We start from the raw sequence: 72,089 nt of genomic DNA on the forward strand, positions 1-72,089 counted from the left end.
CCCAGGGCCAAAAGAAACTTGATTCTGGAATCAAATGGCAGCATGGTGAGTTTCTCCTTCTTGCCAACTCTATGGTCAGAAAGGAGAGGCGGTCATTTTTTTTCCTGAGCCACAGGGGTCATGTGGACCTGGACCTGGAGAGGACTAGTCAACAAAATCAGTAGGTAACATGACTGTTAGAAGTGGCCGTTCTCCCAAAGCCTGACAATTCATTCATTCAATAGTATTTATTGAGCACTTACTATGTGCAGAGCACTGTACTAAATGCATGGAATGTACAATTCAGCAACAGATAGAGACAATCCTTGCCCCAAAATGGACAACTGAACTACCCCGGCACCCTTGCCAGACCAAGGCAGGTTTCTCATCCTTCCTTGGTCCCTCTACCCTCTAGCAGTTGGGCTGGCAGTACTGAGAGAGCCACCTGTTTCTGACTCTGTCCTCAGTCACTTTCTCCATCATTTTCTTGCCTCCCAGCTGCATATCCGGCACAGGCATCTCCCTCCCAGATTGGGGGACCTCTCAGCAGAGAGCCAGCCCTCATCCCAGGACACCCAGGCCACCCCAGATTTTCAGCATGTCTCTCCAATTTGTGGTTGAGGCAAACCCTTTCTCACTTCTCCCCATCCCTCTGCTCTACACCCAAAGCTGAAGGGCCACCTCCGCTGAGGCTGGCCACAGGCTGGGCATGGGAACAGGATGGGTTTTAGGACCACTAGGCTGGATCTTTTCTTGAAATGAACAAGTTACTGCTGCCTTTTTCTCTTCTCTCTCAACCCCTGATTCAAAGGCAAACCCTGCCCCCAAACACTCTAACACAGACATGGATTCACCAACACACACACTCACCAAACACCAACATACACATGCACACACACAAATATATCTTTAGAACTCTAGCAAGCCAATTACAGTCTCATTTCACCTCCCACCAGAAACAATCTAGTCCCTCAACAGTTCACTGAACTGAACTATTCCCAAATCTCTATAAAAATGAATTTATTCTTTATGTTCTTAACACTTACATTTAGGCTTTGAAAAGATTCAAACAATCATTCAGGCTGCTGCTCTATCTTAATCCACTTCTCCCTCTTTCCTTCTCCCCTCTTTACCCTGGGCTCCAGCAGGCATGGGTTATCTTCACTAATTTTCCTTGAATCCAGTTCCTTCCAAAACCTTGTTGCCTACATCTTCTGTTGACTCCTCAGTGAGTATCAGTTTTAAGTGATTCTGATTCCTCCTGTAGATCTGCTCCTGCATATTATAAGATCCTAGAGCCATGAGGCCAACTCCCTAAAAAAGACTTCCTCTATACTTTGCACTGAACTCAAAATTCGTTAATTTAACTTTAACAAATTCTTTGGCAATCTGGTCTTATCACAGCCTGGTCATCCCACCTCTGTTCATCATCTTCTAGCCCACTGGTTTCATTGCCAGATTTGACAAAAGGCTCATCCTGACTACTGGTAACACTTCAATTGCTTAAAGAGTGATTTCACGAATTAATATTGCCATGTGGTAGGCAGACCAAGTCTTGGATATGAGTATTCTATTTATCCTTTTACTAATTTGTGTAAAGTGTACTTAAATTCACTCCTGAACATTCCTAAGAACTACAAGACTAATTCAAAGACAAGATTTACTTTGTGACTGGACTCTCTTTTTGTTCCTTAATCTTGTACTGGTACAGTCTTGCTTTGTTATATAACTTTCTTCGGTCTAGATTGGTATGTATGGTAATGATAATAATAGTGATAATAATTATGGTATTTGTTAAGCGCTTACTATGTGCAGAGCACTGTTCTAAGTCCTGGGTAGATACAGGGTAATCAGATTGTCCTATGTGGGGCTCATTTTTTAATCCCCATTTTTATAGATGCGGTAACTGAGGCCCAGAGAAGTTAAGTGACTTGCCCAAGGCCACACAGCAGACAAGTGGCAGGATCGGGATTAGAACCCACGACCTCTGACTACCAGGTCTGTGCTCTTTCCGCTAGACCACGCTGCTTCTATTTTACTTACTACTTGGACCATCTTTAAGCTTTCACAAAATGTTCTTTAAATCATGTTTTTCTATAAACTGGAAATCTGTATGGCTTGTTTTCCTAGCTTGCCCTGGGGGTTTGTGACTGAGCACATGGTGGAACAAAAAACTTTCTGAGATCAGTTCTCTCTCTATTCATAAATCAGTACAGTGTGGTTTACTGGTAAGAGTCCCGGCTTGGGAGTCAGAGAACATGGGTTCAAATCCTGGCTCCGCTACCTTGTTCTCTCTGTGACCTTGGGCAAGCTACTTATCTTCTCTGGGCCTTGATTAAGTCATCTGTAAAATGGGGATTATGTCTGTGAGCCCCATGTGGGACAACCTAATTAGCTTGTCTCTACTCCAGTGCATAGAATAGTGCTTGGCACATAGGAAGTGCTTAACAAATACCATAATTATTGTTATTACTAGATAGAAAATGTCATCCAATGGTTCATGCCAGTATGGGGTGAAATAATAACAATTAAAAATTATGGTACTTGCCTTAGCATGGTGGTGGAGAATGAGCACCGAGTGTTCAGTGGATGATGATGGCTCTGTGGCGTTCCAGAGCCATGTTATACTTCTGCAAAGGATTTGGAAGGTGAAGAGCTCCAAATAATGAGTCAAGGTCCTGGGGCTACTTCTCTTCTACTTCTCTCTTTTCTCCCTTCTGGTCTCTCTTGTCTCTAGCCTGGAAGGACATGATAAAAGTTGGTTCTTCTCCACAATGTCACCGTCTGCATCTTGGCAGAAGAGGTTTGCTATAACAAGTGCACTAACCCTTTCATGCCCAGCAATTCAACTGCCAACACAATTCCACTTTATTCTCTCTTTTTATTTAGAGAGAGAAATATTTTGCCAGTAGCATCTAAGTACCTGACCCTGCTGGGGATGTGTCTGCCTAACAATTCTTTGGTTAGGAGTGAAGCTTCCTAGGATTTTACAGAATGTCAGGGATGGCAATGGGGCAATCTGACTTGAGACAGTCCCAGCTAAGTGATCACTTGAGCTGCCTACAGCTTGAGCTGGGATGAAGAGAAAGAGAAAGCTCAGAATCCCACAGGCACTTTCAATGCATTTGACAACTAGCATTACTCTCCACCAGTGAACCTTCATTTTTTTTGCCTCAGTGGTCAGAGACCTGCATGGGACAGTGCCTGGATCTGGGATCAAGACTTTCAGTGAATGTACGTGACTTTTCCCTAGCATCCATCCCGAGAGTCCAGTCTCATTTCCAATCTTGAGGTAAACAATCAATCCATCATTCACATTCACTGAGCCCTTATTTTGGGCAGAGCACTCTATAAGTGCTTGTCTTGTCTTACGTTGGCTAGTCATCTCTGACCCATAGCTACTCCATGGACACATCTTTCCCAGAATGCCCCACCTCCATCTGCAATCATTCTAGTAGTGTTTACATAGAGATTTCTTGGTAGAAATATGCAAGTGGTTTACCACTGCCTTCCTCTGTGCAGTAAACCTGAGTGTCTGCCCTTGACTCTCGCCCAGGTACTGCTGCCCAGAATAGGGGAGTTTGGATTTGTGGCATATTGTCTTCCCTTAGCTAGCCACTGCCTAAGCTAGGAATGGAATGAGATGTTTCTGCTTGCCTCTCCCTCCTATAGAAGAGACAGGTAGAGTACTGGAAACTCTCCAGGTGCAATCCTGAGAGGGGGCTAAGTGTTTAGGAGAGTGTAACATAAAAGTTGGTAGACACGTTCCCTGCCCTCCTTGAGTTTATGGTCTGGAGGGGGAGACAGACATTAATATAAATAAATAAATAAATTATGGTTTTGTACAACTAGGCTTTGGGGCTGAGGAGTGAATAGAGGGTGAACATCCAAATGCAAGAATATTGCGGAAAAGAGTGAGTCCAGTACTCCAGCTTCTATAATTAATGCCAGAGCCCTGCATCAGAAATAAATTACTGGGAGTATCTCACCCCACCCTCATGCACCCAACCTCCAAATCCCCAACTGCCCACTTGGACCTAAGCCTTCAGTAGTCACATTCACGAAATCAGTGGGATATGGATCAAGCCCTATTGATATATAGGGCTTTATTGCCTACTGACAAGAAATGTTCTATCAGTAGACCTTGCAGACTGCTATCCCAACAAGCAGCCTGGACTTTTATCCAATCCCCTCACCATGCCTCCAAGTTACTCAACCGAGATAGTGGCACTACCTGGATTTGGCTAGCTTTATCTCCACAATCTGTCCAACTGGGCAACTTCTCTCTTGCCTCTTCTCTGGGCTCTCTTTATTTACCTGGTACTTGTAGCTTACAGTAGGTTCCGCTCCACAATGATTTGGTCCACACATTGGTAGAAGCAGTTTGCTATAATGTTTGCATTAAACCTTTCACTCTCAACATTTCCCTATCCACAGCTCTCTCCTTTATCACTTTCCTCTTTCCTAGAGCTATATATCATAGATTGAGAGAGAAAGAATTCAGTAGCCCACAGGCTCTAGCAGCTAGGGTCTCCATCTCAGTATTTTCTGTCTCACGTGTCAGAGGTTTTTATTGTTTGGGGTCTGGCTTTGGGATTAAGTCTTTGAGTGAAATGTACATGATTTTTACCCAGCTGCAATGCTTATAATACACTCTGAATTCCAATCTTGGTCTAATACTCCTGCTTCTGTATTGAACACAAGATCAAAGAATCAGGGATACAAAATGGAGGAGTGTCTCACCCTACACTCTCACACCCATCCACCCAATCCCAAACTGGCTGCTTGGGGATGAGCATGTGAGTCAACAGTAGTAAGTGGAATAGGGGTGAGAGTGGTAGATAATAATAATAATGATGGCATTTGTTAAGCACTTAATATGTGCCAAGCACTGTTCTAAGCACCAGGGTAGATACAAAGGTTGGCAGGTTGTCCCACGTGGGACTCACAGTCTTCATCCCGATTTTACAGATGGGGTAACTGAGGCCCAGAGAAGTTAAGTGACTGGCCCAAAGTCACACAACTAACAAGTGGCTGAGTCGGGTTTGAACCCATGACCTCTGACTCCCAAACCCGGGCTCTTTCCACTGAGCCATAAGGGTGTATGGCCTCTGGTAGTGAAATTGTGCCCCAGTGAATTGGTCTCAGGTGGTTACAGGTGGATTAATCCCTAACTGTGCTCAAGCTGTTATTCATTCATTCATTCATTCATTCATTCAATCGTATTTAGTGAGCACTCACTGTGTTCAGAGCACTTTACTAAGCACTTGGGAGAGTACAACACGACAATAAATTGTTACATTCCCTGCCTACAACAAGCTTACAGTCTAGAGGGGAATAGACAGACATCAATACAAATAAATAAAATTATAGAGATGTACATAAGTGCTGTGGGCCTGGGATGGGGGAAGAGCAAAGGGAACAAGTCAGGACGATACAGAAAGGAGTGGGAGATGAGGCAAAGTGGAGCTTTGTCTGGGAAAACCTCTTGGGGGAGATGTGCCTTCAATAGACCTAAAAGGGGGTGGGGAGAGTAACTGTCTGTCGGTTTTGAAGAGGAAGGGCATTCCAGGCCAGAGGCAGGACATGTGCTAGGTGTTGGTAGTGAGACAGGTTGAAATCGAGGCACAGTGAGGAGATTAGCAGTAGAAGAGCAAAGTGCGTGGGCTGGGTTGTAGAAGGATAGAAATGAGGTGAAGTAGGAGGGGGCAAGGTGATGGAATGCTTTAAAGCCAATGGTGAGGAGTTTTTGTTTGATAAGCAGATGGATTGGGGGTTTTGTTTGATAAAGAGATGGATTGACAACCACTGGATTTTTTTTTCAGGAGGGCAGTGAAGTGTCCTGAACGTTTTGGTAAAACTATGATCTGAACGGCTGAGTGAAGATTGGACTGTAGTCAGGAGAGATAGGAGGCTGGGAGTTAAGCAAGGAGGTTGATGCAATAACACAAGCAGCGTAGGATGAGTGATTGCATTTACATGGTAGCAGTTCTGATGGGGAGGAAAGTACAGATTTTAGCGATTTTGTGAAGGTGGGACTGATAGGATTTGGTGACAGGTTGAATAGGTGGGTCGAATGAGAGAATGGAATCAAGGATAGCACCAAGGTAATGGCGTTTTGAGACAGGAAGGATGGTGTCTACAATGATGGGAAAGTCAGGGGGAGGAGAAGGTTTGGGTGGGAAAATATAGACCTCTGTTTTCGACAAGTTAAGTTTGGGGTGACCGGAGGACATTCGGGTAGAGATGTCTCGAAGGCAGGAGGAGTTGTGACAGTGGAGAGAGAGAGAGAGATCAGGGCTAGAGATGTAGATTTGGGGATCATCTGAATAGTCACTGAAGTCATGGGAGTAAATGAGTTCTCGAAGGAAGTGGGTTTCGATGGAGAATAGAAGGGGATCCAAACTGAACCTTGAGGGACCCTTACATTTAGGATGTGGGAGGCCAAAGAGGAGCCCACGAAGGAGCTCCATCATCAAATTACCCACAGATGTTACGACAGTATCTTTCCTCTAGTCATGCTCAAATTGTTTAAGCCATATACTAATCTCTGGGCTGGATACAAGCCAATCAGGTTGTTTTCATTTATTCATTCAATAGCATTTCTTGAGTGCTTACTATGTGCAAAGCACTGTACTAAGGGCTTGGAATGTACAGTTTGGCATCAGATAGAGGTAATCCCTGCCCATTGACGGGCTTACAGTGGAGATCACAGTCTCAACTCCCATTTTACAGATAAGGTAAATGAGGTACAGAGAAGTAAAGTCACTTGTCCAAGGTGACAGAGCAGATTTATGGCGGAGCTGGGATTAGAATCCATGACCTTCTGACTCCACTACACCAAGCGGCTGCTCACTCTGCCATGCTGCAAATCAATTTCCTCTCCTCCCCATGATCTAGTCCCATGGCCCATTGCACCCCATTAAAAGATTCTGAGCAGATCCCATGTAGGTTCTCTGACCCTTAAAACTCACATTTTAGGTCAATAAAGACCCACCCAACAATTATATACAATAAGCCAAGAAAGAAAGAAAAATATCTCTTTTTTAAATGGTATTGGTAAAGCATTCAACAGATGTCAAGCACCATTCTAAGCTTTGCTGTAGGTATGGGTTAGATAGGCCCTATCCCAAATGGAGCTCCCAATCAAGTGGGACCAAGATCAGTAGTGGATCCCCATTTTTTGCTGTTGAGAAAACTGAGGCACAGAAAATGTAAGCGACTGACCAAGGTCACACAGCAGGCAAGTGGCAGAGCCAGGAGTAGAACCCAGGTCCTCTGGCTCCCAGGCCCATGCTTTATCATTGTGGCAACATGGCTTCCTTATGGTTTTGAAATCCCCATCTTTCTCCAGGTGATGCCAATGCCCATTTTTCCTGGACCAGATGATCTGCCGGGAGTACTTGGCTTTGCCTGAAGTTTTCACATCCCAGCTCAGGTCAAAGATGGCTCTAATGATCATTTAGATGAAGCCATCTGTTAAGGCAGAGTATTCCATTGCCCTCCCTGATGTTCTTCGAAATCCCAGGAAGGCACAGTCCTAAACCATTGACTTCTAGGAATAAAAATAACGAGGGGCTTCAGATACTGAGACTAAGGAGTAAAATCTGAAATAATTTTATTCTGATCATACTTAGTATCAGAACATTACCCTTCTTTTGCTACTCCTAGAATTTCATAAGCCTGAGGCCTAAAGATGAACTGAGTGCAGGGGATAAAATACATAGATGGGAGGGAGCCCTGGGGTTATGAGGGTGGGCAGCCATCAGTGATGTTGGAGGGTTCCCACTTCTGCTGCTGCAGTTTGGCTCTTTCTGGAGCTTGAGCAGGGCCCGACAGGAGCCACAGTTGAGACTTGGGAAGCTTCTCTCCTAGGCGGAGGGCCCCAGAGGTCAGGTTGATCACTGAGGGGTTGGGGCTCAGAATGCTCCTAATGCAAGGTTGCAGTTGCCATACAGTATAGGTCTTCAAATGACTCTTTTGACTTCCAAATGGTCTCTCAAGCAATTATTTTGGCCCCCTTTGAAACTAATTCATTTGAATAAGGGAATCAAAGCCTTAATGTAGCAGGAGCGTTTGTGTGCACTGATGAAGTGGAGAGCTATACCATAATGGAAAGGTCAAAGCCAAAGCACTGAAGGCGATTCACCTGTGCTGGGCAGCAGGGACATGGGAGTCAAAGGCAGTTGATCAAATCATCAAAACATTGATGAAAGACAACGGCAGACATTTAGTTTTTACTGCGTGGAAGAAGGCAACTGTAGAAGTAGAGTGGTGTAGAGCACCGGCCTGGAGGTCAGAAGGTAGTGGGTTCTAATCCCAGTTCTGCCACTTGTCTGCTGGGTGACCTGGGGCAAGTCACTTTATTTCTCTGGGACTCAGTTACATCATCTCTAACATGGGGAATTGAGACTGTGAGCCCACATGCACAGGGGCTGTGTCCAATTCAATTTGCTCATATCCACCACAGCACTTAGAAGAGTGCCTGGCACATACTAAACACTTGATAATAATGTTGGTATTTGTTAAGCACTTACGACGTGCAGAGCACTGTTCTAAGCACTGGGGTAGATACAGGGTCATCAGGTTGTCCCACATGAGGCTCACAATCTTAATCCCCATTTTACAGATGAGGTAACTGAGTTTAAGAAATACCATCATTAATTAAACCACTTCCAAATCTTTACCAAGAAAACTCTATGGATACACACATGAGGATGACTTGATGACAGATGTTGGGACATTCTGAGGAGGGTGGGTCTCCTGGGAGTCGCTAAGGGTCAGAAACAACTCGACAGTGTTTCAAGAAGAAGAAGAAAGGAGAAGGAAGCCAAATTCCACTGCCAAATTTCTTAAATGTGGTAAAGGAAAGAGGCTCGATGTCCGTCTTAATTTTACTTAGTATATTCTGTCTTAACAGCTAAATGAGTGAGGTACACTTTGTGTGAGTAATTGGGATCACCTCAGCTCTTTCCCCAATGAAAATGGCCTCCAGAGCCATTTTTGGAGAGATTGCACGCCCAAAAATGTCGACTGCATCCTAAAACCCTCCGGTTTTTCCCTTCGGGAAGGGCCCAGAATCCAGGGTCCTATCAAGTGAATCTCAATTCCTCCATCCCTTAGACCAACACTACCATCCACTGGCTAGCAAAATAACCACCCCCAATCCTTAAGTGGATCATCTGAAGCTCTGTTAGTCATCTTCCCTCCTTGGGGGTTGGGGGGGGGGGGTTGGGGGGGACGCTCTTCCCGCTACCCTTTAGTTGTTGGGACAGATTTGTTTCTTCTACTTCTGAAGAGCTAAATGAAATACTACTCCAGCGGTACAAAACCATTCTTTTCTAATACTTAAATTGAAAGGATCTTCAACAAAAGAATTGGCCAATACAAAATAATTCCTATAGAAAATGTCTTGGCCTTTCCTCACCATCATTAGTAGTTTTTCTTAAGTGCTTACTATGTGCAGAGCACTGTACTAAACACTTGTCAGTGTACAATACAAGAGAGTTGGCAATACATTCCCTGCTCACAATGAGCTTATATCTCATTTCCCTTCCCCTACGTTTCATGTATGCATCCTGCTCTCTGATCCTTGCCACTCAGACTCCTCAAGGAATTCCAGGTCTGAGGTCCACCCTCTCATGATTCTTCTGTCAGGATATTCTGAGAACATGGCAAAAGGCCTTCCAATTCACATGATCTCTTTCTTGCCCCTCTGATAGTTGTCTGACTCCTCGAGGCTCTTAATCTCTTAACCATTTCTCCTATTCCCTGTCTCCCCAGGATTGCTCAGTCCCATCTCTAACTCAAAATGCTTGAGGGGCATACCAATTTATCAGCCCTTCCTCTTGTCTCAGTTGTCTCCTGAGATGGCTCTCACCATTTTACTAAGTTATGTCTCACCTCTTACCTTTCATTAAAATCCATTCATTCAATCATTCATTCAATAGTATTTATTGAGCGCTTACTATGTGCAGAGCACTGTACTAAGCGCTTGGAATGAACAAGTCGGCAACAGATAGAGACAGTCCCTGCCGTTTAATGGGCTTACAGTCTAATCGGGGGAGACAGACAGATGAGAACAATGGCAATAAATAGAGTCAAGGGGAAGAACATCTTGTAAAAACAATGGCAACTAAATAGAATCGATGTACATTTCATTAACAAAATAAATAGGGTAATGAAAATATATGCAGTTGAGCAGACGAGTACAGTGCTGAGGGGATGGGAAGGTAGAGGGGGAGGAACAGAGGGAAATGGGGGGAAAAGAGGGTTAAGCTGCGGAGAGATGAATGGGGGGCGGTAGAGGGAGTAGAGGGAGAAGGGGAGCTCAGTCTGGGAAGGCCTCTTGGAGGAGGTGAGTTTTAAGTAGGGTTTTGAAGAGGGGAAGAGAATTAGTTTGGCGGAGGTGAGGAGGGAGGGCATTCCAGGACCGCGGGAGGACGTGGCCCAGGGGTCGATGGCGGATTAGGAGAGACCGAGACCATTACCTGCCTCATCAGGAGTGAGTTTCTATCAGTTCTAGCAACTTCTGAGAGTCTGCCCCTCTGACCACTTTGTGTGAGATTAGTCTGAATGACTGTCTCAGCCTGGCCACACCAGTGCAGTCTGTAAGAAGATTTAGGCCCAGGAGGCCCATGGAAAATCACTCTCTCCTGGGGGTAAGACAACATGCCACCTGTTAAGGGGAAATTAAGCCCTACACATTGGCTAGAGGTAGATGAAACATGTAGATTTAGATTTTCATAGGGCCTCTTATAACAACGGTTTACATGCAAATGGACTGTGGCATAACTGTGGAAACGTTACCATTCCCTGAAAATTGGATGAAATACTCATTTCTTTCTGGATCCTTTGCTAATTTTCTTTCAGTTCCAGGATGAAATTCTCACAATCTCTGGCCTATCCTTCTTCCTCTAGTGTTGCTGCAGATATTTGGATGAGGAAGTGATGAACACTGATGTAGCTCAGGAAGTCTTTTTCCTCTTCCAGACTGGAGTAGGTATCATGGAGAACTCCCTTCTCAACATGCTTTATTTCTCCTCGTTCCTCCTGGGTTCCAAACCCAAGCCCACAGACCTGGTCATCATTCACCTAGCTCTGGTCCACACCACGATGCTCTTTGCAAGGTGCATAACCAGAACAGCAGGAATATTGGGGCTGCGGCTTTTACAGACCAATGCTGAATGTAAGTCGTTTGCCTATGTCTACCGCAGCACCCGGGGTCTCTCCATCTGCACAACCTCCTTCCTGAGCCTGCTCCAGGCCATCAGCATTGGTCCTATTACCTCTTATCTTTTCCAGCTTAAGGCTCAGATCAAAAACTTCATCCTCCCGGTCTTAGCCATCTTGTGGATTCCCAACCTGCTGATAAGCACCAACCTTTTGTACCAAGTGGTTGCTTCACGTAATGCAACCTCCACTGAGAGCAACTGTTACGCCGTGCCCATAAGGACTCTCCTCCAGGGGCTGATTCTCATCCTGATGGCTCTCCGTGACATCCTCTCCCTGGGGTTAATGAGCTGCTCCAGTGGCTACATGGTCCTCCTCCTGCATCGACACAGACATCAGGTCCAGCATCTCCATAGTACCTGCCAAGCCCCTAAAACATCACCAGAGAGATGAGCCACCGAGACCGTTGTGCTGCTTGTGAGCTGCTTTGTAGTCTTCTACTGTGGAGACTTTTTCCTTTCCCTGTTTCTAGAGACATCCATGAAGAATAATGTAACCCTCTTGAATATTAGCATATCTGTGGTCAGTGGGTATGCCACTGTCAGCCCTTTTGTCTTGCTCACTTGTAACACGAGTCATCAAATTCTTAAGTGACTTTCTGGGTAATAATACCCCAAGATCTTCTCAGACCACGTGTCTACCTGTAAACCCCATTTGATATGGGAACCCAATGACGATCTTATGTCTCGAACAAGGGAGACCATGGTAGAGCAATATCACCTTTAAACCAAGGATGTTCCTAGCCATAGTCCCTGGAGATAATCAGGGTTTCAGTAGTGGGTGAGGGTTTGCAGCACTGATAATTCCTACTGGAGACATCCCTTCTCGGGAAGCTTTCCCCGACTCCTAACTACGGTCCTTCCATCTCCTATTTTGCTTTGCTACAGGTTTATGTCTTGTTCGATGGCTGGATCTGTGCACAGCACGTTCTGCCTCCTCAGATGATCTTTAGCTGGGGAGCAGCTTGGCCTAATGGAAGGAACACGGGGCCGGGATTCAGAGGTCCTGGACTCTAATCACAGCTCCGACACTCACACGATGTGTGACCTTAGATAAGTTACTTAGCACTTCTGAGCCTCTGTTTCCTCCACTGTAAAATGAAGATTCAATATCACTTTTCCCTCCTCCATAGATTGTGAGTTCCCTGTAAGCCAGTGACTGTGCCCAACTTGATTAACGTGTACCTACCAGCACTTAGCACGGTGTCTGACCCAGAGAAACACTTAACAAAGACCATATCATTATTATCTCCATAACTATAGTATTATCATTATTATTATTACAGAAACCACTTGAGACCCATGGTGTGACCAGATTTTCTTACTCCCTCATTTCTCCTCATTCTTTGTCATCATCCCCATTTTTCTCACTTAAAGGAGGTTACAGGGACAAAGAGTTTAGCAAAGATAGGGATAATAATAACAATAATAATAATAATGTTGGTATTTGTTAAGCGCTTACTATGTGCCGAGCACTGTTTTAAGCACTGGGGTAGACACAGGGAAATCAGGTTGTCCCACGTGGTGCTCACAGTCTTAATCCTCATTTTACAGATAAGGTAACTGAGGCACCGAGAAGTTAAGTGACTTACCCAAAGTCACACAGCTGACAGGTGGCCGAGCCGGAAATCAAACCCATGACCTCTGACTCCAAAGCCAGTGCTCTTTCTTTATTATAATAATGATTATAATGATAATAACAGTAATTGTGACATTTGTTAAGTACTTTACTATGTGTCAGGCACTATATTAAGCACTGGGCTGGATACAAGCAAATTTCTAGATTGCGAGCCCATTGTTGGGTAGGGATTTTCTCTCTCTATTGCCGAATTGTACTTTCCAAGCACTCAGTACAGTCCTCTCCACACATTAAATGCTCAAAAAATACCACTTAATGAATAAATGAACGAATCTGCTTAGAGACAGTCCGTGTCCTGCATGGGGCTCTCTGTGTCTTAATCCCCATTTTACTGAGACACAGAGAAGTTAAGTAACTTGCCCAAGGCCACACAGCAGATCATGTGGCAGAGTCAGGATAAGAACCCCTGACCTTCTGACTCTCCGGCCTGTGCCCTACCTGTTATCCCATGTTCCTTCCCCTAGGACACCCACACCTAAGAATACCCATAGGTATCAATCCAGTGAGTGTCCAGATGTTGAGGTAAATGCATTCTTTTCACCACTGCTCTTTGGGCAATATTAAGACAATCTCATGGACAAAACCTGAGAGGTTCATCTCAGAACCAAAAGCAGCTAAGAATTTCCAAGGGAGATGAGAAAACCCCAGATCTGACATTTTGTATCTGCCGTTTCCTCTCCAACTTCATGGCAATATCCCCGCAACAAACTTTCTTCACCTGTTGACTATTCTACTCATGGACTTCTGCACTGGTCTCCGTGCTTCCAAACTTTTCATTCTAAATTAGTCAGGTTATTATTTAGAGCCTACTACATGCCAAGCACTGTGGTAAGCACTCAGGGCTTCACAAATTCTTCAATACACTCTGCTACCTGGATCATCGTTCTGAACACCTACTCTGTTGCCTGGAGCAGGGAGGAGTCTGAGGCTTCCTTTCCCAGTACTGTTTTTAGCTATGTATTGTGAACATTGATACCACAAATTGCTGAATTGGTAATTTAATATTACTTTATAATCCACCATCATTGTTTAATATATAAATTATGCACCTTGTATGAATGATTCTGCCTGCATTTAGTATCTAATGATAATAATAACAATGATAATAATGATGATAATAATAATTGTGGTATTGGCAAAGCGTTTACTATGTTTACTATGGCTAGATCCAAGATCATCAGGTTCCACGTGGGGCTCCCGGTCTAAATAAGAGTGAGAACAGATATTGAATCCCCATTTTGCAGATGAGGAAACGAGACAGAGAAAAATTGAGTGACTTTCCCAAGGTCAAAGACCAGGTAATACGTAGAGCCTGGATTAAACCCAGGTTCTCTGGCTCCCAGACTTATGCTTGTTCCACTTGGCCACACTACAGCTAGTGGAGCTCTATACAATTAACTAGTTATATATATGTATACAACTGTATCTATATGTTGAACACTGGTCATTATTTACCTTATAGATGACATTACAAATGAATATCACTCCATTCCTCAATTTATGTCTTTTGGTCTCCCCACATCAGACTTGTACACTCTTTGAAGGCACAGACTGACTTTTACTTTTTTCATTTTCCTAAGCATTGTTCTGTACAGTAAATACTTTTGAATGAATGCAACCTGAGAATGAATCAGTCATTCCTACCCCTCCCCATTCAGCAGTGCTCTCACAATAGAAAATCGGCATTTGTTTGGGAGCTCAATGAATCAGAGTGGCAGTACCAAATAGATCACTGCCCCGAGCCAGTTGTTCCAGCTATTGAACTCCCTCTTCATATCCCCTGTCCCTGCCTCCTTCATGTCCTGCCCCTAATGACTGGGCTACCTACTTTCTTGAGAAAATTGAAACTATCAGACATGACCTCCCTACGTCTCCCTTTGTTCCCCTCCGGTCCCTCCCTCCTTCTGCTCCTTCTTCAACTCTCTCATCTTTCCCAGGTGTATCTCAGAGGAGATCTGTCTTTTCTCAAAATCCACCACCTCCACCTGCTCGAACGATCCCATCCCTTTACATCTTATCAAAACCACTTGCCCCCTCCCTCCTTCTCGCCTTGACTGTCATCTTCATCTGATTACTCTCCAATGGTTTCCTCCCCCACTGCTTGCAAACATGCCCATGTTTCCCTTATCCTAAAAAAACCCTCCCTTGATCCCATGGCTCCAACCAGCTATCCCCCCAGCCCTCTGTTACCATTTCTTTTCAAACTCCATAAGCAAGTTTTCTATGCCAGATGTCTCAGGTTCCTCTCCTCCAGTTCTCACCTTAAACCCCTCCAATCTAGCTTCTCTCCCCTTCACTCTACAGGCACCGCTGTCTCATAGGTCAGAGAAGTTCACCTTCCTGCCAAATCCAAAGGCTGCGACTCCATCCTAATCCTCCTCTACCTTTCAACTGCCATTGACAGTTTGACCACCCCCTTCACCTGAAAATATTTTCCAACCTCAGCTTCCCTAATACTTTCCTGTCCCGCTTCTGCCTCCATCTCCTTGGTCACTTTTCCCCAGTCTCGTTCGCAATCTCCTCTTCTGTTTCCCAACCCCTAATTATGAGGGTCCCTCAAGTTTAATTTCTGGATTCCTTTCTATTCTCCATCTACACCCACTCCCTTGAACTCATTCACTGTCACGGCTTCAACTACCAACTGCCTGCGGATGATTCCCCAATCTATACCTCCATTCCTCATCTCCTCATCTCCCTGCAGTTTCTCATTTCCTCCTGACTTCAGGACATATCTCCTTAGATGTCCTGCCATCACCAATCAACTTAACACGTCCAAACTGAACTCAGGATCTTCCCTCACAAACCCAGTCCTATCCCTGACTTTCCTATCACTGTGGACAGCACCACCATTCTTCATGCCTCCTAAGCCAGTAACTAGAGCTTTATCCATGAATTATTTCTCTCATGCAATACACATACCAAATCTATCACTAATGTATCCTGTTGGTTTGACCTTCATGACACCACTAAAATTCGCCCTTTCTTCTCCATCCAAACCGTGCCCATGTTCATACAGGCACTTATTCTATCCCACCTTGATTACTGTATCAGCCTCCTTGCAGACCTCCCTGGCTCCTATCTCTCTCCTGTATCACTTTTCTACAACATCGTTTCTACAAAATCCAGTGGTTGCCCATCCACCTCCACGTCAAACAGAATCTCCTTACTGATGGCTTGAAAGTAGTCAATCATCTTGCCCCCTCCTTACTCATCTCACTGCTCTCCTACTACAATCCAGCCCGCACACAATGCTCCTCTAAGGCCAATTTACTCGCTGTACTCCGATCTTAACCATCTCAAAACCGTCTTCTCACCCACATCCTGCCTCTGACCTGGAATGCTCTCACTTTTCATTTCCAACACACACATCAAAGCCATATTGAAGGCATTTACCCTCCAGGAGGCCTTCTCTGACTAAAACCACATTTCCTTTTCTTCCCCTTACATCTGTGTCACCTTAATTTGCTCCCTTTATTTACCAGACACCTTCAGCCCCATAGCACTTATACATATATCTGTAATTCATTCATTTATATCAATGTCCCCTTATTAAAACCATCGCCCCTGCCCTCCTACCTTCCTTAACTTCTATTTTTAACCACTCAATCTCCAAGGGCTCCTTCCCCTCTGCCTTCAAACATGCCCACGTCTCCCCCATCCTAAAAAAACCCGCTCTTGACCCCACTTCCCCCTCCAGTTATCGCCCTATCTCCCTACTACCCTTCCTTTCCAAAATCCTAGAACGAGTCATCTACAATCGATGCTTAGAATTCCTTAACTCCCATTCTCTCCTAGACCCCCTCCGATCTGGCTTCCGTCCCCTCCACTCTACCGAGACTGCTCTCTCTAAGGTCACCCATGACCTCCTTCTTGCCAAATCCAATGGCTCCTACTCCATTCTAATCCTCCTTGACCTCTCTGCTGCCTTTGACACTGTCGACCATCCCCTCCTCCTCCATACCTTATCTCACCTTGGCTTCACGGACTCTGTCCTCTCCTGGTTCTCCTCTTATCTCTCTGGCCGGTCATTCTCAGTCTCCTTCGCTGGAGCCTCCTCCCCCTCCCATCCTTTAACTGTTGGAGTTCCTCAAGGGTCAGTTCTTGGCCCTTTTCTGTTCTCCATTTACACTCACTCCCTCGGTGAACTCATTCGCTCTCACGGCTTTGACTACCATCTCTACGCAGATGACACGCAGATCTACATCTCCGCCCCTGTCCTCTCCCCGTCCCTTCAGGCTCGCATCTCCTCCTGCCTCCCGGACGTCTCCACCTGGATGTCGGCCCGCCACCTAAAACTCAACATGAGCAAGACTGAGCTCCTCATCTTCCCTCCCAAACCCGGTCCTCTCCCAGACTTCTCTATCACCGTCGATGGCACGACCATCCTTCCCGTCTCTCAGGCCCGCAATCTCGGTGTCATCCTTGACTCGTCTCTCTCGTTCACCCCACACATCCTATCCGTTACCAGGACCTGCCGGTTTCACCTCTACAATATCGCCAAGATCCGCCCTTTCCTCTCCACCCAAACGGCTACCTTACTGCTACAGGCTCTCGTTATATCCCGGCTAGACTACTGTGTCAGCCTTCTCTCTGACCTCCCTTCCTCCTCTCTCGCCCCGCTCCAGTCTATTCTTCACTCCGCTGCCCGGCTCATCTTCCTGCAGAAACGACCTGGGCATGTCACTCCCCTTCTTAAACAACTCCAGTGGTTGCCTATCAACCTCCGCTCCAAACAAAAACTCCTCACTCGAGGCTTCAAGGCTCTCCATCACCTTGCCCCTTCCTACCTCTCCTCCCTTCTCTCTTTCTACCACCCACCCCGCACGCTCCGCTCCTCTGCCGCCCACCTCCTCACCGTCCCTCGGTCTCGCCTATCCCGCCGTCGACCCCCGGGTCACGTCCTCCCGCGGTCCTGGAACGCCCTCCCTCCTCACCTCCGCCAAACTGATTCTCTTTCCCTCTTCAAAACCCTACTTAAAACTCACCTCCTCCAAGAGGCCTTCCCAGACTGAGCTCCCCTTCTCCCTCTACTCCCTCTGCCATCCCCCCTTTACCTCTCCGCAGCTTAACCCTCTTTTTCCCCTTTTCCCTCTGCTCCTCCACCTCTCCCTTCCCATCCCCACAGCACTGTACTCGTCCGCTCAACTGTATATATTTTCGTTACCCTATTTATTTTGTTAATGAATTGTACATCGCCTCGATTCTATTTAGTTGCCATTGTTTTTACGAGATGTTCTTCCCCTTGACTCTATTTATTGCCATTGTTCTTGTCTGTCCGTCTCCCCCGATTAGACTGTAAGCCCGTCAAACGGCAGGGACTGTCTCTATCTGTTGCTGATTTGTTCATCCCAAGCGCTTAGTACAGTGCTCTGCATATAGTAAGTGCTCAATAAATGCTATTGAATGAATGAATGAATGAATGAATGTCTGCCTGTCTCAGCTGCTAAACTGTAAAATCACTGTGGCTAGGAAATGTTTCTGTTACATTGTACTCTCCCAAACTCTTAATCTAGGGATCTGCCCAGAATAAGTGCTTAATAAATAAAATTGATGGATTGATTGATTGACCATCTCTCAGGCAGAAGTCGTGAGTTCTAATCCCACCTCTGCCGCTGATCAGCTGACTGATTTTGGGCAAGTCACTTCACTTCTCTGGGCCTCAGTCACCTCAGCTGTAAAATGGGGATGAAGACTGTGAACCCCAAGTGGGACAACTTAATTACCTTGTATCTCCCCCAGTGCTTAGAACAGTGCTTGGCACATAATAAGAAAAATACTTTTCATCTCTGATCTCCCATCCTCCTGTCTCTCCCTACTCCAGTCTATACTTCACTCCCCCGCCTGGATTATCTTTCCACAGAAATGCTCTGGGCATGTCACTCCCCACCTCAAAAACCTCCAGTGGTTGCCTATCAACCTTAGCATGAAGCAAAAACTCCTCACTCTTGGCTTCAAAGCTCTCCATCCCCTTGTCCCCTTTTATCTCACCTCCCTTATCTCCTCCTACTGCCCACCCCGTGCACGCTGCTCCACTGGAGCCACTAACCTCCTCACTGGGGCTCGTTCTCGCCCATCCCGCCATCGACCCCCATATCTTACCACTGACCTGGAATGCCCTCCCTTATCACATATGCCAAATTAACTCTGTTCCCCTCTTCAAAGCCCTACAGAGAGCTCACATCCTCCAGGAGGCCTCCCCAGACTAAACCAACTATTTACATCTACCCCTTCTCCCCTCCCCATTCCCCCTACTCCTTCCCTCTACTCTACTCCCTTCTCCTCCACACAGCACTCGTGTATATTTGTATATATTATTTATCACTCTATTTTATTAATGATATTTATATATCTATGATTTTCTCTCTTTTGAGGGTATTGATCCCTGATTACTGGTTTTGTTTTGCTGTCTGTCTCCCCTTTTTGACTGTGAGCCCCTTGGTGGCCAGGGAATTTCCCTATCTGTTGCCGAGTTGTACACTCCAAGAGCTTAGTACAGTGCTCTGCACACAGTAAGTGCTCAATAAATACGAATGAATGAATGAATGAATGAATGAATGAATAAAAATATTATAGTTTGATGGCTTTGGTGTTTGTGATCACTTATTGACACACAAAAAAATAACATTTGTTAAGTGTTTTCCATGTGCCGGGCACTGTACCAAGCAGTGAGGTAGATGTAAAAAGCATCCAGCTGGACAGAGTCCATGTTACCCAGGAGGCTTACAGCTCTAACCCCTATTTTACAGCTGAGGAAACTGAGGTACACAGAAGTTAAGTGCCTTGCCCAGGGTCACTCAGCGGACAAGTTGTAGGGCCATGATTAGAACCCAGGACCGCTATTCCCAAGCTCGGGATCTTTCCAATGGGCCATATGGCTTCCCGATGTTGATGTTGAGTATGGTTCAGACATTATATGGAACTGCTCAAGAAGTTGGACAAGTCACTTATGGAAGGACCATGCGCCACGGGCATAGGGAAGTTTGGACTCGGCTACCCCTGTGTGGATCTTCAGTTTGGCTGGAAGTGTATTACTTCATGCTGTTCTACCTCATTATCTCTCAGAGAAATAGGAATATATTCTCTCCCTTTTTAAATCCCCATACACACCCCCACACCTCCTGGTTCACAGCCTTCATCCCCATTTTACAGATGAAGGAACTGAGGCCCAGAGAAGTCAAGTGACCTGTCCAAAGTCACACAGCTATTAAGTGACAGAGTCGGGATTAGAATCCATGACCTTTGACTACTAAGCCCAGGCTCTTTCCACAGAGCCACGGTGCTTTTCTAATATACTGTTACATGTAGGTTTCTATGCACATTCACATATCTCTATCTCTTTGAGATATTTATAGGTAAGTGTAAATTGATGAGTGCATTAATAATGTCAGTATAATACGCATGTATATCTGCGTGGTGAGAAAATAGGGAATCAGTGTCTCAGATCTGTTGTGCTGACTGATTGTAAGTTCCACACTCAGTTAATCAACCCATCAGTGGTACTTACTGAATGCTTAATCTATGTAAAGGGGAGTCCCCTAGTGGAAAGAGGCCAGACCTGGGAGTTAGGGGACCCGGATTCTAATCCTGACCCTGTCGTCTTCCTGCTGTGTGACCTTGGACAAGTCACTTAACTTCTATAAGCCTCAATTTCCACATGTGTAAAATGAGGATTCAATAGCTGTATTTCCTCTTACTTAGAATGCAAGCCCCACGAGGGTTATGGGTAGAGTCTGTTCTTGTATCTACCCCAACACTTAATGCAGTGCCTGGGACTTAGAAAGAGCAAAACAGATGTCATGGTAATTATCAGTAGCATTATGATTGCTATAATTACGATGCTTGTTATTATGATGATCTGGTTCAGGAAGCCAGAAGATCTGTGGCCCTGCTGTGTCGTGCCGGTTGCTCTAATGCACCGACACAGGTGGTTTCTGGACACTGGAGACTCCCCATCTTCTGCTCATTCCTCACAGTGTCAGGATCCTGCTAGTGAAAAGAAAATGATTGGTCTGGAGGGAGACGAGCATATGAAACCCTTCCCTATAGAAATGCACCTGGCCACAACCCAACGCCAAGACACGCTCGGTTCTGGTTGCACGGTGAGTTTCTCCTTCTTGCTGACTCTATGGTCGGTAAGGAGAGGAGATCATCTTTTTCGTGAGCCAAAGGGGTCATGAAGAACTGATCCAGGAAAGGGGTGGTCAACAAAATCAGTAGGAAACATGACTGTTAGAAGTTGTCATTTCCCCTAAAACCTGAGAATGACGCTACCCCGGCACCCTCGCCAGACTAAGGCAGATTTCCCATCCTTCCTTGGTCCCTCTACCCTCTAGCAGATGGGCTGGCTGTCCTGAAAGAGCCAACTGCTCTTGAATGTATCCTCAATCACTTTATCCAACTACGGGTTTAGCCGCCACCTACACCCGCAACCCACATCGGACATCCTCAGGGCTCCATCCGCCGCCTCAGAGATATTTGGACCATGAGTCCCAGGACTCTCCTTGCTGCTAGGCTTCTGACTTTGATTTCGATCAGATCGACCCTTAGTCAACACCCGACCCTGGTTATCACCTGCTTATTAATAGTATTTTATTGTATCATGTTACTATATTACTGCTTTCACATGTTATTGTTAATTGTTCTCAGTGTTATCATCGACCTCTCTGGCCTCACCATGTCCTTCTACTCCCCTTCCTCCCCCCTGCCCCTCCCAATCCTCTCCTTCCCCTTCCGCTCTCTCGCGCAGCTCTTTCCCGCTCTCTCCTCTACCTCCTCCCCCGCTCCTCTCCCCCACCCTCCCCCCTTCCCTCTTTGCCACCCACGCCCCATCCTAGTCCTCCTGTCACACCGCTACCTCTCTTGCCCCTGTCCCCGTCCAGGGCCCCACCACCTCATTCCCATCCAAACCCACCCCTCCTCCCATTCTCCCCCCCGCGCACCCACAGTTACTTTCAAGTGTGGCCTCTGGGATCCCCGCTCCATTACAGGTAAATTACCTATCTTCCTGGACCTTTTCCTTTCCCGCTCTCTCCCCCTCCTCGCCCTTACGGAGACCTGGCTCACTCCTAAAGACACGGTCACCTCCGGTGCTCTCTCCATCAGAGGCCTCTCCTTCTCCCACTCCCCCAGACTAACCGGAAAAGGAGGAGGCGTCGGCTTTCTTCTCTCACCCTGATGCTGCTTCCACACTATCCTTCCCCCGCTTCCTTCTCCTTTCCCTCCTTTGAAGCCCATATTATTCGCCTCTACCACCCCCTCCAGATACTTGTAGTCATCGTCTACCGCCCTCCTGGTCCCACCAGCGGCTTCTTCAACCACCTTGACCCCTTTCTCACCTTCCTTCTCTCCTTTTCTCTGCCCACTCTGTTCCTCGGAGATTTCAACATCCACATGGATGTACCCGGTGACTCCTCTGCCCCCCGCCTGCTATCGCTCCTCGACTCTGCCAACCTCCTGCTCCACCATACCTCGCCCACTCACCTACTTGGTCACATCCTCGATCTTGTCATCTCCTATCGCTGCACTATCTCCTCCCTCACCAACTCTGAAATCCCTCTCTCAGACCATAACCTTCTCACCTGCCTCCTCTCTCACACTCTCTCCCCCTGCAAATCTGTCCTACCCCCCAACAGAGACCTCCGCTCTCTTGATCCCATCCATCTCTCCAAAAGCATCTCTTTCATTCATTCATTCAATAGTATTTATTGAGCGCTTACTATGTGCAGAGCACTGTACTAAGCGCTGGGGATGAACAAGTCGGCAACAGATAGAGTCCCTGCCGTTTGACGGGCTTACAGTCTAATCGGGGGAGACGGACAGACAAGAACAATGGCAATAAACAGCGTCAAGGGGAAGAACATCTCGTAAAAACAATGGCAACTAAATAGAATCAAGGCGATGTACAATTCATTAACAAAATAAATAGGGTAACGAAAATATATACAGTTGAGCGGACAAGTACAGTGCTGTGGGGATGGGAAGGGAGAGGTGGAGGAGCAGAGGGAAAAGGGGAAAATGAGGCTTTAGCTGCGGAGAGGTAAAGGGGGGATGGCAGAGGGAGTAGAGGGGGACGAGGAGCTCAGTCTGGGAACGCCTCTTGGAGGAGGTGATTTTTAAGTAGGGTTTTGAAGAGGGAAAGAGAATCAGTTTGGCGGAGGTGAGGAGGGAGGGCGTTCCGGGACCGCGGGAGGACGTGACCCAGGGGTCGACGGCGGGATAGGCGAGACCGAGGGACGGTGAGGAGGTGGGCGGCAGAGGAGCGGAGCGTGCGGGGTGGGCGGTAGAAAGAGAGAAGGGAGGAGAGGTAGGAAGGGGCAAGGTGATGGAGAGCCTTGAAGCCTCGAGTGAGGAGTTTTTGTTTGGAGCGGAGGTCGATAGGCAACCACTGGAGTTGTTTAAGAACGGGAGTGACATGCCCAGATCGTTTCTGCAGAAAGATGAGCCGGGCAGTGGAGTGAAGAATAGACCGGAGCGGGGCGAGAGAGGAGGAAGGGAGGTCAGAGAGAAGGCTGACACAGTAGTCTAGCCGGGATATAACGAGATCCCGTAATAGTAAGGTAGCCATTTGGGTGGAGAGGAAAGGGCGGATCTTGGCGATATTGTAGAGGTGAAACCGGCAGGTCTTGGTAACGGATAGGATGTGTGGGGTGAACGAGAGGGACGAGTCAAGGATGACACCGAGATTGCGGGCCTGAGGGACGGATCTCTCCCCACCTTGCCTCCCTATCCTCTCTTCCCACTGTCGATGATCAGGTTCCCGCTCTCAACTCCACTCTCTCTATTCATCTCAACTCACTCGCCCCCCTTTCCCTCCGCTGCTCTCTCTCCACTAACCCACAGCCCTGGGTCACTGCCTCTGTCCACCTCCTATGCTCTTATGTTGGAGCTGCTGAGCGCTGCTGGCGAAGGTCCAAGCACCAAGACAACCTTATCCATTTCAACTTTATCCTTTCCTGTCTTAACTCTGCCCTCTCCTCCGCCAGGCAAAACTACTTTTCTTCCCTCATTGACACCCATGCCCGTCACCCCCGCCAATTGCTCCGGTCCTTTAATTCTCGCCTCAGGCCCCCTGTTCCTCCCCCTCCCCCATCCTCACCCGCAACGATCTGGCCACCTACTTCATCACGAAAATTAACACAATCAGGTCTGAGCTCCCCAAAGTCACCCCTCCCCTTTCTGCCTCCCCCCGAAGCCCAACCCTCTCCCCTACTTACCCATCATTCCCTGCAGTATCCTCAGAGGGGATCTCCTCCCTCCTCGCAAGTGCCACCCCGTCCACCTGTGCCTCGGACCCCATTCCCGCTCACCTCATAAAAACCATCCCCCCTTCCCTGCTCCCCTCCTTAACGTCTATCTTTAACCGCTCGCTCTCCAATGGCTTCTTCCGCTCTGCCTTCAAACATGCCCATGTCTCCCCCATCCTAAAAAAGCCCTCTTTCGACCCCACTTCCCCTTCCAGATATCGCCCCATCTCCCTACTACCCTTCCTTTCCAAGCTCCTAGAATGAGTCATCTACACTCGCTGCCTAAAATTCCTTAACTCCCATTCTCTCCTGGACCCCCTCCAATCTGGCTTCTGTCCCCTCCACTCTACAGAGACTGCTCCCTCTAAGGTCACTCATAACCACCTTTTTGCCAAATCCAATGGCTCCTACTCCATCCTAATCCTCCTTGACCTCTCAGATGCCTTTGACACTGTCGACCATCCCCTTCTCCTCCACACTTTATCTCACGTTGGCTTCTCGGACTCCGTCCTCTCCTGGTTCTCCTCTTATCTCTCTGGCCGTTCATTCTCGGTCTCCTTCACAGGCTCTTCCTCCCCCTCCCGTCCTCTAACTGCAGGAGTTCCTCAAGGGTCAGTTCTAGGCCCCATTCTGTTCTCCATCTACACTCACTCCCCTGGTGAACTCATTCGCCCCACAGCTTCAACTATTATCTCTATGCAGATGACACACAAATCTACATCTCTGCCCCCTCCTCTCCCCTTCCCTTCAGGCTCGTATCTCCTCCTGCCTCCAGGAGGTCTCTACCTGGATGTCTGCCCGCCACCTAAAACTCAACATGTCCAAAACTGAGCTCCTTATCTTCCCTCCCAAGCCCTGTCTTCTTCCTGACTTCCCTATCACTGTGGATGGCACCACCATCCTTCCCGTCTCTCAAGCCCGCAACCTCGGTATCATCATTGACTTGACTCTCTCATTCACCCCACCCATCCAATCCATCACGAAAACCTGCCGGTCTCACCTTTATAATATCGCCAAGATCCGCCCTTACCTCCCCACCCAAACGGATATTTTACCGGTACAGGCTCTCATAATATCCTGGCTGGATTATTATGTCAGCCTTCTCTCTGATCTCCCTTCCTCCTGTCTCTCCCCCCTCCAGTCTATTCTTCATTCCGCTGCATGGCTCATCTTCCTGCAGAAACGCTCTGGGCATGTCACTCCCCTTCTTAAAATCCTCCAGTGGTGGCCTATCAACCTCCGCATGAAACAAAAACTTCTCACTCTAGGCTTCACGGTTCTCCATCACCTTGGCCCCTCCTACCTCTCCTCCCTTCTCTCTTTCTACTCCCCACCCCACACCCTCCGCTCCTCTGCCGCCACCTCCTCACTATCTCACTTTTTCGCCTCTCCCGCCATCGATCCCTGGGCCACGTCCTCCCGCGGTCCTGGAATGCCCTCCCTCCTCACTTCCGCCAAACTAATTCTCTTACCCTCTTCGAAGCCCTACTTAGAGCTCACCTCCTCCAAGAGGCCTTCCCAGACTGAGCTTCCCCTTTTCCCTCTGCTCCCTCTGCTGCCTCTTTGCCTCCCCTTCACCGCCTCTCAGCTAAGCTCTCTTTCCACCCCCTTTCCCTCTGCTCCTCCCCCTCTCCCTCCTCCTCCCCTCAGCACTGTGCTCGTCTACTCATTTGTATATATTTTTATTACCCTATTTATTTTGTTCATGAGATGTACATCCCCTTGATTCTATTTATTGCTATTGTTTTTGTCTGTCTGTCTCCCCCGATTAGACTGTAAGCCCCTCAGTGGGCAGGGATTGTCTCTTTCTGTTGCCCAATTGTACATTCCAAGTGCTTAGTACAGTGCTCTGCACATAGTAAGCGCTCAATAAATACTATTGAATGAATGAAGAAATGAATGCATTTTCCTGCCTCCCAGCTGTATGTCCGGCACAGGCTCCTCCCTCCCAGATTTGGGCACCTGTCAACAGAGAGACAGCCCTGTTCCCAGGACACCCATGCCCCCTATATTTTCAGCATATCTCTCCAATTTGAGGTTGAGACAAACACTTTCTCACTTCTCATCCCTCTGCTCATCTCAGAGCTGCAGGGCCACCTCCGCTGGGGCTGGTCAAAGGCTGGGCAGGGGAACAGGATGGGTTTTAGGGCCATTAGACTTGGTCATCTTCCTGAAGTGAGGTTACTGCTGCCTTTCTCTCTTCTCCCTCGACACCTGATTGAAAGGCAAACTCTATCCCCCAAACACTCTAACACAGACATGGATTCACCAACACCCACCCACACAAACACACACACACAACACTAACATACACACGCCCACACAGAAATATATCCCTAGGACCCTGGCAAGCCAATTACAGTCTCATTTCACCTCATTTCACCTGTATCACCTTCACTAGAAACAATCTAGCTCCTCAACAGTTCACTGGACTCAACTATTCCCACATCTCCAAAAGAATGATTTAATTCTTTATGTTCTTAACACTTGCATTTAGCTTTGAATAGATTCAAACAAACATTTAGGCTGCTGTTTTATCTTAATCCACTTCTCCCTCTTTTCTTCCCCCCTCTTTACCCTGGGCTCCAGCAGGTGTGGGATATCTTCACTAATTTTCCTTGAATCCAGTTCCTTCCAACTCCTCCTTGCCTACATCTTCTGTTGGATCCTCAGTGAGTATCAGTTTTAAATGATTCTGATTCCTTCCATAGATCTGCTCCTGCATATCATATCCCAGCTCAGGCTTAAGGCATCTCCAGTGATCAGAGGCAGAGTGTCCCATTGCATCAGTGACATCCTGTAAAATCCTAGGAAGGTTCAATCCTAACTAAATGATTGCCAAACATCCAATAGAGTGAGGTACTCAGACACAGTTGGTAAAATCTGAAACAATTCTCTCCTGATCATACTCCCTATCACAAAATGGCCCTCTTGTAAATGCCTAAATCCTAAGAATCAAATACTAAAACTTGCCTGAGTGCTTTCAGAAGAAAATACAATTTGCATTAAAACAGAAATTCAGAATTTTTCTTCGTCATTCATTTTTCTTTGTAGTGCTTGGCAACTGAGCTCCCCATCATGTTATGCTGCACCCTTCTCCCAAATAAATTATTCCAAAATTAACTCTTACTAGACCTGTTAATGTTTAGGCTTTTATTGTAAGCTCACAGTACTCTTCCAAGCAGTTGCAAGCACAGTGATCTGCATATAATGTCTTGTCATATGCTGTCGAGTTGGCTGGACCCATAGCGACTCCACAGACACACCTCTCCCAGAACGCCCCACTCTCCAGCTGCAATTCTGGTAGGTGTATTCACAGAAGTTTCTTGGTAAAAATATGGAGGTGGTTTACCATAGCCTCCTTAGCCACAGTACACTAGAGTCTCTGCTTTCGAATCCCTCTCATACAGCTGCCGCCCAGCACAGGTGAGTTTTGACTTGTAGCAGACTGCCTTCTACTTGCTAGCCACTACCCAAGCTAGGAATAGAAAGGGTATGCCTCTGCTTGACTCTCCCTCTAATAGCAGAAATTGCTAGAGTACTGGAAATTCTCCAGGTGTGATCAAAATATTGATGGCATTTGTTAAGCTCTTATTATGTGTCAAACATTGTTCTAACCATGGGGTAGATCCAAGATAATCAGGTTGTCCCACTTGGGGCTCACACTCTTAATCCCCATTTTATGGATAACTGAGGCAGAGAGAAGTCAAGTGACTTGCCCAAGGTCACAAAGCAGACAAGCAGCGGAGTCGGGATCTGAACCCACGTCCTCTGACTCCCAAGCCCGCACTTTTTCCACTAAATCATGCTGCTTCTCCAATCCTAAGAGGGGCTGCAAATAATATATACTCATAACTACCATTGATAGATTGATTTGAATGATGATGTGGTCTAAAAGAGAAGGTGCATGCTTCATGCAAATAATGTCTGTACTCTTGTTCAACTTCATCTTTCTCCACTGCACTCTATCACACCTTTCATCATCCCATTTCTTTGCCTGTCAGTACTCCCCAGTGCAAATGTCCTGTTTAATTCCTTAATTAGTTGGATTTCTAAATCAATCCATCTCCCCAAATTTCCTCCCATTATTCCACTCCCTCTCAAGATGTCTCCTTACTTTTAGCAGATGAACCGAGTAATATGTCTTTTGAATGTAACTTTATCTTACAGAGTAGGCTGCCCTGCAGCTCACACAAATTCCTTGGGGGTCTCTTATATTTCCCACTTGTGCCACCCCTCAGATTGCCTCCTCGAATGAATGGTAAAACCAATCGATCCATCCATCAATGGTATTTATTAAGTGTTTATTTAGTGCAGGGAATTGTACTAAGCACTTGGGAGAGGAGAATGCAAAAGTCTAGTGTGAGAGCATGAATATTGCCCCACGGTCCAGAGGTCTGTAGACTGCTGATAAATCAAGGGTCCGTGTCCACGTGTCCACGCAGACACTCCCTGGCAGTTTAGTTTGGGCCGAGGTTAATTTGATGATGTTATTGAAGTGCTTACTGTGTGTCAGACATTCTACTACATTCTGGAATAGATACAAGTTAGTCAGGTGGGACACAGTCCATATCCCATGTGGGCCTCACGGTCTCAAACCCTATTTTAAACATGATGGAACTGAGGCTTACAAAATTGAAGTGACTTTCCAATTAGAACCCAGATTCTCCGACTCCCTAGCCTGTGCTTCTTCCCCTTGGCCACACTGCTTCTCTCCTTATGGTCCCTCCTTAGGTTGGGGCAATCACCATGCCGTTCACAGAGGTGGGACTGTTCTGTGCCCTTGGAGCCAAATTGTGGGGTTTTGCCTCAAAATACCCCTGACCCATGGCTGCAGCTGCCATACAGCACTGCTCTTCAAATGCATCTTTTGATTTCCAAATGGCCTTTCAGTTGATTATTTTGACCACATTTGAGGCTAAGTCATTCGATTGAGGGTATCCTAGACACTAAGGAAGAAGAAGGGCATCACATTCAATGGCAAATTCCTAACTTTGGTCATATTATCTGACTCATGGTGCATCTTAAACTTAGTACACTGCGTCTCAAAAACTAGACATATGAATCGCACTTTTATCTCTGTGTGATCACTGGGATCTCCTCAGCTCTTCCCCTGGATGAAAATTTGGCCCTAGAGTCACTTTAGGAGGGGTCGGACCACTTGTTACGTCAGCTGCATCCTAAGGCCTTCCGCTGTTTCCCTTCCAGGAACAGGACAGAATGTCACATAAGCCTCCAAACTGCAGTGGGATCATTCTGAGTCCTGCCAGTCACCCTCCCGGCTCTTCACCCCCCTCCCTTGGTGTCCTAGGCACATTTGTCCCTCGAACACCCAGCTACAAGGAGAGGTTACAATGATTCTGGATTTTTAACACTTGAATCGACAGGATCTTTAACAGATGAATTTGTTAATGTGAAATAAAAATGCCTTGACCTTTCCTTTCATACACTTCCCTTCCCCAGGACCCTACTTTCCTGTAAGCATCGGGCTTTCTGATTCTTGCCCTTCAGTCTCTCCAGGAATCCCAGGTTGCAGGTCCACCCTCTCCTGATTTCCTGAGGCCCAGGAAAAGAAGCCAGGGATGGGAGCCTCATTCCTCAGGGATCCTAACCTCCAGGCCTCAATGTGGAAAAGCATTCACCTATCCCTTTTCCCCTCAAGATTGCTCAGCCCCTTTTCTAACAATAAATAGTTGAGGGGTTGCGATAAAGTGTAAGCCCATAGAAAACTACTGTCTCCTGGGAGAAAGACAACACTGCCTGTGTTAATCACTAAATAAATTAATGGTATCGGTTGAGCACTTACTGCCCTGTTCTAAGTGCGTGTTAAGCATCATTGTATCCTACTCATGTGCTGGAATTCTTTGAACTGGCCATTCAGTATGTAGATGTCAGGTAAGAGGTGACCATAATATGGTGAGAAGTTCAAAAGTCTTTTGAAACCTGGGGTTTATCAAAATGGACTGTGGAAAGTTGACTAATCCCAATCAATCTGACTGACATACTCGATTCACTTTAGATCCTTTGCAAGTCTTTTTTTCATGTCCTGTTACTAATTCTCATGTCTCTGGTCTATCCTGATTTCGCCAGTGGTCTTGCAGAAATTTGTATCGGGAAGCGATGGCCGTTGATGTAGCTCTGGGAATGTGTTTCCTCTCCAAGACTGGAGTGGGTATCCTGGGGAACTCTCTCCTCATCACACTCTACCTCACTTCGTTCCTCCTGAGTTCCAAACCGAAGCCCACAGACTTGACCCTCATCCACCTGGCCCTGGTCCACACCGTGATGCTCCTTACAAGGGGTATCCCCTCATAGCAGCAGGGGTTTTGGGGCTGGAGTTTGTCCAGAATGATGCTGAGTGTAAGCTCTTGGGCTTTGTCTACCGCATCACCCGGGCCCTCTCCCTCTGCACCACCTCCCTCCTGAGCGCGGTCCAGGCCATCACCATCAGTCTTAGCACCTCTTACCTGTTCCAGCTCAAGATTCATATCCAAAAGTTCATCCTCCCGGTCTTAGCCATCTTGTGGATTCCCAACTCCCTGATAAGCACCAACCTTCTGTTCCAAATGTTCGCTTCTCCCAATATAACCAACACAGATACCAACTGTTATATGGTACCCATAAGCACACTCCTCCAGGGGCTGATTCTCACCTTCATGGCTCTCCGTGACATCCTCTCCCTGGGGCTCATGAGCTGCTGCAGTGGGTACATGGTCCTTCTCCTGCACCGACACAGACACCAGGTCCAGCATCTTCACAGCCCCAGCCAAGCCCCCGAAACTTCACCGGAGAGACGAGCCACCCAGACCATTGTGCTGCTGGTGAGCTGCTTTGTAGTCTTCTACTGTGGAGACCTTGTCTCTTCCCTGTTTCTAGGGACATCCATGGAGAATAATGCTGCCGTCTTCATTGCTACCATGTTTATGACCAGTGGATATGCCACTATCAGCCCCTTTGTTTTGCTCACCTGTGAGAGAAGAGTCATTAAGTTCCTAACTGATTTTCTGGGGAATAGGACCCACAAATCCTCTCAGACCACAGTGCTATCTGCCAGCCCTCTTTGATATGGAAATCCATGTGGAGATCCTGTTTCATAAGCATTGAGCTCTTGGGGGAATAATATCACCATTAAACGAAGGATATTCCTAGACCCAATCCCTGCAGAAAATCAGGGCTTCACTGGTGGAGGGCGGGGGAGGGATTACGGCACCGAGAATTTCTGTCCAGACAACCCTCCTCTGGAACTTTTCTCAGTTTCATGCCCAAGATCCCTTTAGTAGCTCTAGCAACTTGCACAATGTTTTGCTGGATCTCTCTGGAACATTCATGGGATCTGCCCTCCATCTCTCTTAATGTGGGGAGGCAGAGAAGCCTATTGGAAAGGGAACGGATCTGCGATTCAGAAGTCCTGCTTGCTAAACCCAGCTCTGCCACTTATCTGCTGTGTGATCTTGAACAAGTCTTTCACTTCACCGTAGTCTCATTCCCTCAACTGTAAAATTCGGATTCCAAACCTTTTCTCCCTCCTACTTAGATTATGAGTCCCTTGTGGAGTAGGAACTGTGTCCAATTTAATTAATTTGTATCTCTCCCACTGCTTAGAAGAGGTCTCCCTCCCTCCCTCCCTCCCTCAAGGCTCACATATCCTCCTGCCTTCAGGACATCTCCCCCTGGATGTCCTCCCACCACCCAAAACTCAACGTGTCCAAGACAGGGCTCATCTTCCCTCCCAAAGCCTGTCCTCTTCCTGATTTTCCCATCACTGTGGTCGGCACTCCCATCATTCTAATCTCAAAAGCCCGCAACCTCGGTGTCATACTTGACTCCGCTCTCTCATTCACCCCACATATCCAACCAGTCACCAAAACCTGCCCGTCTCACCTTCATCACATCGCCAAGTTCCACCCTTTCCTCTCCAGCCAATCCGCTACCACGTTAGTACAATCGCTATCCTATCTCGACTATATTACTGCATCAGCATCCTTTCTGATCTCCCAACCCCCTGTCTCTCCCGGCTTCAGTTCATCATGACGAATTCCTAGGATTATAGTTTTCTCACATCATTATTGGGGGTTCTCGAGGCACCGCCCACCCCACTTCGTGGCCAAGGTGTGATGTGAGCAACCGTGAACACGAAGACGTTACGGGAGGGGATGGGTGGGAGATGAGTTTATCGCGGGAGGAGTGCAATCATCATCCTCAGTGATTTTCCTGACTGCCTTAAAAGCACAAAGCAGGGATTAATTCCTAAACCCTTGGGAGAGGAAAACGGGAACAAGTCAGGCTCTCCTACTTGGACCGGAATCCCCACTTCATTCATTCAATAGTATTTACTGAGCGCTTACTATGTGCAGAGCACTGTACTAAGCACTTGGAATGTACAAATCGGCAACAGAGATAATCCCTGCCCATTGAAGGGTTTTCAGTCGAATCGGGGGAGACACGCAGACAAAAACAATAGCAATAAATAGACTCAAGGGGATGTACATCTCATTAAAACAATAGCAATAAATAGAATCAAGAGGATGTACATCTCATTAACAAAATAAATAGGGTAATAAAAATATATACAAATGAGTGGACGAGCAGTGCTGAGGGGAGGGGAAGGGAGAGGGGCAGGAGCAGAGGGAAAGGAGGGTAAAAGGGGGGCTTAGCTGAGGAAGGTGAAGGGGGGTAGAGGGGGAGCAGAGGGGGTAGAGGGAAAAGGGGAAGCTCAGTCTGGGAAGGCCTCTTGGAGGAGGTGAGCTCTCAGTAGGGTTTTGAAGAGGGGAAGGGAATTAATTTGGTGGAGCTGAGGAGGGAGGGCATCCCAGGACAGCGGGAGGACGTGGGCCAGGGGTCGACGGCGGGATGGGTGAGAACGGAGGACGGTGAGGAGTGGGGCGGCAGAAAAGCGGAGCCTATGGGGTAGGCAGTAGAAAGCGAGAAGGGAGGAGAAGTAGGAGGGGGCAAGGTGATGGAGAGCCTTGTAGCCTAGTGGGAAGTTTTTGTTTCGTGCGGAGGTTGATAGGCAACCACTGGAGGTTTTTAAGAAAGGAGAGTGACATGCCCAGGGCATTTCTGCAGGAAGAGGGGCCGGACAGCGGAATGAAGAATAGACTGGAGCGGGGAGAGACAGGAGGAAGGGAGATCAGAGAGAAGGCTGACACTAATCCAGCCGGGATATTATGACAGCCTGTAACAGTATGATAGGCGTTTGGGTGGAGAGGAAAGGGTGGATCTTGGCGATATTATAAAGGTGAGACCGGCAGGTCTTGGTGACGGATTGGAAGTGTGGGGTGAATGAGAGAGCCGAGTTAAAGATGACACCGAGTTTGCGGGCTTGAGAGGCGGGAAGGATGGCCGTACCATCCACGGTGATAGGGAAGTCAGGAAGAGGACAGGATTTGGGAGGGAAGATAAGGAGCTCAGTTTTGGACATGTTGAGTTTTAGGTGGCGGGAAGACATCCAGGTAGAGGCGTCCTGGAGGCAGGAGGAGATACGAGCCTGAAGGGAGGGGAAGAGGACAGGAGCAGAGATGTAGATTTGTGGAAAGGTACTCTATCTGTTTATCTACTCCAGGGCATAGCACAGTGCTTCGCAAGTAGTAAGCTCTAAACAAATACCCAAATTCATACACGGAATTTATAAATTCCGGCTGTCCTGTTCTTTTGAGATTCCACAACCCTCCTGCTCTACCCCCCCCCCCCTTCCTCTGCAGAAATGCCTGAAGAGATAGACCTGCAGGAGAAGCCGAGTCCAGGACAGAACTTCACCATGAAATAACAAGGCTCACCAGGCCTGGCTTTTTGGCATTGTAGCTAAGGATACTCCGGGACATTTCCCCACCTCACGGGCCTAAGGCTCTTTGTCGCTGACCAAGGAGGTGGAGGAAAGCACTCAGTTTTCAGTCAACAAATAGTACATCCATCTGATCAGATGCAGCGCCTTTCCTTGCTATATGATGGCAACGAACCTCCAATTTGTTCCTTCCTAGTACCTTCTTGTTGTGACTTCCCCCCATCCCTGGAGCATAAAAGGTGCGTTGTGCTTCTTCAGAATATCTCCTCACCGCAACTTCGCAGTTCCCACCCCCTGAGCTGGAGTTGAGAACTGTTGCCTCTGAGTACCTCCTTGTCGCTCACCTACAACATTGACTCTACAAGAGTGAAGCTGTTTCTTACCACTTCTGTGCACCTTCTCGGGGTGGCTTTGAAGCATGGACCTCCCCGAGCCATCTCCCGGGGTTTAACAGGTATTTGACTAACATTGAGCATTTACTTTGTGCAAAGCACTGGACAGAGTAAAATATAACAGAGTTGGAAAACACGTTCCCTGCCTACGGGGAATTTGAGAGGGGGAGGCAGACATTAATATGAAGAAATAAATTATGGATATGCACTTTAGTGCTGTGGGGCTGAGAGAGGGGTGAATGAAAGGGACAAATCCAAGTGCGACACAGAAGGGCGAGGGAGGAGAGGAAATTCGATGTCCAAGCGGTCCAGGCGTGATACTTACATGGCAGCATCAAATATCTTCACTCTCCTGGACACCCAAGGCCCTGGGGATGTCGTTGTGACTGTGGAGAAGAGGGGCATCCTACACAAATGTTTCACTTACACACAGCTTAAAAATCAAAGACACATTTCCACCACTCTGTTCGCTATCAATTTCGTGACCTCTACCAACCAAGGAATCTACAAATTTCCTCCCGAAAATGAAGGGCTAGGAATGCGGGAGGCAGGTCATTAGGGAAAGGGGAGAAGGGGGAGATGGGATGGTGCGAGAGTGTCACTGGAGAACGACAGGGAAGCCGACTCCTCCCCCTTTCCCAGAGAGTCTAACAATAATAATAATGATAATAATAACGGTATTTGTTAAGTACTTACTGCGTGCTAAGCACCGTTCTACACGCTGGGGTCGACAGAAAATAATCAGGGTGTCCCACCTGGGGCAGAGTCTTAACCCCCACAGAACCCACAGTCTTAATCCCCATTTTACAGATGAGGTAACTGAGTCACAGGGAAATTAAGTGACTTGCCCAAGGTCTCCAGCAGACAAGTGGCTAGGAAATGAGGATATTTAGAATATCAGTCCTGTGGGGGACTGTCTGACGGGATTACCTTGTATCTTTCCCAACGCTTAGAACAGTGCTTGGCACATAATAAGCACTTAACAAATACCACAAGCATTACAGAATTGAGCCCCACCTAGGACAACCTGAGAACCTTGTATTTCGCCCAGTTCTTAGAACAGTGCTGGGCATATAGTAAGCGCTTAACAATTACCATCCTGATTACTATAGTAAGATCTTAACAAATTTCATTAAAAAAAGAGACAGTCCAGAGCAGCAGCAGTTGATCCGTAGAATTCAGAGGTCAATACAGGTTCCTCTAGAAGGTGGCGACCTGTCAGTTCCCAGCTGAGGGGAATACACAAGTCTTAAACGGCAATTAGCGAGTCATTAAGCGGGTTGTTAAGAGTGAATGGGCTCCCTCGTTCCTCGTTGCAAGGGGATGAATGATAACACGTTGTTATCGCCTTGGTAAAGCGGGTGCTTTCCCAGTCCACACACTTCGCCCCTCCAGATGCCAACCTACTCACCGCTCCTCGATTTCTTCTACCTCTCCCTGTCCTCTTGCTCCCGACCTGACTCCATCCTGGAACTCCCTCCCTCTTCATATCCGACAGATGAAAACTCTCACCACCTTCAAAACCTTACTGAAGGATGAGCTCCTCCAAGAGGCCTTCCCTGGTGAAGTCTTCCTTTCCTCTTCTCCTACTCCTTTCTGCATCGCCCTGATACTTGCACTGGTAGCTTTTCACCCCTCCCTCAGGCCCCCATTACTTATGTCGATTGTTAACTTGGCTTTCTTCGGGCTCCTTGACAGAGAGGGGAGCCCCTGACTCTTTCTACCAAGGAGCCCCCCAACACACACACCGAGCTCCTACTTTCCCTTGCTCTTTCCCCTCCCCGGCTCAAAACCGGGGTCTGGGTTGAGCTCGGCGAGGTCAGAAGGGAGATCATGGATGGAGCACTTGCCTGGAAGTCAAAAGGACCAGAGTTCTAATTCCTGCTCCGCCACATGTCTGCTGTGGGACCTTGAACAAGTCACTTAATTTCTCTGGGCCTCGATTACCTCGTGTAAAATGAGGATTAAGTATGCGAGCCCCATAAGGGACAGGGACCGTGTCCAACCTAACTTCTATCTACGCCAGCGCCTAGAATAGTGTGCTAGGGGAGGTAATGTGTCTAAATAGCAGCGTGGCTCAGTGGAAAGAGCACGGGCTTTGGAGTCAGAGGTCATGGGTTCGAATCCCGACTCGGCCACTGGTCAGCTGTGTGACTTTGGGCAAGTCACTTAACTTCTCGGTGCCTCAGTTACCTCATCTGTAAAATGGGGATTAAGACTGTGAGCCCCATTGGGACAACCTGATTCCCCTGTGTCTACCCCAGCGCTTAGAACAGTGCTCGGCACATAGTAAGCGCTTAACAAATAGCAACATTATTATTAAATATTGTTGCACTGTCCTCTCCCAAGAGTTTAGTACAGTGCAGTTTAGTAAGCGTTCAATAAATAAGATTGAATGAATGAATGACTAATCCCAGCCCCACCATTTGCTGCCGTAGGACATTGGGTAAATCGTTTCACTTCGCTGTCCCTCAGTTTCCTCCTCCTTAAAATGGTGATTGAGATTCTGAGCCCCGGGTGGGACTTGGACTGCGTCCAATGTAATTAGTGTGTTTGTACCCCAGTGCTTAGTACAGTGCCTGGCACTGAGACCTCACCTCCTCCAGGAGGCCTTCCCAGACTGAGCCCTCCCTTTCCCTCTGCCCCCCCTCCCCCCCTCATTCCCCCTAGTCCTTCCCTCTGCTCTACCCTCTTCCCCTCCTCACGGCACTCGTGTCTATTTGTATATAGAGAGAAGCAGCGTGGCTCAGTGGAAAGGGCAAGGGCTTTGGAGTCAGAGGTCATGGGTTCGAATCCCAGCTCTGCCACTTGTCAGCTGTGTGACTGTGGGCAAGTCACTTCAATTCTCTGTGCCTCAGTTACCTCATCTGGAAAATGGAGATTAAGACTGTGAGCCCCACGTGGGGCAACCTTATTCCCTTGTGTCTACCCCAGTGCTTAGAGCAGTGCTCTGCACATAGTAAGCGCTTAACAAATACCAACATTATTATATATTATTCATTACTCTATTTTATGAATGATGTATGTCTATGATTCTGTTTATCTATTTTGATGAAGCAGCGTGGTTCAGTGGAAAGAGCCTGGGCTTCGGGGTCAGAGGTCACGGGTTCGAATCCTGGATCTGCCCCTTGTCAGCTGTGTGACCGGGGGCAAGTCACTTCACTTCTCTGTGCCTCAGTTACCTCATCTGTAAAATGGGTATTAACTGTGAGCCTCACGTGGAACAACCTGATTACCCTCTATCTACCCCAGCGCTTAGAACAGTGCTCTGCACATAGCGCTTAACAAATACCAACATTATTATTGTTATTGATCAATAGATTGTTGTTCTATCTATTTTGATGCCTGTCTACTTGTTTTTTTTTTGTTGTCTGCCTCCCCCTTCTAGACTGCGAGCCCGTTGTTGGGCAGGAATGGTCTCTATCTCATGCCAAACTGTACATTCCCAATGCTTAGTAAAGTGCTCTGCACACCGTGAACGATCAATAAATCAATAATCGAATGAATGGTCTTTCCCAGTTACCCACACCCTCAGCAGACAGTGTCCAGAACTTAGAAGGTGAGAATACCAGCCCCCCATTCCCAGTCCCCCACCAGGCACCCACACTCTAGCAGCAAGGGGGTCCGGGGGTTTGTGGGTGAGAAGACAGGCGCCCCGATTCCCGACCTCCTGCCTGGAAACCCATACCCAGGCAGTCAGGGTGTACAGGGGTTCGTTGGGGAGCGGCCTGGCCCCCCCATTCCCAGCCCCCTGGAGGTTTCCCCACAAAGCCTTCGGACCCACCGCCTCAAAGAGGTGTGGGCGCTTTGTGGAGGAGAAGCCCGGACCCCCTATTCCCTTCCCCTGTCAGGCAGTGTGTCAGGGGGCTTTGTGGGGGAGAGGTCCAGGCCCCCACTCCCATTCCCTGCCCAAGGCCCCATCCACCGGCAAGCAGTGCATCCGGAGGATTTATGGGGGTGAGGACCAGCCCCTCACTCTGGGTTTCTCTATGAGGCAGCGTAAGTGGCCCAAGTGAGACTTTCTTGCACGCTTGATATTTTATATTCACTCTCTCAAGGAACCCTTCTGCTCCCACACGCGTGGGAAGCAGCGTGGCCTGGCGGCAAGAGCCTGGCCTTGGGAGTCAGAGGCCGTGGTTCTAATCCCCGCTCCGCCACTCGTCTGCTGTGTGACCTTGGGCAAGCCGCTTAACTTCTCTGTGTCTCAGTGACCCCATCACCCAAATGGGGATGAAGAGCGTGAGCCCCACGCGGGACAACCTGATTACCTTGTATCTACCCCAGCGCTTAGAACAGTGCACGTAGTAAGCGCTTAGCAAATATCAACATGATCATCCATCTATTTATTATCCCACTCCCCTCCCATCCAACCCCGATCTTCCCCGGAGCCCCGCCACGCTCTCTCCAGAGGGGTCTCACCTTCTCCCACCCCCCAAGACCCACTGAGAAAGGGCGAGCTGTGGCTCGGTTCTTGCCCACCCACCTCCATGCTGTTTTTACCCCGTCCCACCTCCCTCCTTCTCTTCCTTTGCAGTTCATGTCATCCGACTTTAACCACTACTTGAACTTTCATCACTCTCCAACTCCCAGGACGCTCTCCAACCCCCACGTACGATTTTCTTTCATTTCTTCGATCGAATCTATTTTGCTCTCACTGTGTGCGCTGCTCTTGGAAGGTACAGTTCAGCAATAAAAAGAGACAATCCCTGCCCACACCGGCCTGACAGTCTAGAAGCTGTCGTGACGCGTTTCTCCCCTTCCTTCTCCCCTTACCTCCCTCTACGTTGCTCCTCGGGGACCCCAGCATCCAGGTGGACATTCCCGATGACCTTCACACCGCCCTCTTCCTCTCGCTCCTCGTCGCTGCCATCCTCCCGGTCCTCACCACCTCCCCCACGCTCGATCTGGTCACTAAACAATCTCAGGCCTGTCCAGCTCCGACATCCCACTCTCCGACCCCAACCTCCTCACCCGTCTTTCTTCCCTCCTATGTCCGTATCTGTAATGTATTTATTCATATTAATGTTTGGTTCCGCTTCTAGACGGTAAGCTCTTGGTGGGCAGGGAACATGTCTGTTGGATTGACATATTGTACTCGCCGAGCCCTTAGAACAGTGCTCTGCACACAGTAAGCGCTCAATAAATGCGACTGAGTGACTGAATCCCACACACCCCCTCCCCGAAAATCTGCTCTGTTCCCTCACAGAGACCTCTGAGAGAGAGAGAGAGGCCGGGGATGGAAAACCTGAGTTTTGTATAGAATTTATTCCGCGGTGCGAATTGAATTAATTAATTATTTAGACGCGACAATCGGCCCTCCCTTTTGGGGGAAACATGGTGTTAAAGCTCCCCCTTTGGGAGGAATATGGTGTTAAAGCTTCCCTAATGGGAGGAATACACTGATATGTTACTTGTGTGGGGCCGGAGACCCGAGCCCACTTATAATTTTCTCACACCGTGGCTGGCTCCCACCATGTGCTCGCCCCACCCAGGAGGAATCCGCCTTTGCATTAAATACACTTATGCGTTAAACACTAATGAGTTACATACACTTATGTGTTACATACACTTATGCGTTAAACCCAGTTATGCGTTTCCCACTTATGGTTACTCGCGCTTGGTGAGGTGGCTGGCTCCCACCATATTCACGTCCCACTGGGGAGGCACCCACTTAGACATCAAATCCATTTAAAAGTTGCATACCCATGGTGAAGCGTCTGGCTTTCAACCCCACGAGATCTCAGCAGGACAGGACACTCACCCATCCCACGGCTCCTCACTTGGTGTAGGCAGAGCGGAATTGTCACGCTCTGGACAGAGGTGACCTGCAGCCGGCTGCTGCAAGTCCAGTTCCTCTGCACAGAAGGTTAGAGGTGGCAGGTATTTATCATCTGTGCCCTTAGGCCATTCCAGCTTCCGGCCTCAGTTTATCCAATCTCTGCCCTCCCCCCTCCTCCATTCCTAATTTGATTGGCACGGGGGCGAGGGGCACCTTCTGTATTCCCAGCTTGGGCTGTAAATCTGGCAGTTTCGGTTGTGGGGGCAGTGTCCCACCCTCACTTCCGAGTTCCACCTGCTGGCTCAGGAGGTTACGCGGTAGCATTTGACCTTGAGATGGTCAGTACCCCAGGGCCACCTGGGACAGTGGGTTAAATGAGAGGGAGGAGTCAAGGATAAGGCCCAGTTTACGGGCTTGTGAGACAGGAATGGTGGTGGTGCTGTCTATGGTGATGGGAAAGTCAGGAGGAGGACAGGGTTTAGGTGGGAAGATGCGGAGGTCTGTTTTGAGCATGTTGAGGATGAGGATATCCAAGTAGAGATATCTTGAAGGCTGGTAGAGATGTGTGACTGCAGAGGGAGAGAGATGGTAGCTGGAGATGTAGATTTGAGTATCATCAGCATAGAGTTGGTAGTTGAAGCCATGGAAGCAAATGAGTTCCCCAAGGGAATGGGTGGAGAAGGAGTATAGAAGGAGACCCAGAACTGACCCCTGAGGGAAACCCACAGACAGGGGGTGGGGAGGAGAAGAGAAGTCTGTGAAAGAGACTGAGAATGAGCAGTCAGGGAGACAGGGGAGAACTAGGTACATGCGCATGGCCTCCTTGTCCTCCAAGAGGACCCTTATATCTTCCATTAATGCTTGAAATAGAATGGCCCCTTTTTGTCCCAGCTGACCTTATTAACTGCAAAGCAAGCCTCCTCTACTCATTGACTAAATACCCCCTAGGGCGCACCCGATGACCACTCTTGGCCCCCTTTTGGAGTCCCTTTACATCCCAGATTGACATCTTGTCTGACCTTCTGGGGTGCCTCGAGTTTTGAAGGGCCCACCCCAATTCCGAATTCCACCGAAGACTGACACCTGCAGGGCTGGTGGTCGGCCTGTAGTCTTGTTCATCCTCACCAGGTGATCATTTCAAGACCTGGGTCTTACCTTTCAGGATCGTGCTCAGAGAGCCATGATTTAAGCCCAAATCTCCAGTGGACCCTCCTGCAGAACAGGAAGAGGAGTCCATGGATCCAGGAAGCAGGACTTTATTGCCTAATGGAGTAGCCCAGCAGGCTGCCTGTTCCAGGACAGAATTCAGCACTATACCCCATTACTTCTCCCTGGCCTCAGGTGACTCCATCAAGGTAGCAGCCTTATCTGAATTTGGCTAGTCGTGTCTCCTCAATCTCTCTTCCTAGGTTACTTTTCCCTTGTCTCTCATCTGGTTTCTCTTGTCTCTTCTTCAGTCCTTCCAATAAATATGACCGAATGATTGAATGATTGGGTGTATTCCTTTCCACACTGATTTGTCTTCAGGTAAGCAGAAGGAGTATGCTATAATATACACAAGAACCCTTTCACTGTCAACATTTCACTCTCATCAGCATTATTCACTGAAAGTTTATTATGTGCAAAATAGTCTGCAAAATACTGGGGTGGAGGGGGGAGGACATGAACGAGATAGATACAGGAGAAGGACAGCCTCCAGTAATCATGAATGAGTCAAGCTGTGCCCACCGGATGACTATTCCCCAACTGCAACAGGGGCCTGTGCGAGCCATGGTTGAGAGTTGGGAGTAGATTCTCTCCAAGATGTTGGTTCCCAAAGGTCAAGTTGATCACTGGGGGGTTTTAGCTCAAAATACCCTGGCCCATGGCTGCAGCTTCCATACAGCACTGCTCTTCAAAGGAATCTTTTGATTTCCAAATGACCTGTCAGTTGATTATTTTGTCCACATTAGAGGCTATGTTATTCGACTGAGGGTATCCCGGACAAGAAAGAAGAAGAAGGACGCTACATTCCATGACAAATTCCTTATATTTCGTCTTATTATCTGACTCATGGTCCATCTTAAAATTACTCAGTACACTGTGTCTCGAAAACTAGACAAGTGAATCACACTTTTATGTTTGTGTGATCACTGAGATCACCTCAGCTCTTCCCCTGGATGAAAATGGCCATAGAGCCACTTTAGGAGGGGTTGGACCTCCAGTTATGTCAGCTGCATCCCAAGGCCCTCCACGGTTTCTCTTCCAGGAACAGGACAGAATTTGAATGTCATATAAGCCCCCAAACTGCAGTGGGATCATTCAGAATCCTGCCAGTCACCCTCCTGTCTCTTCACCCTTCTCCCTTGGTGTCCTAGGCAAATTTGTCCCTTGAACAGTCAGCACTTCACAGACCCTCTACCCAGGCTACGTGGACAGGTTAGAATGCTACTGGGTTTTTAACACTTGAATCCACAGGATCTCTAACAAATGAATGGGTTGATGTGAAATGATTGCTCTATAAAAATGCCTTGACCTTTACTTTCATACATTTCCCTTTCCCAGGACCCTACTTTCCTGTAGGTATCGTGCTTTCTGATCCTTGCCATTCAGCCTCTCCAGGAATCCCAGATTGCAGGTCCACCCTCTCCAGATTTCTTGAGGTCCTTTCCTGAAGGAAAAAGCCAGGGATGGGAGCCTCACTCCTCAGGGATCCTAACCTCCAGAAGCCAATGTGGAAAAGCATTCACCTATCACCTTTCCCCTAAAGATTGCTCAGTCTTTTCTCTAACTGTAAATAGTTGAAGGCTTGCGATAGAATTTAGGCCCATAGAAAACTACTGTCTGCTGGGACAAAGACAACATCACGTGTGTTAATCAGTCAATCAGTTAATGATATTGTGCAGATATATGCACAATGATAATGATTAATGATATGTGCTGAGCACTCTTCCAAGTGATTGTTAAGGGTCATTGTGTCCTATTCATGTGCTGAAATTCTTTGAATTAACCCTTTAGTCTGTAGGTGTCAGGTAAGAAGTGGGAATAATATGCAGAGAAGTTCAAAAGGCTTTGGAAACCTGGGTTGATCAAAATGGATTGTGGAAACTTGACCATTCCCTACCAATCTGACTGAAATATTCACTTCATTTTGGATCGTTTGCAAGTTTTCTTTTCATCTCCAGGCACTAATTGACATGTCTCTGGTCAATGCTGATTTCTCCAGTGGTCCTGTAGAAATTTATTTCCGAAGTGATGGTTGTTGATGTAGCTCAAGGAGTCAGTTTCCTCTACCAGACTGGACTGGGTATCCTGGGGAACTCTCTCCTCATCACACTCTACCTCACTTCATTCCCCCTGGGCTCCAAACCAAAGCCCACAGATCTGCCCATCATCCACCTGGCCCTGGTGCACACCGTGATGCTTCTTACAAGGTGGATGGTCATGCCATCAGGGATGTTGGGGCTGCAGCTTGTCCAGAATGATGTTGAGTGTAAGGTCTTCACCAAGTCTACCGCATCGCACGGGCCCTCTCCATCGGCACCACCTCCCTCCTGAGCGTGGTCCAGGCCATCACCATCAGTCCTAGCACCTCCTATCTGTTCCAGCTCAAGGTTCAGATCCCAAATGCCATCCGCCCGGTCTTAGCCATCTTGTGGATTCCCTACTCACTAATAAGCACCAACCTTCTGTTCCAAATGTTTGCTTCTTCCAATACAACCAACATGGATACCAACTGTTATTTGGTGCCTATGAACACACTCCTCCAGGGGCTGATTCTTCATGCTCTCCACGACATCCTCTCCCTGGGGCTCATGAGCTGCTGCAGTGGGTACATGGTCCTTCTCCTGCACCACCACAGGCACCAAGTTCAGCATCTTCACAGCCCCAGCCAAGTCCCCGAAACATCGCCAGAGAGATGAGTCACCCAGACCATTGTGCTGCTGGTGAGCTGCTATGTAGTCTTTTACTGTGTAGACCTTGTCTTTTCTCTGTTTCTAGGGACATCCCTGAAGAGTAATACTGCCCTCCTGAATGCAGCCATGTTTGTGGGCAGTGGATATGCCACTATCAGCCCCTTTGTGTTGCTCACCTGTGACATAAGGGTCATTAAGTTCCTAGCTGATTTTCTGGGGAATAGAACCCTCAAATCCTCTCAGACCACGATGCTATCTGCCAGCACTCTTTGATATGGAAATCCAAGTGGAATCAAGCTAGGCACTCTGCCTAGATCTCATTTATCTCTCTGTCCTGACACTGGCCTGGAAAGCCCTCCATTTGTGATCTGACAGATAGTTACTCTCTCCATCTTCAAAACTTTATTGAAGGTCCATCTCCTCCAAGAGGCCTTCCCTGTTTAAGCCCTCTTTTCTCTTTCTCCAACTGCCTTCTGCATCACCCATTGAACTTAGATTTCCTTTTTTTGATCCCTCCCTCACAATACAACACTTATGTACATACGTTCAATTTATATATTTATATTAGTGACTGTTGTTCTCCCCCTGTACACTGTAAGCTCATCGTGGGCAGGGAATGTGTCTACCAACTCTGTTGTTTTATACTTTCCAAAGGGTTTAGTACAGTGCTTTGCACATAGGAAGATCTCAATCAATTCAAATGATCGACTGCTTCACTGATTTTGAATTCAGTCTGGATTACTGCAGAACAACCAGACACCAAAGATAATAATCAAAATTTGAAAAACCTGTAGCATTTGTTAAGTACTTACTATGGAGGAGGTGGAGAGAAGAGGGGGATTGAGGAGAAGCAATTGCAGCAACTTGCAGGTGTCTCGCAGCAGCATCAGTTCCACATGGAGGCCCCATGTCACCAGGAGGAGGTGGGGGAAGGAGGATGCTGGGCAGCATGGTGACTTGGCATGGCCTATGTGGTGGAAGTGGCTCAATGTTAACCTCATCAGTGGAACTCAAGACCAAAGACAACAAGTAGAAGGGGCTGACAATACGGGACCAGACAGAACCTGACTGGGGGTGAAGTACTCAACATCCCCCCGTACTATGTTAAATATTGAGATAAATGCAAGATAATCACATCTGACACAGTCTCTGTCCCACATGGAGATCCCAGTCTAAGGGATAGAGAGAACAGGAAGCTCACCTCCGTTTTATAGTCCTTTTTCCCATTAAATCAAACAGGGATAGCATTTCAACCAAGAATTTAATAGACTTAGGTGTCTGCCTGTGTCCAGAGTAATTCTTGAATTTTTGTACTTCTCCTGCTAACTTCATGGTGTTTAATCTAGTGAGAGACAGAATGAACAAGGTAAAGATATATGACTGGAACAGCGAGGGGCAGATGGACAGGCAGTAGACACCAAAAAATACCCTCTAGACTGTGAGCTCCTTAGGGACAGTGAATGTGTCTTCTAACCTTATTGTACTGGTTTCTCCCAAGTTCTCAGGACATGCCATGCCATGTCTTTGCTGGGCAAGACAAGGTAAATGAAGAAAATACAGGAGAGATGGAATCTCAGGTGACTCTGTTATATAGAGGAGAGAAAATTAGGTCCTTACAGACCCAATTCATGATGACTGTTGGAGAGCCAGCCTAGTGATCTTGGATTGCTGGAATGAAATCAGCATGTCTAAGACTGAGCTCCCAAACCCTATTCTCTCCCTGACTTTCCCATCTCTGTGGATGGCACTGCCATCCTTCCTGTATCACCAGCCCACAACCTTGGTGTCATCCTTGACTCCGCTCTCTCATTCAACCCACCTAACCAATCCGTCACCACAATCTACCTGTCTCACCTTCACAACATGGCCAAGATCTGCCCTTTCTTCTCCATCCAAACCTCTACCTTGTTGGTACAATCTCTCATCATACCTGAAGTGTATTGCTTCATCAGCATCCTTTCTGATCTCCCATCCTCCTGTCTCTCCCCACTCCAGTCTATACTTCACTCCGCTGCCCGGATTATCTTTCCACAGAAACACTCTGGGCAAGTCACTACCCTCCTCAAAAACCTCCAGTGGTTGCCTATCAACCTGCACGTGAAGCAAAAACTCCTGACTCTTGGCTTCACAGCTCTCATTTACCTTGCACCCTCCTGTCTCATCTCCCTTCTCTCCTCCTACAACCCTCCTACAATTGTATTGTAGTCTCCAAAGAGTTGAGTACAGCGCTCCACACATAGGAAGATTTAAATAAATTCAAATGATTGATTGTTTCAATGATTTTGAATTCAGTCTGAATTACTGCAGAAAAACAGGACAACAGGAGGACGTAGGGGAAGGAGAAGGCTGGGTGGCTTGATGACTTAACATGGCCTTTGTCGTTGAAGTGGCTCAGGGCTAACCTCAGCAAAGTGGAACTTAAGACGAAGGAATACAAGTAGAAGGGGATGTCAAGACGGGGCCAGACAAAACCTGACCTGAGGTGTAGCACTTAGTGTTGCCAAGTACTTCGTTAAATACTGAGATAAATGCAAAATACTCACATCTGACACAGTCCCTGTCCCACATGGAGATCAATGCATAAGGGATAGAGAGAACAGAAAGCTCACCTCCACTTTATAGTCCTTTTCCCCATTAATTCAAATGGGAATAGCCTTTCTACCAACAATTAAACAGGCCTAAATGTGTCTGTGTGTCCTGAGTAATTCTTGTATTTTTGTACTTCTCTCACTACTTTCATGGTTTTTAACCTAGTGATCAAGGGAAGGAACAAGGTAAAGACATGTGACTGGGACAGGACGGGCAGATGGATAGGCAGTAGACCCCAGAAAATACCCTCTAGACTGTGATATCCTTATGAGCAGGGAATGTGTCTATTAACCTTATTATACTGGATTCTCCCAAGCTCTCAGGACATGCCATGCCATGTCTTTGTTGGGCAAGACAAGTTAAATGAAGAAAATACAGGAGAGATGGAATCTCAGCTGACTCTGTTAAACAGAGGAGAGAAAATTAGGTCCCCACAGACCCAATTCATGATGACTGTGGGGAGAGCTAGCCTAGTGATCTTGGAGTGCTGGAATGAACACAGCATGTCTAAGACTGAGCTCCTTATTTTCTCTCCCAAACCCTGACTTCCTCCTGACGCCACTACCATCCTTCCCGTCTCACAAGCCCGCAACCTCGGTGTCATCCTTGACCCCGCTCTCTCATTCAACCCACATAATACCATCAGTCACCAAAACCTGCTGGTCTCACCTTCATTAAATCGCCAAGATCCACCCTTTCCTCTCCATCCAAACGGCTACCACATTAGTACAATCGCCCATCCTATCCTGACCACATTACTGCATCAGCATCCTTTCTGACCTCCCAAACTCCTCTCACTCCCCACTTTAGTGTATACTACACTCTTCTACCTGGATTATAGTTCTACAGAAACATTCTGGGCTTGATACCCCCTCCTCAAAAATCTCCAGTGGTTGCCTATCAACCTTCTCATGAAGCAAAAACTCCTCACTCTTGGCTTCAGAGCTCTCCATCCCCTTGCCCCCTCCTACCTCACCTCCCTTCTTTCCTTCTACAGCCCACCCCGTACACTCTGCTCATCTGCCACCACTAACCTCCTCACTGGGCCTCATTCTCACCCGTCCCGCCATCGACCCCTGTTCCACATCCTATCTCTGACCTGGAATGCCCTCCTTTCTCACATCTGCCAAATTAACTCTCTTACCCCATTCAAAGCCCTATTGAGAGCTCACCTCCTCCAGGAGGCCTTCCCAGACTGAGCCCTCCCTTTCCATCTGCCCCTCCTCCCCTCCCCATTTCCCCTACTCCATCCCTCTACTCTTCTCCCTTCTCCTCCACACAGCACTCATGTATATATGTACATATTATTTATCACTCTATTTATTTTATTAATTATATGTATATATCTATGATTCTATCTATTTTGACAGTATTGATGCCTGACTACTTGTTTTGTTTTGCTGTCTCACCCTTTTAGACTGTGAGCCATTTGTTGGGCTAGGATTGTCTCTATCTGTTGCCGAATTGTACATTCCAAGCACTTAGTAAAGTGCTCTGCACACAGTAAGCACTCAATAAATATGATTGAATGAATGAATAAAAATATTATAGTTGGATGGCTTTGGTGCTTGTGATCACTTACTGACACAAAGAAATAGCGTTTCTTAAGTGCTTTCTGTGTGCCAGGCACTGTACTAAACAGTGGGATAGATATGAAAACATCCAGCAGGACAGAGTCTATGTAACCCATGAGGCTGACAGCTCTAACCCCTATTTTACAGCTGAGAAAGCTGAGGTGCAGAGAAGTTAAGTGACTTGTCCAAGGTCACTCAGCCAACAAGTAGTAGGGGCGTGATTAGAACCAAGGACCTCTATTACCAGGCCTGGGATCTTTCCACTAGGCCATACTGCTTCCCGATATTGATGGTGAGTATCGTTCAGACATTATACTAACACAACTGCTCAAGGAGTCAGATGAGTCACTTATGGAAGGACTGTGTCCCACGACCATAGGGAAATTTGGACTTGCTACCCTTCTGTGGATCTTCAGTTTGGCTGGAGGTTTATTACTTGATTCTCTTCTACCTCATTGTCTCCCGATTTAATAGGAATATATTATCTCTCGTTTTAAATCTCCATAATCTGCCCCCCCCATACATGTATCTGTCTTCAAGAGGGATATACTGTTACATGTATGTTTGTATACATGTTCACATATCTCTATCCCTTTGAGATATTTATAGGTAACTGTAAATCAATGAGTGCATGAATAATGTCAGTATAATACGCATGTATATCTGCGTGGTGAGGAAATAGAGAATCAGTGTCTCAGATCTGCTGTGCTAACTGAATGCAAGTTCCACACTCAGTTAATCAACACATCAGTGTTACTTAACTGAATGCTTAATATATGTAAAGCGGTGTTGCCTTGTGGAAAGATCCCAGGCCTGGGAGTCAAAGGAACCGGATTCTAATCCTCGTCCTGCCATTTGCCTGCTGTGTGAACTTGGGCAAATCACTGAACTTCTATATGCCTCAATTTCCACATCTGTAAAATGAGGATTCACTAGTTGTCTTCCCTCCTACTTAGAATGCAAGCCCCACGAGGGTTATTCGCTGTGTCTGATCTTCTATCTACCCCATCACTAATGCAGTGCCTGCACTTAGAAAGAACATAACAGATGTCAAGGTAATTATCATTACTTATATTACTGTTGTAATTATGATGTTCATTGTTATTATGCTTTAGTTCAGAAAGCCAGAAGAGTTGTGGTCCAGCTGAATCTGACTGATTGCTATAATGCACCGACAAAGGTGGTTTTTGGACACTGGGGACTCTCCATCTCCTGCTCATGCTTGACAGTGTCAGGATCCTGCTAGTGAAAAGAAAATCACTGGCCTGGAGGGAGATGAGCACATGAAACCCTTCCCTATAAACACCCACCTGGTCACCACACTGGACCGAGAGAAGCATGGTTCTGGAATCAAATGGCAGCACGGTGAGTTTCTCCTTCTTCCTGACTCTATGGTCGGGAATGGAGAGGAGATCATCTTTTGTGAGCCAAAGGTGTCATGCAGATGTGGACCAGGAGAGGGCTGATCAACAAAACCCTGACTGTTAGAAGTGGCCGTTCCCCCAAACCCTGACAATTCATTCAATAGTATTTATTGAGTGCTTCCTATGTACAGAGCACTGTACTAAGCGCTTGGAATGTACAGTTCAGCAACAGATAGAGACAATCCCTGCCCATTGATGGGCTTACAGCCTAATTGGGGGAGACAGATGAAAACAATAGCAATAAATAGAATCAAGGGGATGTACACCTCATTAACAAAATTAATAGGGTAATAAAAATATATACAAATGAGCGGATGAGCACAATGCTGAGAAGAGGGGAAGGTAAAGGGGGAAGAGCAAAGGGAGGGTGGGGGAAGGAGTCTTAGCTGAGGGGAGGTGAAGGGGGGCAGAGAGGCAGCAAAGGGAAAAGGGAAAGCTCAGTCTGGGAAGGCCTAATGGAGGAGGTGAGGTCTCAGTAGGGCTTTGAAGAGGGGAAGAGAGTTTGGCGGAGAGTTTGAAAAGCAAGGGCATTCCAAGACAGCAGGGGAGAATGGCGGATGGTGAGGGGGTGGGCAGCAAAGGAACGGAGCCTATGGGGTGAGCAGTAGAATGAGACAAGGGAGGAGAGGTAGGAGGGAGCAAGGTGATGGAGAGCCTTGAAGCCTAGAGTGAGAAGCTTTTGTTTCATGCGGAGGTTGATAGGCAACCACTGGAGGTTTTTAAGAAGGGGAGTGACATGCTCATAGCGTTTCTGGAGGAAGATGAGCCGGGCAGCGGAATGAAGAATAGACTGAAGCGGGGAGAGACAGGAGGGAGGGAGATCAGAAAAAAGGCTGACACAATAATCCAACCGGGGTATTATGAGGGCCTGTACCAGTAAGATAGCCGTTTGGGTGGAGAGGAAAGGGGGGATCTTGACAATACTATAAGGGTGAGACTGGCAGGTCTTGGTGACGGATTGGATGTGTCAGGTGAATGAGTGAGCTGAGTCAAGGATGACACCAAGGTTGTGAGCTTGAGAGACGGGAAGGATGGTCGTACCATCCGCAGTGATAGGGAAGTCAAGAAGAAGATAGGGCTAGGGAGGGAAGATAGCACCCTCATCACACCAAGGCAGATTTTCCATCCTTCCTTGTTCCCTCTACCCTCTAGCAGATTGGCTAACTGTACTGAGAGAGCCGCCTGCTTCTGACTGTATCCTCAGTCACTTTCTCCATCATTTTGCTGCCCCCCAGCTGAATGTCCAGAACAGGCCTCTCCCTCCAAGATTTGGGGTTCCTCAGCAGAGAAACAGCCCTTTTCCCAGGACACCCATGCCCCCCAGATTTTCAGAAAGTCTCTCCTACTTGCGATTCAGACAAACACTCTCTCACTTCTCCCCATTCCTCTGCTAGGCCCAGAGCTGAAGGGCCACCTCTGCTGGGGCTGGCCAGAGGCTGGGCAGAGGAACAGGATGGGTTTTAGGGCCACTAGACTAGGTCTTTTCCTGAAATGAAGAGGTTACTACTGTCTTTGTCTGTTCTCTCTCAACCCCTGATTCAAAGGCAAACTCTGTCCCCCAAACACTCTAACACAGACATGGATTCACTGACACACACACACACACACACAAATGATACCAAAACAAACACACACACACACAAATATAACCCTAGGACTCTGGCAAGACAATAAAAGTGTCATTTTACCTCCCACCAGAAACAATCTAGTCCAGCAACAATTCACTGGACTAAACTATTCCCAAATCTCCCTAAGAATGATTTAATTCCTTATGTTCTTAACACTTGCATTAAAGCTTTTAATAAATTCAAACAATCATTCAGCCTGCTGTTTCATCTTAATCCACTTCTCCCTTTTTCCTTCCCCCATCTTTACGGTGGGCTCCAGCAGGTGTGGGATATCTTCACTTCTTTTCCTTGAATCCAGTTCCTTCCAAGTCCTCATTGCCTACATCATCTGTCGACTCCTCGGTGAATATTAGTTTTAAATGATTCTGATTCTTCCTGGAGATTTGCTCCTGCATATTATAACTCCCTAGGGGTATGATGCCATCTCCCTAAACATGACCTCTTCTCTACTTTTCAGTGAATTCAAATTGGGTTAATTTAACTCTAACAAATTGTTGGTAATCTGGTTTTACCACAGCCTGGTCATCCCGCTTCATCATCTCCTAGCCTTCTGGTTTCATTTCCAGATACATTGAAAGGCTTGTCCTGACTACTGGTGACACTTCAACTGCTTAAAGAGTGATTGACAAATTAATATTGCCATGTGGTAGGCAGAATCAATCTTGGACATGAGTATTCTTTTAATCCTCTTAACAATTTGTGGAAAACATACTTATATTCATTCCCAAACTGTACCAGTAACTAAATGACTAATTCGAAGACAGGATTTATTTTGTGAACAAACTCTCTTATTGCACTTCGATCTTGTAGTGGTGCCATCCTGCTTTGCTATTTAACTTTGTCTAGATTGATACTTATGATTTTACTTACTACTTGGACCATCTTTAAGCTTTCGCAAAATGCTCTTCAAATCGTCTTTCTTATATGAAATGCAAGTCTGTATGGCTTGTTTTCCTGGTATGTCCCGGAATCTCGTGATTGAAGAAATGATGAGACAGAAACCTTTCTGAAATCAGTTTTCTCTCTACTCATAAGTCATTACAGTGTGCTTTAGTAGAAAGTGCCCGGGTTTGGGAGACAGAGGATATAGGTTCCAATCCTGGCTCCACCACCTTTCCTGCTGTGGGATCTTGGGCAAGCCACTTAACCTCTCTGGGGCTGGGTTACCTCATCTGTAAAATAGGTATTAAAACTGTGAACCCCACCTGGGACAAACTCATGAGCTTGTATCTACCTCAGTGCATAAAATAGTGCTTGGCACATAGTGAGTGCTTAACGAATATCATAACTATCAATTATTATTATTACTAATAATGGCATCCAATGATTGATGCCACTTTGGGGTGAAATAATAACGATTAATGTCCTTGTGTTTGGGAAGTCCTCATCTTTCTTCAGATGATGTCCCTGCCTGTTTTTCCTGGACCAAGTGATCTGCCAGAGCACATTCCTTATCTTGATGCTTTCATATCCCAGCTCAAGCTTAAGCCATCTCTGGTGATCAGAGGCAGAGTGACCCATTGCATCAGTGATGTCCTGTAAAATCCTAGGAATGTTCAATCCTAACCATACGATTCCCAGGCGGATGAACACCCAGTAGAGTCAGCTACTCAGGCATAATTGGTAAACTCTGAAACAATTCTCTTCTGATCATACTCGCTATCACAAAATGATCCTTCTTGTAAAAGCCTAAATCCTAAGAATCTGAATATTAAAACTTTCCTGAGTCCCTTCAGAAGAAAACACAATTTGCATTAAAACAGAAATCCACAATTTTCCTTTGCCATTCATCCTTTTATGGGGGGGGAGTGCTTGGCAGTTAAGCACCCCACCATGTTATGCTTCACCCTTCTCCCAAATAAATCAATTGAAAATTAACTCTTAAGAGACATGTTGATGTCTAGGCCTTTATTGTAAGCTCACAGTACTCTTCCAAGCACAGTGATCTACATATAATGTCCTGTTGTAAGCTGTCAAGTCTTCTGGACCCATAGGGACTCCACAGGCACACCTCTCCCAGAAAGCCCCACTCTCCATCGACCATTCTGGTAGGTGTATCAATAGAGGTTTCTTGGTAAAAACATGGAATTGGTTTACCATAGCCTTCTTACCCACAGTACACTAGAGTTCCTGCCCTCGAATCTCTCTCATGCAGCTGCTGCGCAGCAAGGGTGAATTTTGACTTGTAACAGATTGCCTTCCACTTGCTAGCCACTGCCCAAGCTAGGAATAGAAAGGGTATGCCTCTGCTTGACTCTCCCTCAAATAGCAGAAAATGGTAGAGTACTGGAAATTTCTCCAGGTGTGATAATAATGACGATGGCATTTGTTAAGCTCTTACTATGTCCCGAGCACTGTTCTAACCGTGTAGTAGATCCAAGATAATGAGGTTATCCCGCTTGGGGGGGGTCACAGTCTTATTGCTCATTTTACAGATGAGATAACTGAGGCAGAGAAGTTAAGTGACTTGACCAAGGTCAAACAGCAGACAAGTGGCAGAGCCAGGAGCAGGACCCACATCCTCTGACTCTCAATCCCGTGCTCTTTCCCCTAAGCCACACTGCTTCTCCAATCCTGAGAGGGGCTGCATATAATATATAATCATTAATACCATCGATAGATTGATTTAATTGATTATGAGGTCTGAAAGAGAAGTTGCATTCTTCATGTAAATGATGTCTGAATGTTTGCTCAATTTCATCTTTCTCCACTGCACTCTGTCATACCTTTACATCATCCCATTTTCTGTCCGAACTCCCCAGTGCAAATGTCCTCTTTAATTGCTTAAGTCGTTGGATTTCTATAGCAATCCATCTCCCCAAATTTCCTCCCATTATTCCACTCCCTCTCAAGATGTCTCCTTACCTCTAGCAAATGCGCCAATTAATATGTCTTTTTAAAGTATCTTTATCTTACAGAGTAGGCTATCCTGCACCTCACACTAATTTCTTAGGGTCTCTTTTATTACCTGCTTGTGCCATCCCTCAGGTTGCCTCCTCGAATGAATTATAAAACCAATCACTCCATCCATCAGTGGTATTTATTGAGTGCTTATTTAGTGCAGGAAACTGTGTTAAGCTCTGGGGAGAGGAGAATGCAGAAGTCTAGTGTGAGAGAGTGAATACTGCCCCAGGGTCCAGAGGTCTGTGGACTGCTGGTAAATCAAGGGTCCGTGTCCATGTGTCCACACAGAAACTCCTGGCAGTTTAGTTTTGGCCAAGGTTAATTTGATACTGTTATTTAAGTGTTTAATGTGGGCCCATCACTATACTAAATTCTGGAATAGATACAGGGTAATCAGGTGGGACACAGTCCAAGTCCCTCATGGGCCTCAATGTCTCAAATTCCATTCTAAACATGACATAACTGAGGCACAGAAAATTGAAGTGACTTTCCAAGGGTCACACAGCCAACAGGTGGTAGTGCTAGGATTAGAACCCAGGTCCTCAGATTCCCAAGCCTGTACTTCTTCCACGTGGCCACATTGCTTCTATCCTTATGGTACCTCCCTAGGTTGGGTAATCACCATAATGTTCACAGAGGTGGGATTGTTCTATGCCCTCAGTGGCTCTGCGTACAATGTCCCCTATTTTTCTGAGGATGCCAAGGGACAGACTCCAGGAGTTCATCCCCCCACTTGAGCTAAGATCTCATAGAGGTCTCAGAACTACTTCTCTACGCCTTTCATCGGCCCCTTCAATCATTTGTCTTTTCCTGTAACTGTGGTGACCTCAGCTCCATGGCCTCGTCAACTGACTCCCGACTGCCTGATGGGCCTCCTTAACCTCCTGGAGGCTCTAGCCTCTTCCATTAAGGCTGAGATGTCCATCAATCATATTTACTGAGCATGTACTGTGTGCAAAACACTCTACTAAGAATTTGGGAGAAAACAATACAACACTATGCCCACAGTGAGCTTAGAGTCAGGAGCCAGAGACAGACATCAATATAAAGAAATAGATTACATATTTGTACTTGAGTGCTTTGGAGCTTGGAGTGGGGATGAAGAAAGGGAGCAGTTCAGGGCATGCAGAAGGGAGAGGAAGGAGAGGAAAGGAGGACTTAGCCAGGGAAGGCCTCTTGGAGGAGATGTGCCTTCAACAAGGCAATGAATGAGGGGAGACTAATTGTCTGTTGGATTTTAGGATAGAAGGGGTTCCAGGCCACAGGAAGGACGTGGAGGAGAGGTCTGTGGCAAGATAGATGAGACTGAGGTACATTGAGAAAGTTAGCATGAGAGGAGGGAAGTGTGTGGGCTGTGTTGAACTAGGAGGGTAGCGAGGTGCAGTAGGGCAAGATGATTGAGTGCTTCAAAACCAATGGTGAGGAGTTTCTGCTTAGTGTGGAGGAATGGGGAAACGTCCTGAATGTTTTTGTAGAAAAATGATCTGGTCAGTAGAGTGAACTTTGGACTGAAGAGGGGCGGGGAGACAAGAGTCTGGGATGTCAGCAAAGAGACTGATGCAGTAATCAAGGCAGGATAGGATAAGCGGTTGTAAGAACATGGTAGCAGTTTGGGTGGAGAGGAAAGGGCAGATTTTAGCGGTGTCGTGAAGGTGGAACTAACAGAACCAATTCAAGGTGGATTGAATACGTGGGTTATATGAGAGGGAGGAGTCAAGGATAAGGCCCTGGTTACGGGCTTGTGAGACAGGAATGGTGGTGGTGCTCTCTATGGTGATGGGAAAGTCAGGAAGAGGACAGGGTTTGGATGGGAAGATGATGAGGTCGGTTTTGGGCATGTTGACTGTGAGGTCACGGGAGGACATGCAAGTAGAGATGTCTTGAAGGCAGATGAGGATGCGAGACTGTAGAGAGGGAGAGATATGGTGGCTGGAGATGTACATTTGATTCTCATCTGAATAGAGTTGATAGTTGAAGCCATGGGAGTAAATTAGCTCTCCAAGGGGATGGGTGTAGTTGGAGAATAGATGACCTAGAAGTGAACCTTGAGGGAAACCCACAGTAGGGGGTGGCAAGTAGAGGAAAAGCCTGTGAAAGAGACTGAGAATGAATGGCCAGAAATATGGGGAAGAAATAGGTTGATGCACATGGCCTCTTTTTTCTCCAAGAGGACACATCTCTTCCAGTACTGCATGGAATAGAATGGCCCCTTTTTTTCCTTGCTGACCTTATTACCTGGAGAGCAAACCTCTTCTACAAAGTGAGTAAGTGCCCCCGACAGAGGATGCAATGACCACTGTTGGCCCTCCTTTTGGAGTCCCTTAAGGTCCTAGATTTACATCTTGTCTGACCTCCAGGGGTGCCTTCAGTCCTTGAAGGGCTTACCCCAATTTCGGATAAATTTGACATTAAACTCACTTCTGAAGACCTAGGCCTGCAGGGCTGGTGGTCAGCCTGGGGTCAGGTGATCGATTCAGGACCTGGGTCTTACTTTTCAAGTTCGTACTCATAGAGCCATGATTTGACCCTCCTGCAGAACAGGAAGGGGAGTCCGTGGTTCCAGCAAGCTGGACTTTATTGCCTGATGGAGCCGTCCAGCAGGCTGCCTGTCCCGGGACACAGTTGGGCACTATACCCCCATCACTTCTCCCTGTCCACAGGTTACTCCATCAAGGTAGCAGCCTTACCTGGATTTGGCAAATTGTGTCTCCTCAATCTCTCTTCCTAGTTTACTTCCCCCTTGTCTCTCATCTGGTCTGTTTTGTCTCTTCTCCAGTGCTTCCAGGACACAGTAAGCGCTCAATAAATATGATTGAATGATAGGGTGGGTTCCTTTCCACATTGATTTGGTGATCACATCGGCAGAAGCAGTATGTTATTATATTCACAAGAACTCCTTCACTGTCAACATTTCAGTCTCAACAGTATTATTCATTGAAAGCTTATTATGTGCAAAATACTGTGCTAAATGCTGGGAGGCAAGTTCATGACCGATATAGCTATAGGAGCAGGGCAGCCTCCAGTGAGCATGGATGAGTCAAGCTGTGCCCACCCTACGACTACTCCCCAACTGGAACAGGGGCCTGGGCGGGCCATGGGTGAGAGTGGAGAGTAGATTCTCTCTAAGATGTTGGTTCCCAGAGATCGGGTGGTTCATTGTGGGGCTTTGGCTCAAAATACCCCTGGCCATTGGCTGCAGCTGCTTGTTAAGGGTCATTGTGTCCTACACATGTGCTGGAATTCTTTGAAATGACCATTTAACCTGTAGATGTCAGGTAAGCAGTGGGCATAATATGCTGAGAAGTTCAAAAGGCTTTTGAAACCTGGGATTGATCACAATCGATTGTGGAAACTTGACCATTCCCCAATAATCTGACATACTTCATTTTGGGTCCATTGCAAGTTATCTTTTCATCTCCAGGATCTAATTCTCATGTTTGTGGTCAATCCCGATTTCTCCAGTGGTCCTGTAGAAATTTATTTCCAAAGTGATGGCTGTTGATGTGGCTCAGGGAGTCAGTTTCCTTTCCCAGACAGGAGCTGCTGTCCTGGGGAACTCTGTCCTCATCACACTCTACCTCACGTCGTTCCTTCTGGGTTCCAAACTGAAGCCCACAGACCTCACCATCATCCACCTGGCCCTGGTCCACACCGTGATGCTTCTTACAAGGTGGATCGTCATGGCATCAGGGATGTTGGGGCTGCAGCTTATCTAGAATGATGCTGAGTGTAAACTCTTCATCTATGTCCACCGCATGACCCGGGCCCTCTCCATCTGCACTACCTCCCTCCTGAGCGTGGTCCAGGCCATCACCATCAGTCCTAGCAGCTCCTATCTGTTCCAGCTCAAGGTTCAGATCCCAAAAGCCATCTGCCCTGTCTTAGCCATCTTGTGGATTCCCAGCTCACTAATAAGCACCAACCTTCTGTTGATTCTCACCCTCATGGCTCTCCGTGACATCCTCTCCCTGGGGCTCATGAGCTGCTGCAGTGGGTACATGGTCCTTCTCCTGCACCAACATGGGAACCAGGTCCAGCATCTTCACAGCCCCAGCCAAACCCCCAAAACATCGCCAGAAAGACGAGCCACCCAGACCACTGTGCTGCTGGTGAGCTGCTTTGTAATCTTCTACTGTGGAGACTTTGTCTTTTCCATGTTTCTAGGGACATCCATGAAGAATAATGCTGCCCTCCTGAATGCAGCCATGTTTGTGGCCAGTGGGTATGCCACTATCAGCCCCTCTGTGTTGTTCACCTGTGACAGAAGGGTCATTAGGTTCCTAGATGATTTTCTGGGGAATAGAACCCTCAAATACCCTCAGACCACGGTGTTATCTGCCAGCCCTCTTTGTTATGGAAATTCAAGTGGAGTCAAGCTACACACTCTGCCTAGATCTCATCTCTCTCTCTGCCAGTCTCTCAATCAGGTCCTGACACTGGCCTGGAAAGCCCTCCCTTTTTGATCTGACAGGCAGTTACGCTCTCCACCATCGAAGCTTTACTGAAGGCCCATCTCATCCAAGAGGCCTTCCCTGTCTAAGCCCTCCTTTCTTCTTCTCCCACTGCCTTCTGCATCACCCTTGAATTTAGAATTATTCCTTTTTTTGATCCCTCCCTCAAAACACAGCACTTATGTACATACCTGAAATTCATTTATTTATATTAGTGACTGTCGGTCTCACCCTGTAGACTGTAAGCTCATCGTGGGCAGGGAATGTGTCTACCAACTCTGTGTATTGTCATGTCCAAAGAGTTTAATACAGTGCTCCACACATAGGAAGCTTTCAATAAATTCAAACGATTGTTACACTGATTTTGAATTCAGGCTGGTTTACTGCAGAACAACCGAACACCAGGAGGAGGTGGGGGAAGGAGGAGGCTGGGTGGCAAGGCGACTTAGCATGGCCTAGGTGGTGGAAGTGGGGATGTTCTTTGAAATCCCAGGAAGGCACAGTCCTAAACCAGTGACTTCTTGGAAGAAAAATAACCAGGGGGCTCAGCTATCGAGACTAAGGGGTAAAATCTGAAATAATTTTATTCTGATCATACTTAGTATCAGAACATTACCCTTCTTTTCCTACTCTTAGAATTTCATAAGCCTGAGGCCTAAAGATGAACTGAGTGCAGGGAATAAAATACATAGATGGGAGGGAGTGCTGGAGTTATGAGGGTGGGGCAGCCATCAGTGATGTTGGAGAGTTCCCACTTCTGCTGCTGCAGTTTGGCTCTTTCCGGGTTTGAGCAGGGCCCGACAGGAGCCACAGTTGAGACTTGGGAAGCTTCTCTCCTAGGCGGCGGGCCCCAGAGGTCAGGTTGATCACTGAGGGGTTGTGGCTCAGAATGCTCCTAATGCAAGGTTGCAGCTGCCATACAGCACAGGTCTTCAAATGATTCTTTTAATTTCCAAATGACCTCTTAAGCAATTATTCTGGCCTCCTTTGACGCTAATTCATTTGAATAAGGGAATCAAAGTGTTGTGGGACTGGGTTGGGAGGTGTGTCTTGTGATATAAGATTTGGGATATTTGGGTTCCACTGGGGCCTGGAAGGTTGGTGAGGGGTGTGAGGTAATAGATTGTGAGCCAAATGGTTAGGATTTAGGAATAACCTGAAAGAAGCAGTGATCCTGAGCTGGGAAGCAGCAGGACCTAATGGAAAGAGGTTAGGCCTGGGAGTCAAAGGACCTAGTTGCTAATTCTGGCTCCACCACTTCTTTGCTATGTGACCTTGGGCAAGCCACTTAACCTCTCTGCACCTCAGTTATCTAATCTGTAAAATGGGGATTAAATCTTCCTGCCTCCAATTTAGACTATGAGCCCCATGTTGGGCAGGGCTCTGTCCCATCCGATTAGCATATATCTGTCCCAGCGTTTGACACATAATACCATTAAAAACATTAAGACGAGATTATCTTCAAGTGAGGGGAGGGCAGCAATAACAAAGGCAGCAGAAAAGTGGTCAGGGGAGTTAAAGGCATAGATTAAGAACCAAAATAGCATGATGGAGGGGACAGCAATTATAAATGAAAGTGGAAGGATTGAAGACTCCTCATTTCTGCTCCTTCTCCCTTTCCCCATTCCTGTTCCCCACTGACTTATTCAACAATTTCTCTTCCCACCTTTAAACCTTTATTGAAAGCACATCTTCTTCAAAAGGTCTTCTCGGACTAAGTCCTTGTTTCCTTTTCTTCCACACCTTTCTGAAACGCCCTAACTTGTTCTCTTTATTCATTCTCCCACCCCAGCACCATTCATTCATTCATTCGATAGTGATTACTGAGCGCTTACTATGTGCAGAGCACTGCACTAAGCGCTTGGAATGTACAAATCGGCAACAGAGACAGTCCCTGCCCACTGATGGGCTTACAGTCTAATCGGGAGAGACAGACAGGCAAAAACAGTAGCAATAAATAGAATCAAGGGGATGTACATTTCATGAACAAAATAAATAGGGTAATAAAAATATATACAAATTAGCAGATGAGCACAATGCTGAGGGGAGGGAAGGGAGAGGGGGAGGAGCAGAGGGAAGGGGGAGGGAAAGGGGATAGCTGAGGGGAGGTGAAGCGGGGGCAGAGAGGCAGCAGAGGGAGCAGAGGGAAAAGGGAAGCTCAGTCTGGGAAGGCCTCTTGGAGGAGGTGAGCTCTCAGTAGGGCTTTGAAGAGGGGAAGATAGTTTGGCAGGGGTGAGGAGGGAGGGCATTCCAGGACAGCAGGAGGACGTGGGCCAGGGGTCGACGGTGGGATAGGTGAGAACGGGGGCGGTGAGGAGGTGGGCGGCAGAGGAGGTGCCAGCTGGTTTTGAATTCAGGCTGGTTTACTGCAGACCTATGGGGTGGGCAGTAGAAAGAGAGAAGGGAGGAGAGGTCGGGGAGAAAGGTGATGGAGAGACTTGAAGCCTAGATTGAGAAGTTTTGTTTGGTGCAGAGGTTGATAAGTAACCACTGGAGGTTTTTAAGAAGGAGAGTGACATGCCCAGAGCGTTTCTGCAGGAAGATGAGCCAGAGAGCGGAATGAAGAATAGACTGGAGCGGGGAGAGACAGGAGGAAGGGAGATCAGAGAGAAGGCTGACACAATAATCCAGGCAGGATATTACGAGAGCCTGTACCGGTAAAATATCCGTTTGGGTGGGGAGGTAAGGGCGGATCTTGGCGATATTATAAAGGTGAGACCGGCAGGTTTTCGTGACGGATTGGATGTGTGGGGTGAATGAGAGAAATTCTTGTATTTGTGTACTTCCCTCACTATCTTCACTGTGTTTAACCTAGGGATAGAGGAAATGAACAAGGTAAAGACATGTGGCTGGGACAGGGATGGGCAAGTGGACAGGCAGTAGACACCAAAAAATACCCTCTAGAATGTGAGCTCCTTATGAGCGGGGAATGTGTCTACCAACCTTATTGTACTGGACTCTCCCAAGCGCTCAGAACAGCCATGTCTTGCCTTTGATGAGCAAGACAAATTAAATGAAGACAATACAGGAGAGATGGAAACTCAGCTGACTCTGTTATACACAGGAGAGAAAATTAGGTCCTCACAAACCCAATTCATGATGACTGTGGGGAGAGCCAGCCTAGTGATCTTGGAGTGCTGGAATGAACTCAGAATGTCTAAGACTGAGCTCAGCATGTCTAAGACTGAGCTCCTTATCTTCCCTCCCAAACCTTGTCCTCTCCCTGACTTTCCTGTCACTGTGGACGGCACTACCATCCTTCTTGTACCACGAACCCACAACCTTGGTGTTATCTTTGACTCCACTCTCTCATTCTCCCCACACAACCAATCTGTCAGCAAAACCAGCTGGTCTCACCTCCACACATCACCAAGATCTGCCCTTTCCTCTCCATCCAAACCGCTACCTTGTTGGTACAATCTCACATCATACCCCACCTGGATTGCTGCATCAGCAGCCTTTCTGATCTTCCATCCACTTGTCTCTGCCTGCTTCAATCTATACTTCATTCCTCTGCCCGGATTATCTTTCAACAGAAATGCTCACTCCCCTACTCAAAAGCCTCCAGTGGTTGCCTGTCAACCTTCACATGAAACAAAAGCACCTCACTCTTGGTTTCAAATCTCTCCATCTCTATGCCCCCTCCTACTTCATCTCTTTTCTCTCCTCCTACAGCCCACCCCGTACACTCTGCTCATCTGCCACCACTAACCTCTTCAATGGACCTCGTTCTCACCTGTCCTGCCGTCGACCCCTGGTCCACGTCTACCACTGACCACGAATGCCCTCCCTTCTCCCATCTGCCAAATTAACTCTCTTCCCCTCTTCAAAGCCCTACTGAGAGCTTACATCCTCCAGGAGGCCTTCCCAGACTAAACCCTCCCTTTCCATCTGCCCCTCGTCCACTCCCTTTATCCCCTTCCCCTCCCCACAGCACATATATTGCATATATTATTTTTTACTCTATTTTATTAATGATGGGTATATATCTATGATTCTATCTATTTTGATGGTATTGTTGCCTGTCTACTTGCTTTGTTTTTCTCTCTGACTTCCCCTCTTAGACTATGAGTCCCTTGTTGTGCAGGGTTTGTCTCTATCTGTTGCCGAATTGTACATCCCATGCTTAGTATAGTGCTCTGCGCACAGTAAGCACTCAGTAAATATGAATGAATGAATGAATGAATGAATGAATGAATGAAGATATTATAGTTGGATGGGTGATCCCTCCTCACCTCCGCCAAACTAATTCTCTTCCCCTCTTCAAAACCCTACTTAAAACTCACCTCTTCCAAGAGGCCTTCCCAGACTGAGCTCCCCTTCTCTCTCTACTCCCTCTACCACCCCCCCACCTCTCCGCAGCTTAACCCTCTTTTCCCCCCATTTCCCTCTGCTCCTTCCCCTCTGCCTTCCCATCCCCTCAGCACTGTACTCGTCTGCTCAACTACATATATTTTCATTACCCTCTTTATTTTGTTAATGAAATGTACATCGCCTTGATTCTGTTTAGTTGCCCTTGTCTTTACGAGATGTTCTTCCCCTTGACTCTATTTATTGCCATTGTTCTTGTCTGTCTGTCTCCCACCATTAGACTGTAAGCCCGTCAAAGGGCAGGGACTGTCTCTATCTGTTGCCGACTTGTTCATTCCAAGCGCTTAGTACAGTGCTCTGCACATAGTAAGCGCTCAATAAATACTATTGAATGAATGAATGAATTTCCCCCCCAAAATAGTGTTTGTTAGGCGTGTTCTATGTGCCAGGTACTGTACTAAGCTGTGCGATAGATATAAGATCATCCAGCTGTACAGAGTCCATGGAACCCCTGGGGCTTACAACTCTACCCCCTATTTTACAGCTGAGGAAGCTGAGATATAGAGAGGTTAAGTGACTTGCCCAAAGTCACTCAGCAGACAAGTTGTAGGGCCATGATTAGAACCCAGGACCTCTATTCACAGGCCTGGGATCTTTCCACTGGGCCACACTGCTTCCTGATGTTGATGGTGAGTATAGGCCAGACGTTACATGAATGGAACTGCTCAAGGACTCAGATGAGTTACTTATAGAAGGATCATGCACTATGACCACAGGGAATTTTGAACTCGGCTACCCTTCTGTGGATCTTCAGTTTGGCTGCAAATGTATTACTTCATGCTGCTCTACCTCATTAGCTCTCGAAGAGATAGGAGTATATTTTCTCTCTTTTGAAATCACCATATACCCCCACACACCTATACATGTATCTCTCTTCAAAAGGGATATACTGTTACATGTATGTTTCTATATGTGTTCACATAGCTCTATCCCTTTGAGATATTTATAGGTAAGTGTAAATCAGTGAGTGCATTATTAAGGTCAGTATATTAGACATGTATATCTGCGTGATGAGGAAATAGAGAATCAGTGTCTCAGTTCTGCTGTGCTAACTCATCGCAAGTTCCACACTCAGTTAATCAACCCATCAGTGGTACTTGCTTAATTTTTACTATATGTAAAGCTGTCTAGTGGAAAGATACCAGGCCTGGGAGTCAGAAGCCCTGTGTTCTAATCCTGCCCATGACAGTTTTCTGCTGTGTGACGTTGGGCAAGAAACTTAACTTCTATATGCCTCAATTTCCACATCTGTAAAGTGAGGATTCAGTAGCATCTTCCCTCCTACTTAGAATGCAAACCCCACGAGAGTTATGGGCTGTGTCTGATCTTGTATCTACCCCAGTACTTAATGCAGTGCATGGTACTTAGAAAGAGCTTAACAGATGTCACCATAATTTTCATTACTTATATTACTGTTATCATTATGATGTTCATTATTATTATGATTTGGTTCAGAAAGCCAAAAGAGTTGTGGCCCAGCTGAATCTGACTGATTGCTATGATGCACCAACAAAGGTGGTTTCTGAAAACTGGGCACTTGCCGTCTCCTACTCATTCCTGACAGTGCCACTATCCTGCTAGTGAAAAAAAATCACTGGCCTCGAGGGAGATGAGCATATGAAACCCTTCTCTATAAACACCCACCTGGCCACCACACTGGGCTGAGAGAAGCTCAGTTCTGGAATCAAATGGCAGCACGGTGAGTTTCTCCATCTATTTTCGTGAGCCAAGGGGGTCATGTAGACCTAGGCCAGACTAGTCAACTAAATCAGTAGGAAGCATGACTATGAGAAGTGGCCGTTCCCCCAGATCCTGGCAATGATACTGCCTGGGCACCCTGGCCAGACCAGGGCAGATTTCCCATCCTTCCTTGGTCCATCTACCCTCTAGGAGATTGACTGTACTGAGAGAGCTGCCTGTTTCTGATTGTAACCTGAGTCACTTTCTCCATCATTTTCCCACCTCCCAGATGCATGTCCTGCACAGGCTTCTCCATCCCAGATTTGGGGACCTCTCAGCAGAAAGACAGCCCTGTTCCCAGAACACCCATACCTCCTGGATTTTCAGCAAGCCTCTCCAATTTGTGATTGAGACAAACCCTTTCTCACTTCTCCCCATCCCTCTGCTGGTCCCAGAGCGGCAGAGCCACCTCCACTGGGTCTGCCCATAAGCTGGGAAGGGGAACAGGATCAGTTTTAGGGCCACTAGACTGGGTCTTTTCCTGAAATGAAAAGGTTACTGCTGACTTTCTCTCTTCTCTCTTGACCGCTGATTCAAAGGCAAACTCTGTCCCCCAAATGGTCTAACACAAAAATGGTTTCACCAACACACACAAACACACACACACACACACACACACACAAATGACACCAACATACACAAGCACACACACAAATATATCCCTATGATTCTGGAAAGACAATTAAAGTCTCATTTCACCTCCCACTTAAAACAATCTAGTGTCTTAACAGTTCACTGGACTTAACTATTCCCAAATCTCCATAAGAATGATTGAATTCTTTATGTTCTTAAAAATCACATTTGGGCTTTGAATAGATTCAAACAGTCATTCAGGCTGCTGTTTTATCTTACCTTACTTCTCCCTCTTCCCTTCTCCCCTCTTTACCCTGGGCTCCAGCAGGCATGGGATATCTTCACTAATTTACCTTGAATCCAGTTCCTTCCAGTTCCTCCTTGTCTACTTCTTCTGTTGAATCCTCAGTGAATATCAGTTTCAAATGATTCTGATTCATTCTGTAAACTTGCTTCTGCATGTTATAACTTCCTAGGGCAATGATGTCATCTCCCTTAAAAAGACCTCCTCTCTACTTTTCATTGAACTCAAATTGGGTTAATTTAACTTTAACAAATTGTTGGCAATCTGGTCTTACCACAGCCTGATCATCCCACCTCTGTTCATCATCTTCTAGCCCACTGGTTTCTTTTCCAGATTCGCTGAAAGGCTCGTCCTTATGACAGGTGACACTTCAACTGCTGATTTGACAAATTAATATTGCCATGTGGTAGGCAGACCCACTCTTGAATGTGGGTATTCTTTTTATCCTTTTAATAATTTGAGGAAAACATACTTCTATTCACTCCCAAACTGTACCAGGAACTACCTGACTAATTCAAAGACAGGATTTACTTAGTGACCAAACTCTCTTTTTGTTCTTTGATCTTGAATTGGATCAGTCAATCTTTCCTACATAACTTTATTCAGTCTAGATTGATACTTATGATTTTACTTACTAATTGGACCATCACAAAATACTGTTTAATCATGTTTCTTATATGAAATGGAAGTCTGTATGGCTTGTTTTCCTTGTATGTCCTGGGATCTCCTGATTGAGGACACGATGAGACAGAAACCCTTCTGAGATCAGTTCTCTCTCTCCTCAAAAGTAAGTAAAGTGTGGTTTATTGGAAAGAGCCCGGGCTTGGGAGTCAGAGGACGTGGATTCTAATCCTGGCTCCACCACCTTGTCCTCTTTGCGACCTTGGATAAGTCACTTAACTTCTCTGTGCCTCCATTACCTCATTTGTAAAATAGGTATTAAGACTGTGAGTCCCACGTGGGACAACCTCATGAGCTTGTATCTACTTCAGCGCATAGAATAGTGCCTGACACATATGAAGTGCTTAACAAATATCATAATTATTAATTATGATTATTACTAGATAGAAAATGGCATCCAATGATTCATACCAGTTTGGGGTGAAATAAGAACAATTAATGTCCCTGTGGTTAGAAAGTCCTCATCTTTCTTCAGATGATGTCCCTGCCTGTTTTTCCTGGACCAGGTGATCTAACAGAGCACTCCCCTTATCCTGATGCTTTCATATCCCAGCTCAGCCTTAAGGCGTCTCCAGTGATCAGAGGCAGAGTGTCCCATTGTATCAGTGATGTCCTGTAAAATCCTAGGAAGTTTCAATCCTAACCAAACGATTGCCAAGCAGATGAACTCCCAGTAGAATCAGCTACTCAGACACAGATGATAAAATCTGGGACAATTCTTTTCAGATCATACTCCCTATCACAAAATGACCCTTCTGTAAATGCCTAAATCCTAGGAATCCAAGTCCTAAAACTTTCCTGACTGCCTTCAGAAGAAAACACAATTTGCTTAGAACAGAAATCTGGAATTTTTTTTTTGCCATTCATTTTTCTTTGTAGTGCTGGGCAATTAAGCACCCCACCATGTTTTGCTGCACCCTGCTCCCAAATAAATTATTCCAAATTAACTCTTAATAGACATTTTAATGTTTAGGTTTTTATTGTAAGCTCAGTGTACTCTTCCAAGCAGTACCAAGCACGATGATCTGCATATAATCTCTCATCTTATGTTGTGGAGTCGTGTGGACTCATAACAACTCCACAGATGCACCCTTCCCAGAACACCCCACTCTCCATCTGCAATTCTGGGAGGTGTATCCATAGAGGTTTTTTGGTAAAAAAATATGGAAGTGGTTTACCATAGCCTTCTTAACCTGCAGTACACTAGAGTTTCTGCCCTCCATTATCGCTGGTGCAGCTGCTGCCCAGCACGGGTGAGTTTTGACTTGTAACAGATTGCTCTCCTCTCACTAGCCACTAGCCCAAGCTAGGAATAGAATGGGTTTGCCTCTGCTTGACTCTCCCTCTCATAGCAGATATTGGTAGAGTAGTAGAAATTCTCCAGGTGTGATAACAATAATGATGGCATATGTTAAGCTCTTACTATGTGCCAAACATTGTTCTAAACGTGGGGTAGATACAAGATAATCAGGTTTTCCCACTTGGCGGTCACAGTCTAAATGCACATTTTACGGAAGAGATAAAGGAGGCAGAGAGAAGTTAAATGACTTGCCCAAGGTCACACAGCAGATAAGCGGCAGAGCCGGGATCAGAACCCATGTCCTCTGACTCCCAAGCCCGTGCCCTTTCCACAAAGCCACAATGCTTCTATAATCCTCAAAGGGGTTGCATATAATATATACTGATGAATACCATTGATAGATTAAGTTGATTGATGATGTGGTCTAAAAGAGAAGGTGTATTCTTCATGTAAATAATGTCTGAACCCTTGTTCAATTTCCTCTTTCTCCACTGCACCCTAATGCACCTTTATGTCATCCTATTTCTCTGCTTGACACTACTCCCCAGTGCAAATGTCCTCTTTAATTCCTTAATTGGTTGGATTTCTAAATCAATCCATCTCCCCAAATTACCTCGCATTATTCCACTTCCTCTGAAGATATCTCCTTACTCCTAGTGAAAACATCAATTAATATTTCTTTTTAAAGTAACTTTATTTTACAGAGTAGGCTGCCCTGCACCTCACACAAATTCCTTAGGGTCTCTTTTATTTCCCATTTCTGCCACCCCACAGGTTGTCTCCTCAAATGAATGGTAAAACGAATCCATCCATCCATCCTTGGTATTTATTGAGTGCTTATTTAGTGCAGGGATGGTATTGTCGACCATCCCCTCCTCCTCCATACCTTATCTCACCTTGGCTTCATGGACTCCGTCCTCTCCTGGTTCTCCTCTTACCTCTCTGGCCGGTCATTCTAGGTCTCCTTCGCTGGTGCCTCCTCCCCCTCCCATCCTTTCACTGTTGGAGTTCCTCAAGGATCAGTTCTTGGCCCTCTTCTGTTCTCCATTTACACTCACTCCCTCGGTGAACTCATTCGCTCTCACGGCTTTGACTACCATCTCTACGCAGATGACATGCAGATCTACATCTCTGCCCCTGTCCTCTCCCCCTCCCTTCAGGCTCGCATCTCCTCCTGCCTCCAGGTCGTCTCCACCTGGATGTCAGCCCGCCACCTAAAACTCAACATGAGCAAGACTGAGCTCCTCATCTTCCCTCCCAAACCCGGTCCTCTCCCAGACTTCTCTATCACCGTGGATGGCACGACCATCCTTCCCGTCTCTCAGGCCCGCAATCTTGGTGTCATCCTTGACTCGTCTCTCTCGTTCACCCCACACATCCTATCCGTTACCAAGTCCTGCCGGTTTCACCTTTATAATATCGCCAAGATACGCCCTTTCCTCTCCACCCAAACGGCTACCTTACTGCTACTGGCTCTCGTTATATCCCGGCTAGACTACTGTGTCAGCCTTCTCTCTGACCTCCCTTCCTCCTCTCTCGCCCTGCTCCAGTCTATTCTTCACTCCGCTGCCCGGCTCATCTTCCTGCAGAAACGATCTGGGCATGTCACTCCCCTTCTAAAACAACTCCAGTGGTTGCCTATCAACCTCCGCTCCAAACAAAAACTCCTCACTCTAAGCTTCAAGGCTCTCCATCACCTTGCCCCTTCCTACCTCTCCTCCCTTCTCTCTTTCTATCGCCCACCACGCACGCTCCGCGCCTCCGCCTCTCACCTCCTCACCGTCCCTCGGACTTGCCTATCCCACCGTCGACCCCTGGGCCACGTCCTCCCACGGTCCTGGAACGCCCTCCCTCCTCACCTCTGCCAGACTGATTCTCTTCCCTTCTTCAAAACCCTACTTAAAACTCACCTCCTCCAAGAGGCCTTCCCAGACTGAGCTCCCCTTCTCCCTCTACTCCCTCTACCATCCCCCCTTTACCTCTCCGCAGCTAAACCCTCTTTTCCCCCTTTCCCCTTGCTCCTCCACCTCTCCCTTCCCATCCCCTCAGCACTGTACTCGTCCGCTCAACTGTATATATTTCCATTACCCTATTTATTTTGTTAATGAAATGTACATCGCCTTGATTCTATTTAGTTGCCATTGTTTTTACGAGATGTTCTTCCCCTTGACTCTATTTATTGCCATTGTTCTTGTCTGTCCGTCTCCCCCGATTAGACTGTAAGCCCGTCAAACGGCAGGGACTGTCTCTATCTGTTACCGACTTGTTCATTCCAAGCGCTTAGTACAGTGCTCTGCACATAGTAAGCACTCAATAAATACTATTGAATGAATTGAATGAATACTAAGCATTGGGGAGAAGAGAATGCAAAAGTCTAGTGAGAGAGTGTGAATACTGCCCCAGGCTCCAGAGGGCTGTGGACTGCTGATAAATCAAGGGTCCATGTCCCCGTGTCTGCACATAGGAAGCTCTCAATGAATTCACACGATTCATTGTTTCACTGATTTTGAATTCAGACTGGATTACTGCAGAACAACCAGACACCAAAGATAATACTAAAAATTAAAAAAAGAAAACTGTAGCATTTGTTAAGTGCTTACTATGGAGGTGGTGGAGAGAAGAGCGGGATTGAGAAGAAGCAATTGCTGCAACTTGCGGGTGTCTCGTAGAACCCTCAGTTCCACATGGAGGCCCCATGTCACCAGGAGGAGGTGAGAGAAGGAGGATGCTGGGCAGCATGGTGACTTGGCATGGCCTATGTGGTGGAAGTGGCTCAATGTTAACCTCATCAGTGGAACTCAAGACCAAAGACGACAAGTAGAAGGGGCTGACAATACGGGACCAGACAGAATCTGACTGGGGGTGTAGCACTCAATATCCCCCAGTACTATGTTAAATACTGAGATAAATGCAAGATAATCACATCTGACACAATCTCTGTTCCACATGGAGATCCCAGTCTAAGGGATAGAGAGAACAGGAAGCTCACCCCCATTTTATACTTCTTTTCCCCATAAAGTCAAATAAGGATACTATTTCAACCAAGAATTTAATAGGCTTATGTGTCTGCCGGTGTGTCCAGTGTAATTCCTGAATTTTCGTACTTCCTCTGCTACCTTCATGGTGTTTAACCTAGTGAGAGAGAGAATGAACAAGGGAAAGACATGTGACTGGAACAGCGAGAGGCAGATGGACAGGCAATAGACTGTGAGCTTCTTTGGGGCAGGGAATGTGTCTGTTAATTTTATTGTACTGGATTCTCCCAAGCTCTCAGGATATGCCATGCCATGTCTTTGCTGGGCAAGACAAGTTAAATGAAGAAAATACGGGAGAGATGGAATCTCAGCTGAATCTGTTATACAGAGGAGAGAAAATTGGGTCCTCACAGACCCAATTCATGATGACTGTGGGGAGAGCCAGCCTATTGATCTTGGAGTGCTGAAATGAAGACAGCATGTCTAAGACTGAGCTCTTTATCTTCCCTCCCAAACCCTGTCCTCTCCCTGACTTTTCCGTCTCTGTGGATGGCACTGCCATCCTTCCTGTATCACGAGACCACAACCTCAGTGTCATCCTCGACTCTACTCTCTCATTCAACCCACACAACCAATCCATCACCACAATCTGCCGGTCTCACCTTCACAACATCGCCAAGATCCTTCCTTTCTTCTCCATCCAAACCTCTACCTTGCTGGTACAATCTCTCATCATACCCGAAGTGGATTGCTTCATCAGCAATCTTTCTGATCTCCCATCCTCCTTTCTCTCCCCACTTCAGTCTATACTTCACTCCGCTGCCCAGATTATCTTTCCACAGAAACGGTCTGGGCATGTGACTCTCCTCCTCAAAAACCTCCAGTGGTTGCCTATCAACCTTCACGTGAAGCAAAAACTCCTCACTCTTGTCTTCAAAGCTCTCCATCACCTTGCACCCTCCTGCCTCACCTCCCTTCTCTCCTCCTACAGTCCTCCTACAGTTGTATCGCAGTCTCCAAAGAGTTGAGTACAGTGCTCCACATATAGGAAGCTTTCAATAAATTCAAGCGATTGATTGTTTCACTGATTTTGAATTCATTCTGGATTACTGGAGAACAACCGGACACCAGGAGGTGGTAGGGGAAGGACGAGGCTGGGCGGTTTGGTGACTTAGCATGGCCTTTGCGGTTGAAGTGGCTCAGTGCTAACCTCCGCAAAGTGGAACTTAAGACCAAGAAAGAAAAGTAGAAGACGGTATTAGACAAAACCTGACCGGGGGTGTAGCACTTAGTATTACCAAGTATTTTGTAAAATACTGAGATAAATGCAAAATGCTTACACCTGACACAGTCCCTGTCCCACATGAAGATCACAGTATAAGGGATAGAGAGAACAGAAAGCTCGCCCTCATTTTATAGTCCTTTTCCCCATTAACTCAAATGGAAATAGCCTTTCGACCAATAATTTTACAGACATAAAAGATGTCCATGTGTCCTGAGTAATTCTTGTATTTTTGTACTTCTCTCGCTACCTTCATGGCTTTTAACCTAGTGAGCAAGAGAATGAACAAGGTAAAGACATGTGACTGGGACAGGGAAGGGCAGATGGACAGGCAGTAAACACCAAAAAATGCC

General features: G+C 46.9%; 3 pseudogenes; all 3 read left to right on the forward strand.

The window, feature by feature from the left end:
• On the forward strand, positions 10,830 to 11,450 carry ORNANAV1R-PS3857 (vomeronasal 1 receptor ornAnaV1R-ps3857 pseudogene; annotated as a pseudogene).
• ORNANAV1R-PS3508 (vomeronasal 1 receptor ornAnaV1R-ps3508 pseudogene) lies at positions 30,213 to 31,156 on the forward strand (annotated as a pseudogene).
• On the forward strand, positions 43,279 to 43,659 carry ORNANAV1R-PS3756 (vomeronasal 1 receptor ornAnaV1R-ps3756 pseudogene; annotated as a pseudogene).
• The last annotated feature ends 28,430 nt before the right edge of the window (positions 43,660 to 72,089 follow it).

Source organism: Ornithorhynchus anatinus, chromosome 8 (genome assembly GCF_004115215.2).
Source record: "Ornithorhynchus anatinus isolate Pmale09 chromosome 8, mOrnAna1.pri.v4, whole genome shotgun sequence".
Taxonomy (NCBI): domain Eukaryota; kingdom Metazoa; phylum Chordata; class Mammalia; order Monotremata; family Ornithorhynchidae; genus Ornithorhynchus; species Ornithorhynchus anatinus.